Genomic DNA, 72089 nt, shown 5'->3' with positions numbered 1-72089 from the left:
TCTACACTGACTTTAGAAAAGCTTGAAGTGTCTAGCTGTACAGTACTTGGCTTTGATTGTTGACCTGCAGATGATGTTCCTCCATAACATGCACGTTGTGTTTGAGCAGGAGGAGGAGGAGGAGGTGGTTGTATTGGATTTCCATACATGTCTGTGGTAGGAGGTGGCTTAACAGGAACTTGCACCGGATTTCCATACATATCTGTACTTGTGACAAAAGCCGTTTGCAGAGGAGCATGTGGACCTGTTCTTGTAGACGAAGTATTGGAAGTTCCACAATACATTTCTGGATTTTGTGGCAATGGAACTCTCTTCGCCTTTAATGTTTCCTCCTGATCCTTGTTTTCCAAAAGCTGCACGAAATCGTTGATATTTGTAGTTTTCAACACTCCGTTATACTTCAGGATTTCCAAGAAACTACTCCATTGGGGAGGCAAAGCATCAGCAAACTTTTTCACCACTTCTGCTTGAGTTGTCGTCACACCAAAATTATTCAGCTCAGTAAGCAAATGATAAAACCGACTTGTCATGTCTCCCAAAGACTCCTTATCTAAGCATGTGAAACAGTCGAATTCTTTCTTGAGCAGATCATGACGCAATTGACGTGTTGCTTCATTCCCTACTCCCCTGGTTTTCAAACCGTCCCACAACTTCTTTGTAGTCTTGAAGCTGACAAACTGATGATAGATGTCTTTGCTTAACGCCTGAGTGAGAATGGCGTAGGCTTTCTTCTCCAGATCATATATTTTCTTTTGATCGTCTGGAAGATCGGCAAAACTAGCAGTTGTTGAAGCGGCGACTTCGATAGCTTGATCAAAGTCTGTGGTGAAGCGTATCCACAGCTGTGTATTTTGACCAAGAACATATGTACGGAAACGATCAGCCCAACCCGGATACTCGTTTAAATGCATCAGCTTTGGAGGTCGATTCAAACTTCCTGTTTCGCTTTCGCTCAGTAAGATACTTTGGATACTTGGAGTTTGATTCGATACCAATGCCCATTGATTTCCCTGAGAAGATGTCGATACCGGAGACTCGGCCCATGAAGGCGATAGACTTGTAGACGTGTATTTTCCACTGTCTGGCGCCGGTGTACCCCACCATGAGGGAGTGACACCAGAACTTGTATATTTACCGCTGTCGGGGGCCGGATTCCACCAATTCGGATTCATGATTAATGAGCAAAATAAATGCTAAGTGAATAATCCGAAAGATCACACAGCCGAAGGATCTTGGTCGAAAGATCTGAAATCACAGAAACTTGTTAACAATAAACTGACCACAATCGAAAGATCAACTCTTGTTCGAAGGATCAACAGTACTCGAAAGACTACTGTTGAATCTCGAACAATGATCTCGAACAATGATTTCGAAAGATTCAAGAACTCGAAGGATTCTCCTTTGAAAGATCCTTATCTTTCGAGTTAAATCCTTATCTTTCGGACACCTGTCTTTCGAATAGATTCCTTAATCGAAAGATATGTTTCAGACTTCGAAGGATGGGTCGAAGGATGATAATCTTTCGAGCCTTCCTTGATCGAAAGATGGTCTTTCGATGTCGAAAGATATCTTTCGAGAGATTCTGACACAACTGACGCTGATTTGATAGGTTGGTGAAAAGGTGATGGGTAGGTAAGTCAACTTTCGGCAGAAAGGGATGTGCAGGTTGTACCTTTCCCACCAACTTTGAAAAATTGCCCAAAATGGATAACCTTATCCCCAAACCAGTCACCGGAATCCTTAATCGGAATTTGACCGGAAAACACAAAGTCACTTAAAACCAAGTTTTCAAGTTACCCAACCCAACCTTGAACACTCCCTAAGGTTTAGAATCCGTTTTTTAGTTTAAATATGCAAGAAAAACCACCAAAACGGGTGCTAAACCAAGTGTCCAAACACACCAAACACTTGAACAAACCCGGTTTTAAACAAGGTAAAGAGCCAAGCTCTGATACCACTTGTAGGTCCCTTTGTCGTGGAGGATGACGAACCTAAACCTTGTTATACTAACTCACTAGCGAGTGCGGAATCCAAGCTAGCAAGCAAACCGGGATGAAGCAAGTATAAACACAACACACAAGGTTCACCGATTAACACCAATGTATTAATACGTATTAAGGTTTCGGTTACAAGCACAATGTTTACAAATCTAACTTGTAAACTCTCAAAGTGTGTGTGTGAGTTTCGGACAGAATGCTCTCAGCCTATCTCTCGGATGTGTGAATCTGTCTAAGTGTCTCTCTGTCTACTAAAACTCAACACACTGCATGGGTATTTATACCCAGCCCATGATGTCTGGTCCGAAGGATCCGATAGATGGTCCGAAGGATCATCTATCGATGACAAAGCATTCGAAGGATCAGCAGGGACCTCGAAAGATCACCTTTCGAGGTCTATCATTCGAAGCCTATCTTTCGATGCCATCGAAAGATCTACAATATCCTTCGATGAGCTATCCTTCGACACAGGACATCCTTCAACATTTACAAACTGTTGTCCAAGTCAAACCGGAGGATGGTTGACCTGGTCAACTTACAAGACCGACAAGGACATCGTTTACATCGTGACCGAATACAGACAAAGTACAGACACAAGTGCACCAACATAACGAATATAAGTTTTATATGATTTACTTAATAATCTGCATTCATTAACTTTTTGATGAAAAATAGAGTTGCCTTCGAAATAAAATATTTTTTATATTGTAACCTAGCTATATATATGAGTTTCAATACCATACCAGTATCATGAAGGGTGGAAATGATACCGACCTAATGCTCGTTGTAGTGCATGCAGAATCCCACTAGTTTTGTAAAAATATATGTATACATATGTGTATGAAAGATTATGTCCCAAACACATATGTAATAGTAGATATTGCTTCTTCGTCATATTTAACCGAAATAATGATGTCTAAATTAAATACATTTATCTTTCTAAATATGTTAAATTTCTTTTAATTAAATAACAAGTTTTGTAGCTAATTTGAGAGTATATATTACAATCATAATATTTCAGCGATAGTCATATAGGTTACGATATTTAGGTAGAACATATTTAAGTCGTTGCCAAATATGTAACGACAGTGTTAACTCATTCATGTAACCCTTGGTATCACTTCTTTCGAGCAATGATAACCTTTTAGGGAGTATTAATATTGTAAATATTCTCTCATTTACATCAGTTTTTCTTAACATTTTTTACTTGCAAGTATCATTGATTTACGTCCTTCTGTAATATGATCTCCGTTTACCACCGAAGTCATATCCCAACCGCTTACGCGCACAACTCTTATGCGAACACACACACCTAGCTAGATATATAAAAGGGAAAATAAGACCAAAATCACTATCAAAACTCTTCCGCGTCCTTTGAGCGATGCATCATGCACAGGATGCGCCTTGGAATTGGAATTTGGACACGTGTCTCTGCACTTAGACTATGGGGAGTGGAGGGGCTTGGGTTAGGGGAGTTGCTCGACACGTGGCGAATGTGGGATCTCAAAACAAGGGGTGTGGTGTGGCGTGGCTTCGGCTTCGGCTGGCGTGGCCTAGGAATATGTAAAAAAATTATGTCCCAAACACATATTGCTTCTTCGTCATATTTAACCAAAATAATGATGTCATATTTAACCGAAATAATGATGTCTAAATTAAATACATTTATCTTTCTAAATATGTTAAATTTCTTTTAATTAAATAACAAGTTTTGTAGCTAATTTGAGAGTATATATTACAATCATAATATTTCAGCGATAGTCATATAGCTTACGATATTTAGGTAGAACATATTTAAGTCATTGCCAAATATGTAACGACAGTGTTAACTCATTCATGTAACCCTTGGTATCACTGCTTTCGAGCAATGATAACCTTTTAGGGAGTATTAATATTGTAAATATTCTCTCATTTACATCAGCTTTTCTTAACATTTTTTACTTGCAAGTATCCACTACAAGAACAGGGCACCTTTAGTGGCGACAGGTGTCGCCGGTATTGACCACTTTTGTCGCCGCTATTGACTGTTAGCGGCGACATGTCGCCGGTAAAGCGTCGCCGGTATTGCTGGGACGCTATTGACCGGTTGTCGCCGGTATTAATTATTGTCGCCGGTATTAATCCTACACCTTTAGCGGCGACAGTTGTCGTCGCTAAACGTGTCGCCGGTATTAACCTTCGTCGGTAAAGGTGGAAAGGAAATAGCGGCGACACGTGTCGCCGCTAAAAGTCTATTTTTTTTTAATACAGCAGCTGTATATACAGCTGCCCAGCCAGTTTTACGGCCGAAAAAACAAAACCTGCCTATTTTCAAACAACGCAAGCATACGCCATGAACATAATCAACATATACTAAAGGTAATATAATTAAAAACTACGTTTAAGTCGTACATTATATCCTACAACGTTTAATTAAATCCAAATCATACATTAAAAACAAGTCACTCATCGTTATCGTTGGGTTCATCGTCGGATTCATTATCGAATAAGTTGTCAGAATCGTAGTCTTCTGACTTTCCTTTTCCTTTTCCTTGTGAAGCAAGATAGTTGTTAAGTTGGTTCAAAAATGACGGGGTTTGGAACAAGCTGTTAACAAAATCCTACAATAATAGATAGCAAAAGGTATATTAGCATATTAATTAACGCTACCAACATATATTTAACAAGGAAACATGCGTTCGTTTGTCATTTTATAAATTGCGTAGTTTACCTCGGAAAAGGGTTCTTGCGTCCGAGATTGCGAAGACGACATGTTAGATGACGAGTGCGAGGACGTGTTGGAAGAAGTTTTAGGCCCCATCCCGCGGTACCATCCTCGCCGCTCACCCAACGCTTCCTGATACGGGGCAATTGGCGGACCCTCACCGCTCCATTCACTTATGGCGTGTTGTATGTTCCGCTGTATTTTACGAAGATGATTAAATATATGTGTGTGTGTATATATATATATATATATATATATATATATATATATTTCTTATAGAAAATAATACTTAAAAGAAATACTTACGTAATTTTGTTCAGCAACCGGATCAACCCAATTCCCTTGATTGTCCGTGTGGGTTTTAGCATACGTAGGTACCCAATCCATATTCTGTTTAACATTAAACTTAGATTAGACATTAAATAAACAAAAGCTTACACACACGCACACATACATAAAACATTACATTTTTATAGGCGGTGCTACCGTACGAAGATGTCCCCCCACGGTATGGGAATTGTTGTTTCTCGCGTACTAGTGTGTTGGCCTTGCTTCTTTTAATATATTTTTCTTCCCGGAAACCTTCGATGGTTCTCAACCAGTTATCATAGGGCATATCCGGGGGATGGAATGCCCTTGCACTCTCAAGATCATTGTAACCTCCCTTGCTCTTAAATAATTTTTTAGCCTCGTACTTGCGGTCAGAGTACCGCTTCATAAGCACAGCCCTAATGCCACCCGTCAAGTTTTTGGCCTCTATATCACGTTCCACTTCATCAAAATTGAAAATTTCCTATAAATTAAATAAAAAAGTTAAAATATCATATATAAATTAGATTTGCATGTGCTTAAATATTTGATAAAATTTTATGCATATAAGTTATTTACCCGTAAGTGGTTCAGGAGGGCATCCTTGTAATGTTGTTCAACGTTATCCCATCCAATTTTATCGAACGGGATGGACCGCCACATATACAGGCCGGCCTCCCGTGAAAACATATCTCTTGTTTTACCAACAGGGGTATACGTCACCTGCCTGTCAAACATAAGCGATACAGCCCCCCCCCCCCCCCCCCGCTTTTACCAGACGCCTTAGTTTCTCGTTTTTTGCTTTCCCCCTAACCCTCTTCGGGGGAACCGCTGCAATTAAAACAAAAATAATTAGTAACAACATTTATAATATAAAAAATATAAGGACTACAAAATAATTTAGTAAAAGACTTACCGTCTGTCTCGTGTGTGTCACGAAATCCACCAGGAGGAAGCGGTGGATCACCAGCGCCGTCACCCCCATGTCCCCAGGGGGCCACATCAGCCATCAGATAAGCGAATATCAACAATACAGAAAACATAATCCCTATAAAGTTACAAATGTTACAGCATGTGTATCTAATAGAAATTAAGGGAAAGTTCAACAAGTGTAACTCAAATTCAAATAAATATTTCAAACAAGTGTTTATCAATTACAAATCAATATAAATTACAATAACTTTTCTTTTAGTCAGACTCCACATAATCGGGATCATCCTCATCATAATCAGCCTCGACCTCATCACAATCAGTCTAGACTTCAAACACTTCATCGACGGTGGCCGTTGGGGGATCAACTTCAATTGAAGGCTCACGCGCAGTAACATGAGAAGATCCAATTTGAAAGTATTGGGTCAAGTTAATGACAAGTGGACAGTCAGATGAAGAGTTGTTGTCGACAATGTCCCTATCTTCTAAATGTTTGTCAACATTTTGAACCTTATTGACGCGGTCATCACTTAATGGCCGATCCCAAATTCTTCGATGATTAACATTTTCGACTACCCACCTATGTTTATTTTTTTGGTTTCGAGACGTTTCTTGGATGAAGAACACTTGTTTGGCTTGCGAAGCAAATATGAGTTGATCGTCTTTGTCCCATTCATGTTCAGTGCTTATACTGGTGATATTATTGTCATGGTTTACACCCCTTTGAGTATCAAACCGCTTGCACCGAAATAGGACAGTGGAATAATCATTTGTATAACGCAACTCAATAATTTCTTCTAACTGGCCATAAAATTTCACACCGTTCTCTCCAACCACTTCCACCCCAGAGTTTTGCGTTGCGCATTTTGCATCACGTTCAAGTGTCTTAAACCTAACATCGTTGACTATGCAAGCAGTGTAAGTGTAAGCAGTCATTTTCGCACAAATTGAAAGAGCATACAACTCCGGGTGGAATTCTGACCGGGTTATCCTCCCACCTCCAAAATCTGGATGCTTTCCTGGTAGACGATTAATTAAACGACCTAGTTGAGCTTCTATGTCAGCTGGGCTAAACTGTCTCAGAGGGTCTCGTGTCTCGGGTCTCCCGTTAAAGTCGAGACTTGTTCTCCAAGGATGGTTGGCATCTAAGAACCGGCGATGACCAACGTAAGCACATTTACCAGTTACACGTATTGAAGGAGTGTCTTGGTTACAAGTTGGGCATGCCATGTAGCCTTGTCCGCTCCAACCTGATAGGCTACTACGGGCTGGAAAGTCATTTATGGTCCATAACAACGCCGCCTTCATTGTGAAGTATGTGTTTGTTGCTGCGTCTTTAGTAGGTACACCTGTCTGCCACAATTGCTTAAGCTCATCCACTAACGGTCTAAGGAAAACATCCATGTCTTTCCCCGGTGATTTAGGGCCAGGAATCAACAAGGTCAACATGAATGTGGACTCTCGCATGCATAGCCAGGGAGGCAGATTATATGTGGTGAGTATAACCGGCCACGTGCTATGAGTCGAGGATCCACTACCGTTGTTAAAGGGATTAAAACCGTCAGCTGCAAGCCCTAAGCGAACATTTCGTGGCTCCTTCGCGAAGTTTGGGTACTTTTTATCAAAGTCTTGCCATGCAGATCCATCAACTGGATGACGCATAGTCCCATATTCCGATCGTCCGGTACTATGCCATATCATATCTTTCGCTGTGTGCCTTGAACAATACAAACGTCGTAGTCTAGGCGTCAAAGGAAAGTATCGTAACACCTTACGAGCCACCTTCGTGCCTTTTGTGTCTTTATCGACCCATCGACTCTCATTACAAACGGGACAATTTTGCAAGGACTCGTTTTCTTTCCAAAAGAGAGCACAATCATTTGTGCACACATCTATCATCTCATATGCCAAACCAATCTTCTTAAATGTCTTCTTAGCTACATAATACGAAGGGGGAATCTTGTTGCGTTCTGGCATTGACTCTCGCAACAACGAGAGGAGTCGATCTACTCCTTCATTTTGAAAATGGTACGTATCCTTTATATTCATAAGCTTTGCTAAAAAGTCGACAGAAGAAAACTTGGTACAACCAGGATATAATTCTATTTCAACTTCCTTCACCAGGTCTTCAAAATCATCAACAACACCGCTACCATCTCCATTCGAGTTCTCTTGGTTAAGGTATGTATCTTCTTCCATACGCTCCCCCTTAATGTCTTCAATAACGTTTACCATACCGTCTTGTGGCGCAACATCGTTTACTTCTGCAATTGGAGTCGTGTCCCTGTGATAGGTCCACTTCGTGTATTCCTTCCAAAAACTGTTAATACGCAAATGGTATTTCATTTCTGCCATAGTTTTTAAGCCGGAATTTTTACATTTGGTACACGGACATCTAACTTCATCGTGGTTTTTTATCACTCTTTCACACATCTCGATAAATGACTCGAGTCCTTGCTTGTAGTGAGGGAAATGACGTGGGGAATCAATCCAACTTTTATCGATAGGAATTATGCAACTGAAAGAAAATCTAATTTAGGATTAACAAGACAAGGGTAGGCTGCTAAACCCACTTTTTGAACACTTTATCTCATATGTGAATGTGTATTACATGATTGTCTGTTTAAGAAAAATTCGGCAGCATTTCCTCTTAGCTCCCAAGTATATATGTAATGATATATATACCCGAGGAGCAAAGAGAAAATGATAACCGAATCCTTCTTAAACAAACAATCATGTAATACACATTCACATCCTAAATGAGATAAAGTATTCAAAAAGCAGTCCCAAGATAAACGGGGACAACCCGAAATTAATTTCTAAATCAATTTCGGGCGGGTATTTCTAAGCTCGCTATGTTTAAAATGATTAATTCAAACACAGGCACAATTTTTTAAGCTTGTTATGTTCTTAATGATTGTTTTAAATTTTGGGCGGAACTTATGTTTTAAATCATGATTTCAATTTCGATTGGGTGTTTTCTTAGCTCGTTATGTTTGAAATGATGAATTCAATTTTGGTGGGTATTTTCTATGTTCGTTATGTTTTAAATGATGATTTTAATATAAAGAGGGCATTTCCTAACTAATATATATTTGTCAAATTTAAATATAAATGTTTTAAAACCTACATACATACATTCATTCATACACTTACATACCCACATACATGCTTACATACACCTACACACACAAATACATAGACTTTCATATACTCATTTTCTCCAAATACACCTACATTATACATTTGACATACAAACATTCATCCTTACATACACATTTGCATACCTTATACAAACATACATACTAACATACACATTTTTCACCAACATACTAACATACACCTATATAAATACATTCATTCATACACTTACATACCCACATACATGCTTACATACACCTACATACACAAATAAATAGAGTTTCATATACTCATTTTCTCCAAATACACCTACATTATACATTTGACATACAAACATTCATCCTTACATACACATTTGCATACTTTATACAAACATACATACTAACATACACCTACATACATACATTCATTCATTCACTTATTTACATCCTAAACTAAAAATTATACAATTTCTAAACTAAAAATAATACAATTTACATCCTAAACTAAAAATTATACAATTTCTAAACTAAAAATAATACAATTTACATCCTAAACTAAAAATTATACAATTTCTAAACATATTTACATCCTAAACTAAAAATTATACATACTAACATACACATTTTAGAATTATACATACTAACATAAGTCGTCAAAATTATACATACTAACATACACATTTTCACCAACATATTTACATCCTAAACCAAAAATTATAGAATTTCTAAACTTTAAAAAAATACATATAAAACTAACCGTTTTTTTCAGGTTTCAAGTAGACTAAGACCGCTGAGACGAGGTGGTGCCGAAGAAGTTTCGGTGGTGACCGGAGAAGAGATGGTGGTGACCCGAATATTCTTCCATAAACACAAATATACACAAAAACGAGCAAAGATTAAAGCCTATACCATGTAAATAACAAAATAGAGAAGAGATTTAAGAAAAACAAAGTTAAACTCACCGATTTGGGCAAAAAACGCGGTTCTACGGCGGTGGTTCGCAGAGATTTGGGGGAAAAATGAAGGAGGAGGGAAGAAAATGGCGCTGTGTCTGCTTTTACGGAAAGATCAATACCGGCGACAACCTGTCGCCGCTATTGACTTATATGTCGCCGCTACTATGCTAACTAGGGTTAAAGAGGATAAGATTTCTGTGGCTAGGGATTAAAGTGGGACACAAACGTTTAGCGGAGACACTGTGTCGCCGCTATTAATTATTCCCTGTCGCCGGTATTGCTTCTTGAATCCCCAACCGTTAGATCAGAATACTGATCAACGGCTGGGAAATGGGTTTGACGCGGATCGACCAATAGCGGCAACAGCTGGCCTGTCGCCGCTAAAGGTGTCGCCGCTAAATATGGGACGTTCTTGTAGTGATCATTGATTTACGTCCTTCTGTAATATGATCTCCGTTTACCACCGAAGTCATATCCCAACCGCTTACGCGCACAACTCTTATGCGAACACACACACCTAGCTAGATATATAAAAGGGAAAATAAGACCAAAATCACTATCAAAACTCTTCCGCGTCCTTTGAGCGATGCATCATGCACAGGATGCGCCTTGGAATTGGAATTTGGACACGTGTCTCTGCACTTAGACTATGGGGAGTGAAGGGGCTTGGGTTAGGGGAGTTGCTCGACACGTGGCGAATGTGGGATCCACAAGGTAATATTCAAAACATAGGGTGTGGTGTGGCGTGGCTTCGGCTGGCGTGGCCTAGGAATATGTAAAAAAATTATTAAAGTAGCCGTTTGGCAACAGCTAGCCCCAACGGCTATATTGAACCAGCCAGCCATGTCACCTCCCCCCTCCTCCCCGCCCCACGCCAGGCCCAATCCCCACACCAACAGGGCAACACCATGGCTAATTAACGCTAGCCTGATGTGGTCTAGCAATTAAGCGTTGCTTGGCAAACGCCACCCCAACCCACGCCCCACACCCCACGGTCTTAAGGCCCATACGTCTGGGAAATTGGCCATCTCCATTAAAGAGAGAGAGAGAGAGAGAGAGAGAGAGAGAGAGAGAGAGAGTTAATTGAGGTTTTGGAGAACCATCATTAGTGCTCTAGTGGTGGCTACTGGTATTTAAGTTCCTCCTATGGTGGGCCCGGGTGAGTTTTTCCTTCCAGATCTCAAGTTCGAGTCTGGGTGATATGGGTTTCAAATTGAGGGTTTTAAATTGGGGATCTATTGTGTGAGGGGGCTCTCTAGCGCTGACCCGGTTAAAAGAACGTATGCTAGATTTCTCGACATTCACAAATAACTCACACCTTTCAAAAAAAACTTGAGGTTTGGGGGAGGATGAAGAGGTGGTTTGTGAACAGAAAAGTGGGAGAAGAAGTGATTGTGAGCGTTGATGGTGGTGATGATAAAAGTCCATTGAATGGAGTACAGATGTATGAGATATTTGTTCAAACTTAGAATAGCTTTGAACAGTGAAAGAAGAGACAGGAAGTGAGTGAGATATATAGCAGGAGGCTGTGTTGTGATTTGGAATATATGCGTTTGGGAAATTGGTCGCGTTTGAGTGAGATAGATAGCTCGCGCGAACAACCCAAGAAGGGCGAGATATCTGAAATCTCGCCGGAGACGTCTGAAATTTCGTCGGACGCTTCAGCTTTTGAAATTTCTCCAAAGACGCATCCCGTGCATGATGTATCGCTCCAATGACGCAAAAGGAGACTAGTTTTGAAAGTGGTTTTGGTAAATGGGTGGTTTTGTAATTTACCCAATTTGAAAACAAGAATAGTTATTAAATCAAAGGAAAATAATGTTATCAAATACACAAATACATACCAAAAACCAAAGGAAACATAAAACACAAAGTTATACGTGAAGCACACATATTTGAGATGTAAACCGAATCAAAACTCTTAGTATAATATCTAAATCAATCGTTTATTAAAAAAAAAATCAAAAAATCGTTGTCGGAAATTGTCCAGATTTTTTTGTAATGAGAAGAGTGTAGATAAGAGAATTGTAATTATTAGGCGGTTAGCAATTACATTAGTCATCATCATGTTCTATTTAGTTGTTAGTTTGTTTAAAGTCATGTTCATGGGTAGCAATTACATTAGTCATTAGGTCCACGTTTCCATTTTTTTAGTGCATGATCCACGTATTTCTTCTTATTTTGTTGCTTGTTTGTATGCATATTTAAAGGTTTTGCATTTTAGTAATGAAGAGCATAAAAATTGGTATAAAATTTCTTGTTCTATACTTTGTTTTTTGGAAGTGTTCACCTACTAGGAAAGGCTTCTATCTTGGAGATTGGTTCATCTTGAATCGAATAGTAACACTAGCGACAGTGGTTTGTGTGCGTAGAGTAGGCAACAAGGTGATGGTGATCTAGGGGAAACGAACAGGATAAGGATAATTCTGATAATCAGGGTGGTAATGATCAAGAGTTTTAAGCTTTTGGTTATCATTTATTTTCAGTAATTGGATAACTTAAGACTTAGGTTTTCTGGTTGATTCCAAACTTTTGTTTCTTTGATTTTATCTTTTATTGGAACTTGTTTGATTTTTGAAATCTGTAATAGTGACATACCAGCCTTTTATTAGAACTTGTAGCCAAGAAACAACACCACAAAGCCTGAACAACAGTAGTCATAAAATATATAAGGAATACTCGCCATATATGTTTATTTATAAAGTTTTGATATGACGATCATGCTTTATTAGCTAGCCTTTAGCTCAGTCAAGTAATGATAGGCGTTCGAGTCACCACTCCCTTATCATTCACCCACACCCACACACGGTCGCACCTGAAGTCCCTAGGGGTCGGGGTTCCCTCCAATATCACGATAGCATTGACCAGTGGATTCTCTTTCTCAATTGTAGCCGCTGCCGCTTCTCCTTTTGCCCCAACAAGCTCGGGCCATGAATCCTTTCCTGTATTAATCATCCAAGCACAAACTTTATTCATGAAATCATATAAAATAACTTAAAGAAGTTAGAAGAGAGCAATTAGATTACCTTTACAGCCTGATGATTGAAATCCTTAACCTCTACACATCCTTAAGTACAAGGGTTATTGTGTATATAGTTAATAGTTATTTAGATGGCGGTTGCAAAGTACAAGGTCTGGAGTTGTCAAAAGGAAACATTGTAACCACCACCCTTACCGAAAGGGTGTGTCCCTCTCTCACACCTATTCCGATCGGTACAAGGCAAAAGAAAGGAAGGAGGCACCGGTTGGAATGTATGGACAAGAAACTACATGTCTCTTCACGATTAATCATAGCCACACATTCAAGGGACGCATCTATTCGCAAAGAGACACAACTCTTCACTCGTACCCATTGGAAAACTATAAATAGGGGTCATTTGATTTCATTTGTAATATACACACTCTCATTCGAAATCAGTTGTACATATACACACATTCAGATTGTATTTCGATTATTATTCAAGTTATACAAGTTTGTTTATCACGTTCTAGAGATCAAGATCCATTTTGGGGCCAACAATTGGTATCAGAGCATCAGGCGGCGTGGGAATCACAAGGCATCGCAAGGAATTCGCGATCAGGTTTCAATTTCGTTTTAAATTCGCAAGTTTCAAATTCAGAATTTTGTCTAAGAGTTCGGTTCTAGGGTGATACGGTTGAACCGGGTTATTGGTTAGGAATCTAGGATTGTTGATTCCGGGGTTTAGTGCGAATTAGATTGTTGATTGTTTGATTGTTAATCGTGGGTTTGAGATTTATTGAAACCAAGAAAGTAAAAGTTTAGTAAAACTGAAGATTGTTCGGCAAGAAGTCATGTCAGGAACATCCGGACAAAATCCAATAATAATACAGAAGGAAGGAAACTCTCTTTCCCAGTTTCGGTGTCCAATTCTGAAACCAACAAACTATACGGTTTGGGCTATTCGTATCAAAACGATTCTCGAAGCGAATGGTTTATGGGAAACAATTGAACCGGCAGAAAATGCAACGGTAGACACTAAGAAAGATAAGTCTGCAATTGCATATTTGTTTCAAGCAATACCAGAAGATGTTGTATTGCAAGTTGCAAGTTGTAAGACCGCAAAAGAAATCTGGGATAATCTAAAGGTTAGACACGTTGGTGTTGATCGGGTACAAAAGGCACGTATGCACACTCTATTATCAGAATTTGAATTATTGCAAATGAAGGATGACGACACTATTGATTCGTTTACCGCAAAGATTAATAGTATCGTTACCCGAGCAACTGAAGTAGGAACGACATTGAGTCAACCGACTCTAGTACGCAAACTCCTAAATGGTGTACCGGATAAGTTTACTCAAATCGTTGCCTCCATGGAACAATACTCCGATCTAGAAACTATGACGCTAGAAGAAGCAGTCGGAAGATTAAAAACGTATGAAGAAAGGTTAAAGTTGAAGAAAAAAGAAAGCCCCGTGAACAATCTAGAAGAACTCAAGTATGCGGGTCATGGACAACATGTTGGAAATCATGGACGAGGGAGATTCCGTCCGTCACGAGGCCGAGGGAGAGGAAATTATCAACATAGGGGTGAAAGGCACACCTCTTACGAGTCGGAAGGAACCGACAAACCACAAAGTGATGATAGCAAGCAAGAGACACCGACTATGAGAGATAAGTCGAAAATCACTTGCTACAGATGTGAGAAACTTGGGCACTATGCCTATGAATGCCCAACCAAGAAAACCAAAGAAAGTGAGACACTATTGGTCGAAATAGAAGAAGATGATGATGAACCGGCACTTCTGATGTGCCTAGACGCTGAAGAGAAATAGAAACGTGAAACTTGGTCGTGTGATACGATCAAGGGGAAGAACCGTGTGATGCGGAGATAACCTGTGAAAGGTATGATAAAACAGTCCAGTGAGTGGATCGGATCAAAGCGAAGAATCCTTGAGGGAAGCAATCAATAATGAAGAACTCGTTGTGAGAGACAACCGTGAAGAAGATAAATCAAGGAGAAGACGCGCGTATCCTGTGACTGGGTCAGAAGAAGGATTATTGTGTGATACAACCGCAAGAAAAATCTAAGTGAGTTAGATTATCCAAAATCTATGCGAGATGGATGCAAGTCATGTGATATGAGAGTAGGCAAGTTAATCAAGACCGGGTGAAGTTCGTGTTGAGACAACTACACAAGAAAAGAGGTTCATGTGATACAAATCAAGTGTGGTCAAGGCAAGTGTGAAGCAAAGTATTCGTGTGAAGCAAGGTTCGTGAAGAACATGGTTAGTGAGAAGCAAGTTTGTGAGAAGCAAAGTTCGAGAATAAAAGATCCATGTGAAATGTTAGATACCGAGGAGACTCGAGATGATAAAGCTACTCGGAGTTCAAGATCTACAACTTAAGGATGTTCAAGATTAGGGGGGTGAATGAAATCCTTAATCTCTACACATCCTTAAGTACAAGGGTTATTGTGTATATAGTTAATAGTTATTTAGATGGCGGTTACAAAGTACAAGGTCTGAAGTTGTCAAAAGGAAACATTGTAACCACCACCCTTACCGAAAGGGTGTGTCCCTCTCTCACACCTATTCCGATCGGTACAAGGCAAAAGAAAGGAAGGAGGCACCGGTTGGAATGTATGGACAAGAAACAACATGTCTCTTCACGATTAATCACAGCCACACATTCAAGGGACGCATTTATTCGCAAAGAGACACAACTCTTCACTCGTACCCATTGGAAAACTATAAATAGGGGTCATTTGATTTCATTTGTAATATACACACTCTCATTCGAAATCAGTTGTACATATACACACATTCAGATTGTATTTCGATTATTATTCAAGTTATACAAGTTTGTTTATCACGTTCTAGAGATCAAGATCCATTTTGGGGCCAACAATGATGACATTCTTGATTGTGCATTAATAACATGGAGCATATGGGGTTATATAGAGTATAGGTTGTACATTGAGTAACGTATTGTGCTTTCAGCGTTGTGTTTTTTCAAATTTTCCACTTGGGTTGGCAAAAGGATAACCGTCATTAGTTGAAAAGGTCAAATATGCTTTATAGTGTGGTGTATTTGTTGACTTTCTATATGTAGATTTTTTAAGATAGACATGTTTTGACCAAAAAATTTTCATAATAGACATGGAAATTTAGTCGTATCTAAAACATGTGGGTTAAATTCAGCCTAGCGAGCACCCAAAAGCGGGTGCTAAGCCTCCAAAGGCGTTGTCTTAGCTGGCACTTTCACCAAAAGTGCACGCTTCGCCATTTCTGCCACTTCGCAAAAAAGTGTAGGCATTTAGACACCTGAACTGATTCACAGAAAGCGTAGCCTAAATATCTAGCCATCTTAACCATCTTGCCAAAAGTGGATACAAGACGTCTCAACCAACAAATTGTTGATGCAACAACTTTTGATATTTGAGAGTGACTACTTTGATGAAGGCTAAATTACATGTCTATATATCGAGAAAAAATCATGTCAATATGATTATTAGAGTAAGTTTTCCTAAAACGTGGGACAAATTGGCTAACATTTAATAGAAAAATGATCAGGGTAAAAACATACAACATACTCGAAATTTCACAGAGGAAGACCTTAGATTTTCCATAAGAACTTTCGTTTATGCTTCATATACTGCTGTATTTTGACAAAAGCCCGACACTATGATAGGGAGAACACACGATAAAAGCAAAATCATATGCTATCTTTTAACGAATAAACAAGTTATAACAACAATTTTTGTAGTATAACCAGTTGCAATAGTGTAGGTCCTGTTTTTCCGGTGGATCGATAACGTGAACCTATCCTTGTTTATCACAAACACAGTAACGGGTGCGGAATCCCCGTGACGGTGCAAACCAAACAAAGTGTAAAATAAGAGCACGAGTAACCAAAAGATTCAATATCTATTGATTAGGGATGAGTACAAACACAAACATATACAAAAAATGTTTTAAAGGACTCTCACTAAGTCTCTCTGTGCTCATCTCTTTCACACAGAAATAAATGAGGGGTATTTATACTAGACACAGACACATACAATGACGAAACATAAATAACTCCGCGAAACAACTTTTGGGCCAGAGATTGGGCCTGAAGAAGCCCAACAGGCGACGAAACAGGGACAGCCCACGGCGAAACACCCTAGCCGACGAAATACATTATGTTTCGTCGACCATGTACAACAGATTGTGAATTTGCATGCTTTTTCAACATAATGACATCATCATGACATCACAGTGATGATGTCATGGTGATGTGTCACCTGGGACTTGTCCGCGGCTCTCCATGCTTCGCGTGTCGAACTCTGGGGCGCACGACGAAGGAATGTCATGACGTCGGGCTTGAGCCGGACCTAACCGTGTCGAAACCAAGTCGACCGAGCCGAGTCGAACCGAGCCGAGTCGCGTCCACACAAAGTGTATCAACAAACTCCCCCTTGGACGCTACTCGTGATGGTTCGTCTTCTATGCTGGTTCGTCTTCTATGTCTTTCATGTCGGAGGATCTTCAAAGTCTTCATGCGTCGTAAGAAGAAAGTATATCAACAAACTCCCTTTTCATTTAGGAAGTGTGTTAACAAACTCCCCCTTAGAGTGAACTCTCCTTTGAGTCATGCTCATGAATCATTTGATCATTAATTCTTCAGATCCTTGTGGTGTTGATGAAGGGTCAGCGGCAACTCTATCATCATTGTCTTTTGAGTGCCTTCATGTCGTGTCTTCATTCCGAAGCTTGTTATCGAACATGTTCTCCTCGCCTTTAGCATCTGCACATGCAAGAAATCTAAACGCATAATGAGAACAACCGCTTGGAATATAGTTTCCATAAACAAACGACACATGTGTGACCATATTTCAATCAACCACCGACCGACAACAGTTTGAAAGTTTAGAACATGATCAATTTTAATCCTTTAACTTTCAAAACTTGTTAACTTCGAACATTTATGAAGATGCAATTGTTTTCCGGCTTTTCGATCAGGATTTTAGGTAGGATAGACTCGAGTTCCAACATCGGTCAATCAAAAATAAACTAGAAGCAAAATATTTTTGGATTTTATAAAGTTTATATTAAAACAAACCTAAAATCTTTTTGGTATTTTTCATCATTCATTCAAATTTTGTGTGTACACATGGAAGGACTTATTCCTTTAATATCTACAAGCTTCCAAGCGATCGCGTTTTTGTGTTTTTTTCAAAAGTGTAATTAATTTTTCTTTTTTCTAAACTAGTTAATTTTGACGAAATAATTACAGGTGATTTATCATCTTTGTCTAGAAAAGCATATTCCAAACCTTTTGTAAGTTCCTTGAGCTCAAGAGATGGGTCTTTAGGAGACTCCTTATTTGGTTGCTCATTTTGATCAAGAACCACAAAGGTTTGTTCTATGGCGACCTCTTCTTCAACAAAGTAGTCAATTTCTTCTCTTGTATCGGATGGTTCATCTTCATCTTCAATTAGGGGGTCATCATTGCCGAATGGATATTTCATTGAACGCTCGAGATCGACACTCTTTTTAAATACCCCTAATTGAATAGATAGATTGTTGTACTTCCAATTTTTCAAAGCTTCGTGGGTTTTTACAAAAGGTCGTCCCAACATTAGAGGAGCGTCATCAAGGATGACAAAGTCAGTTGGGATTACCATTTGATTGGTTTGGACCAAGACATCCTGAACTACCCTTATTGATTTTATTACTTTCCGATTAGATACAAAAATGGGTATTTGAAGCGGAGAAAAATCATCAATACTTAATTTTTCGAAAATGTAGTTTGGCATTATATTAACACAAATATCTTTATCAATTGTGATATTGCTGATAAAGGAATTTTGAAAAAAAAATATTGTCTATGATGTGTATATTACATATATAATTGTAATTATACTTTCTACATGCAAAAAAACTCTAAATCTTTCTATAAACCTAATCTCAAGATAAAGAAGAAAACTGAATGCAACTCTCAATAAATGTTGAATGATAACTCAAAAAAAGTTGTACTCTTTTTTAACCATGATCGTTCATCCATACCTATATCTGAAATGTTATAATTAAAAAGCAAACTTTTATGATATAATGATTAAAGACATGCTCTAATTCATAATGTCACGAAATGAATTGGTCAATTTGTCTTAATTTTTAAATGTAGAAAGTCAACAACAGAAATAGCAAGTTTGATTTTTTCATCAAAGACTATTCTACTTTTGCAAACCAAAATGGGAACATTTGAAAAAGATAACAGTTGAAAGAAGATTCCGTAACGTAAATGTGCACTCTTAACTCTATATATACCCTTTCTCTCCATGTTCTTCAATAAACAAGCAAGAATGTCAACAGATTGTCAAGGTAAATCCAGCTTCTTTTTTAACTTCTTAGGTTATTTTACTTCACATCATTGGAACAAACATTTTGTCAATCCCTGTTGGACGAACCAATAAACAAGTTTCTATCTTGATAACTAATACAGGAAAGAGTTCGTGGCCCGAGCTTGTTGGGGCAAGGGGAGAAGCAGCGGCAACTAGGATTGAGGAAGAGAATCCTCGGGTTGATGCTATTGTGGTAGTGGAGGGAAGGGATTCAGTCATAACAGATTTTCGATGTGACCGTGTGTGGGTGTGGGTGAACTCTAATGGGGTGGTCGTTCGACGTCCTTTCATTGGCTAAGCTCAGTGTCGATTGAGCTAGGGACTAGGAGGTGCAGTCACCATATATATTGTAATTGGATAAATATATACATGATGTACCAATGCATTAATAAATAAGATGTGTAACATATAGTGAAGCTGTTTGTGTTAAGATGTTCGGTGTTAATTACCATATTTTACATGATATTTGGGTGTTTATAAGTGCAGTTCCTGCCGGGTAACTGTCGCTTATCAGTTCTGCGTCAACCAAAGCAGAAGTCCAAGTTAAAGTCAACGATAATGAAGAATTCTAGACTACATGAAGACCATGCACTGATAAGGGGGGGTTTGTTAATGCACTTTGGGTGAAAAGTGCATGCCTTCCAATTGTTAGGGTCTTTATTGTACATATCTTGGAACTTAGTCCAAGGTTTATCCTTGGTCAATTTGTCCAAGTTTTGGTCTAGAACTTTGGTCAGGGGTTTGGTCTTAGTGTAGATTGGTTTGTCCGAGCTTTAGTCCCTAGTCTATATATATGTGTTGTATAGGATTAGGGAAGACACGGAAAAACAACAACCTTGAGTGCTTGGTGCACCTCTCACAAGAGATCCCATCTATTTTCATCACTGTGTGTGTATTCTAGATAGAGAGGGAGACTATGTGTTAGTGACAGAAAGCTAGGTTTAGATCTTTGTGATCTAAACCAGCTTGTAGATGATGTATACTCCTTTGGTTTGTGTAATCTGTGATGACTGATTCATAATAAAGGGTTCATCTTCTACTTCTTTCTATCTTGTTCATCATATTTTGTTCTTCATGTCTTGAATCAAGTGCAATGTTTGATGTTCGTCATCGATCCGGTGCTTTCACAGTGGTATCAGAGCATGGTTACCGATTCAGAATGGTCTAACCGCCTTCTGAATCACCATTGCTCTTGATTTGATGTTTGTTTCCGCCAAACATCTTGAAGACGTGAAGATTTTGGTCCAGATATGAAGACATTCGAGCTGTGTTGGAGAGAACTGTTGGGTTTTTGGAGATCTAGGGTTTTGATCCAAAAAAGGATTCTCTGAGTTTAAAACTCTGTGTTTGTATTTCTGGGGTTTTTGGTGAACCAGTGTGAAGTCACACTCGGGAGATAGTCCGGAGACTAGTTACTGGAGCTTGTCCGAGTTTTCTAAGGATTTAGGTAATCCGAGTTTTTCAAGTAAGTCCGAGTTTCTTTGTTCCGAGTTTTAACACTTTCAAAGTCCGAGTTTTTATCAATGTCCGGTTAACACGTTTGGCCTTTTCAATGTCAGAGTTTCAATGTCCGAGTTTTAGATCATTTTGTCCGAGTTTTAGATCATTTTCTTTACATCTGTCAGAGTTTCAATGTCAGAGTTTTATGTCCGAGTTTAGTGTTAACAAGTCTGATGTTGAGTTTTGGCTTTAATGTTCAACAGTCCGAGTTTTTACTCCGAGTTTTAGCTAAAGGGTCCGAGTTTTGTGCAAAGTTCTTCATGGTTCCGAGGTTTGTGTGAATCTCTTTTTGGTCCGAGCTTCTTGCAATTGAGTCCGAGTTTTGATCACTATATGTGAGTCTGAGTTTTAACTACCATATTTAGTCCGAGCTTTTTCCTTGTCTTCATTTGATCCGAGTTTAAGTCTCTTTTTTTGGTCCGAGTTTAAGTTTTTATATAAAGTTCATCCGAGTTTTCTTGATTCCGAGTTTTTTTTTGGCAGGTCCGGATTTTAGTAATCAGTTTAGCAGGTCCGGGTTTTGCTTGGATTTGTTCCGAGTTTTTAATGATAGTGGATATATTCCGAGTTTGTAATCTTCGATTTTACACATGTTCTGAGTTTTTCTCTGCATGCAAACAGGTCCGAGTCTTGAATGTTATGAATTTTAATCAGTTCCGAGTTTCTGTTCAATTCCTAGTTTCTTTAACCGTATTCGAGTTTTGGTCAAGTTCAGTTCCGAGTTCTGTAAATTCATTCAGGTCTGAGTTTTGGTTCAAATTCAGGTCCGGGTTTTAGTAACTATTCAGGTCCAAGTTTTTGGTCAAATTCAGATCCGAGTTTTGGTAAAATTCGGTTCCGAGTTATTCAAAATCAAATTTCAAAACTGAATCTATGAGTTATATTCGGAATTTCTTTGCTTTTTTCGAATTTGTTTGTATTCTATACTGTTCAGATAATCTGATCTGCGGTTTCAAAAGCTTTCGGGTTTTACGAGTTCCGAACTTTCTAGAATTCCGGGTTACCTGGGGTACCGGATATTTAGTTAAGTTTAGAAGTTTGTGTAGTTCGGAGGTTTCGATTTGTGCATGTTCCTTGTTTTTTTTTTCTAGTTATGCTGGGTTACCGGGGGTACCAGATAATTAATAAGAGTAAGAATTTTGTGTAATTCGGAAATTTGAAGTCAGTTTCGGATTACTGAATAGTTAAAGGGTACTTATGTTGTCCGGATCAAGTAAGGAGGTGAAGAGAATAAGACTTGGTTGGATTTTTGTATTGTTTACAAAGAAAAAAGGGGAGTAAAAATTTTGAAATTTCTGTTTTCTTTGTAAACCAAAAGCTCGTGGTGCTACATCGAAACAAGTTCATGTTTACTATCTTTGAGATTAACTCAGTGTTAATCTTACCGATGGCGAAGTGTTTATAACATGAAGCAAGTTAGAGCTAGTGTATGATTGAATTTTGTCACGTGTGTTTATGTTATTAATCAAGTGTTGACGTGATGAAGCTGAATTCTCGGTTGACGACTAGTTGAAGATTGAGCCTTATTAAGTTGCTTGTTAGAGTAGAGAAGATTAGTTCTGGTCTCGAAATAAGTTGAGGCTTCTTGATTTGAGGGGAAGGTCGGAGATGAAAGCCATCGGGGATTTAGCGGATTTGTGAAGATAGGAGATTGATCATGAGGATACATGGCGAGATGACATCATACATGAAGGGTTGAAGACTTTTGATCAAGATGGTGGATGTACTTTTACAAAGTTCAGTTTGTTATTAACTTATCGAACTGAGCTTCATGTCTTTGCGAAATTGGAAGTGTTCAAGGCTAGGCATTGGAAATCCAATGTTTCTTTCTGCTGTTGGCTAGGTTTGAAGATTAATGTATCGAGCGATATTCTTACATGTGGTTGTAGGTCGGTTCGCGTTAACTTGATTCAGGAGTAGATTGAGGGGGAGGATCAACAATGTTTGATGTTGGATTCTTCAGGTTTCTCAAAGCGGCCTTAAGTGATCGTCAGCAAGTCTTTAATTAGGAGGGTTGAAGATCGTTGTGCTCCACTGAAAAGATCAAGTCTCCGCCAAAGTTAAAAGCAGGCATGATATCATCAGTTAAGGGGGAGTCTGTAAGAGCATTATCCGATGATTGAAGATTATCGATGCCACACAGAACTGATGCAACAGTTAAGGGGGAGACTATAAGTGCAGTTCCTGCCGGGTAACTGTCGCTTATCAGTTCTGCGTCAACCAAAGCAGAAGTCCAAGTTAAAGTCAATGATAATGAAGAATTCTAGACTACATGAAGACCATGCACTGATAAGGGGGAGTTTGTTAATGCACTTTGGGTGAAAGTGCATGCCTTCCAATTGTTAGGGTCTTTATTGTACATATCTTGGAACTTAGTTCAAGGTTTATCCTTGGACAATTTGTCCAAGTTTAGGTCTAGAACTTTGGTCAGGGGTTTGGTTTTTGTGTAAATTGTTTTGTCTGAGTTTTGTCCCTAGTCGATATATATGTGTTGTATAGGATTAGGGCAACGAGGCAAACGAGAAGAACTCTTAAGTGCTTGGTGCAACTCTCACAAGAGATCTCATCTATTTTCATCACTGTGTGTGTATTCTAGAGAGAGAGGGAGACTATGTGTTAGTGAGAGAAAGCTTGGTTTAGATCTTTGTGATCTAAACCAGCTTGTAGATGATGTATACTCCTTTGGTTTGTGTAATCTGTGATGACTGATTCATAATAAAGGGTTCATCTTCTACTTCTTTCTATCTTGTTCATCATATTTTGTTCTTCATGTCTTGAATCAAGTGCAATGTTTGATGTTCGTCATCGATCCGGTGCTTTCACAGTGGTATCAGAGCAATGGTTACCGATTCAGAATGGTCTAACCGCCTTTTGAATCACCATTGCTCTTGATTTGATGTTTGTTTCCGCCAAACATCTTGAAGACGTGAAGATTTTGGTTCAGATATGAAGATATTCGAGCTGTGTTGGAGAGAACTGCTGGGTTTTTGGAGATCTAGGGTTTTGATCCAAAAAAAGATTGTCTGAGTTTAAAACTCTGTGTTTGTATTTCTGGGGTTTTTTGTGAACCAGTGTGAAGTCACACTCGGGAGATAGTCCGGAGACTAGTTACTGGAGCTTGTCCGAGTTTTCTAAGGATTTAGGTAATCTGAGTTTTTCAAGTAATTCCGAGTTTCTTTGTTCCGAGTTTTAACACTTTCAAAGTCCGAGTTTTTATCAATGTCCGGTTAACACGTTTGGCCTTTTCAATGTCAGAGTTTCAATGTCCGAGTTTTAGATCATTTTGTCCGAGTTTTAGATCATTTTCTTTACATCTGTCAGAGTTTCAATGTCAGAGTTTTATGTCCGAGTTTAGTGTTAACAAGTCTGATGTTGAGTTTTGGCTTTAATGTTCAACAGTCCGAGTTTTTACTCCGAGTTTTAGCTAAAGGGTCCGAGTTTTGTGCAAAGTCCTTCATGGTTCCGAGGTTTGTGTGAATCTCTTTTTGGTCCGAGCTTCTTGCAATTGAGTCCGAGTTTTGATCACTATATGTGAGTCTGAGTTTTAACTACCATATTTAGTCCGAGCTTTTTCCTTGTCTTCATTTGATCCGAGTTTAAGTCTCTTTTCTTGGTCCGAGTTTAAGTTTTATATAAAGTTCATCCGAGTTTTCTTGAGTCCGAGTTTCTTTTTTTGGCAGGTCCGGATTTTAGTAATCAGTTTAGCAGGTCCGGGTTTTGCTTGGATTTGTTCCGAGTTTTTAATGATAGTGGATATATTCCGAGTTTGTAATCTTCGATTTTACACCTGTTCTGAGTTTTTCTCTGCATGCAAACAGGTCCGAGTCTTGAATGTTATGAATTTTAATCAGTTCCGAGTTTCGGTTCAATTCCGAGTTTCTTTAACCGTATCCGAGTTTTGGTCAAGTTCAGTTCCGAGTTCTGTAAATTCATTCAGGTCTGAGTTTTGGTTCAAATTCAGGTCCGGGTTTTAGTAACTATTCAGGTCCAAGTTTTTGGTCAAATTCAGATCCGAGTTTTGGTAAAATTCGATTCCGAGTTATTCAAAATCAACTTTCAAAACCGAATCTATGAGTTATATTCGGAATTTCTTTGCTTTTTCCGAATTTGTTTGTATTCTATACTGTTCAGATAATCTGATCTGCGGTTTCAAAAGCTTTCGGGTTTTACGAGTTCCGATGTTTATAGAATTCCGGGTTACCTGGGGTACCGGATACTTAGTTAAGTTTAGAAGTTTGTGTAGTTCGGAGGTTTCGATTTGTGCATGTTCCTAGTTTTTTTTTTTCTAGTTATGCTGGGTTACCGGGGGTACCAGATAATTAATAAGAGTAAGAATTTTGTGTAATTCCGAAATTTGAAGTCAGTTTCGGATTACTAAATAGTTAAAGGGTACTTATGTTGTCCGGATCAAGTGAGGAGGTGAAGACAATAAGACTTGCTTGGATTTTTGTATTGTTTACAAAGAAAAAGGGGGAGTAAAAATTTTGAAATTTATGTTTTCTTTGTAAACCAAAAGCTCGTGGTGCTACATCGAAACAAGTTCATGTTTACTATCTTTGAGATTAACTCAGTGTTAATCTTACCGATGGCGAAGTGTTTATAACATAAAGCAAGTTAGAGCTAGTGTATGATTGAATTTTGTCACGTGTGTTTATGTTATTAATCAATTGTTGACGTGATGAAGCTGAATTCTCGGTTGACGACTAGTTGAAGATTGAGCCTTATTAAGTTGCTTGTTGGAGTAGAGAAGATTAGTTCTGGTCTCGAAATAAGTTGGGGCTTCTTGATTTGAGGGGAAGGTCGGAGATGAAAGCCATCGGGGATTTAGCGGATTTGTGAAGATAGGAGATTGATCATGAGGATACATGGCGAGATGACATCATACATGAAGGGTTGAAGACTTTTGATCAAGATGGTGGATGTACTTTTACAAAGTTCAGTTTGTTATTAACTTATCAAACTGAGCTTCATGTCTTTGCGAAATTGGAAGTGTTCAAGGCTAGGCATTGGAAATCCAATGTTTCTTTCTGCTGTTGGCTAGGTTTGAAGATTAATGTATCGAGCGATATTCTTACATGTGGTTGTAGGTCGGTTCGCGTTAACTTGATTCAGGAGTAGATTGAGGGGGAGGACCAACAATGTTTGATGTTTGATTCTTCAGGTTTCTCAAAGCGGCCTTAAGTGATCGTCAGCAAGTCTTTAATTAGGAGGGTTGAAGATCGTTGTGCTCCACTGAAAAGATCAAATCTCAGCCAAAGTTAAAAGCAGGCATGATATCATCAGTTTAGGGGGAGTCTGTAAGAGCAGTATCCGATGATTGAAGATTATCGATGCCACACAGAACTGATGCAACAGTTAAGGGGGAGACTATAAGTGCAGTTCCTGCCGGGTAACTGTCGCTTATCAGTTCTGCGTCAACCAAAGCAGAAGTCCAAGTTAAAGTCAACAATAATGAAGAATTCTAGACTACATGAAGACCATGCACTGATCAAGGGGGAGTTTGTTAATGCAGTTTGGGTGAAAAGTGCATGCCTTCCAATTGTTAGGGTCTTTATTGTACATATCTTGGAACTTAGTCCAAGGTTTATCCTTGGACAATTTGTCCAAGTTTTGGTCTAGAACTTTGGTCAGGGGTTTGGTTTTTGTGTAAATTGTTTTGTCTGAGTTTTGTCCCTAGTCGATATATATGTGTTGTATAGGATTAGGGCAACGAGGCGAACGAGAAGAACTCTTGAGTGCTTGGTGCAACTCTCACAAGAGATCTCATCTATTTTCATCACTGTGTGTGTATTCTAGAGAGAGAGAGGGAGACTATGTGTTAGTGAGAGAAAGCTAGGTTTAGATCTTTGTGATCTAAACCAGCTTGTAGATGATGTATACTCCTTTGGTTTGTGTAATGTGATGACTGATTCATAATAAAGGGTTCATCTTCTACTTCTTTCTATCTTGTTCATCATATTTTGTTCTTCATGTCTTGAATCAAGTGCAATGTTTGATGTTCGTCATCGATCCGGTGCTTTCACAGTGTTCATTGAGTTGGAAGGGTTCAAATTAGATTTGGTCACAAAATCTTGTGGAGATTGATTTGCTACTGAAATTGGACCAGCTGATATCTATAAGATTATATCCGCCAATCATAATCTAATACGATAACAAAAAACAAAACCATAAAACAAAAAGCTAAACTTTAAAAGTACGTAACCTGTAACTTAGGAAACTTAAACACTTGCATAATCTTTAATTCGACTTGAACCTAATTTGAGTTATTCTTTTATTCGATATTATCTTCTTTTTTCCTTCAACCATAATTGTTCCAACAATCACCGGTTCACCACTCTAATTGTGAATCCAACTCACCAAATGTTTGACGCCCAACAATTCTCGCATCTCGAAAAACTTCAACCTTTCAATAGTTGGGGGGGAGGTGGGATATCCCACGGTCCTCCCAACCGCCGAGGTGATCCCACCTCGCAGACCTTCACCCAGCAAGCCTGAGTCTGGGGTAAATCCGCTACCGTAGGGGCATTGAGAACCAGCAAGACTCGAACCCGCCACCTCCAAGTTAGAATGCGGGCTGGTGGCCATTGGGCTGACACCCAACGGGTAACCTTTCAATAGTTGATAGAAGAATCCATATATAACTATCCTACACTCTATTTATACCATTTCTCTCTATGTTCTTCAATGCACAATCAAGAATGTCAATTGACTGTCAAGGTAAGTCAAGCTTCCTTTTTAATTTCTTTTAAGATATTTACATTATTGGAACAAACTTTTAAATACTCTCTTGTTGTAAGAACAAATAAGTAGATTTCTATTTGGATAATTAATACATGAAAGAGTTCATGGCTGAATCTTGTATCATTGCATGTGCACTAAGCATATCATATCAAAATTGGATAACCAACTCATATGAATGCATTGGTAAATAAAATTTGTAATATATGAGCTTCATAGCTATAGTTATGTAGTGAAGCCGTTTGTGTTAAGTGTTGAGATGTTCCATGTTAATTACGGTATTTTACTTGAAATTTGGGTGTTCGTTAAGCGGGAGGGGTTAAATTAGATTTGGCCATAAAAATCTGGTGAAGATTGATTTGCTCGTGAATCGGACCAGCTAATATCTTTGACATTAGATCCAAATATACAGATCATGACTAACTAATGCCTTATCTGATTCGGGTTTTGCTGATCTTATCATCTTCAGTTTGGATCAGAAGACTTGTTTAACATCGATTGATGATGAAAGCAGATTTTAACGGCTCGCCTATATAGGCTATAAGGGGTTGTATGTAGCAAAGCTTACTTAGTACATTTGGGATGGATAGGTGGTTCATCAACAAAATTAAAGTCATATTTTTGTACCTAGAATTATTCAGTTGTTCAACTATTTCGAGGGCCACAAGCGATGTAAAACCACAATGACCGCCTCATTTATTGATTGTTAAATTGGGGGCTCTTTCTTAATTTGTCTTTTGATGATCACAGAACCTAAAGTTAGCAATTATAAATTACATAACCTAAACAACTCTAACCCAAGTTAGCATTGTTGCTACCCAAATCTGCATCGGTGTGGGTGGGGGACTAGAGAAACACCAAGATCCGGTTTAGGTCCTTCATCCTGTTGTTATGATGTCGACTCCTCTTGTTAAGATGAAATACAAACAATTACCATAAAGTTTTGAATAGCACAATGATAATTACTTTAGTTCAAGCATAGTTACTTTAGTTATTGGTAACATGCGCACGTTAAATTGTTTCTCACCCGAAATTTTAATTTTTTACTTTCCTTTAACAATTAACTTCTAAAGGTGAAATAAATTTTCTTTTGAAGTGTTTCGGCAACTCTTCACTTTCAAAAATTTCATTTATTAGTTCAAACCACCCAATTATAAACTCAAGGTTGTTAGCTCGGAATGAGAGATAAATAAACGAAAGCAATTAAAAGGACACAAATGTATTCTGTAAACTCTCAAAGTTCTCTCGTGTGTGTGTGTTTGTGCTCTCTGAGTTCTCTAGTGTTCTCTCTCTTGTGTCTATCTAGTTCTGAGTTGAGACTGTCTATTTATAGCACCAGACACCACGAAACGGAACTGAACTCGGCGAATCAAACCAACATCGAAGAAATGGAAACAAGTGAGGACGAAAGGGAAACAATATCGACGAAACATTCTGTTTCGTCGACTTCTCACTTGTTTCGTCGTGTATGGGCTTGGGCCCAATTGTGTTTCGCCGAGATGCTTCAGCCCAAAGCCTTGATTGGTCGATTTGTTTAGCCCAAGGACTAGTTCACAGTCCTTTGTTCTCTTGGCCCGCTTGAAGTCTTCTTGCACACGACGGAGGAATATCGTTGCAAAGCCGAGTCGCGTTATGTCGAGTCGCGTCCACAAATCGTGTATCAACAGATTTAGGTCCCTCATCCTGTTGTTATGATGTTGGCTCCTCTTGTTAAGATGAAATACAAACAATTAAGATAAAGTTTTGAAGTAGCACAATGATAATTACTTTAGTTCAAGCATAGTTACTTTAGTTAATGGTAACATACTCACGTTAAATTGTTTCACACCCGAAATTTTAATTTTTTACTTTCCTTTAACAGTTAACTTCTAAAGGTGAAATAAATGTTCTTTTGAAGTGTTTCGGCAACTCTTCACTTTCAAAAATTTCATTTATTAGTTCAAACCACCCAATTATAAACTCAAGGTTGTTAGCTCGGAATGAGAGATAAATAAACGAAAGTAATTAAAAGGACACCAACGAACATAAAAGGAGTAATTAATTTAAATTTTTACTAAAGTCACGTGCCATTACTTATATTAACCAACGAACATAAGGCTACATGGTATGGTGCCCGTCCTTCCTTGCAGGATGATCCGCCACCTAGGCGTCACATCATAGTCCTCTCAAGGATGATCCATTCTCCAAATTTAGTGGAAATGGGAGGATGATTCTAGATGATCCTACCCAATCACTTTTTTATTTTTTATTTTTTTAATCTTCCACTTTTTTAACATTTAACAAATAAATTAAGAAATTATTTTCATTAATATTAAAAACATTACATAAACTTAAAAAAATCCTAATAAATTAAAAAAATAAACTTAAAAAAAATCAACCACTTTGATGCTTCTTCATGATGTCGTTTTGTAGTTTTATCAAAGTCGAACGTTTCGGCTCGGGATAATTATCAACATCCATCGTTACTATTTCCCATTCCTTGAGCCGAATCTTTTCATCGGACAATCAAATTTTTTCTCCCGCCACACGTAACTTTTCTCCCGCTAGGCGGGACTTTTCTTCGATGGCCCGCTCCTTCGCCTTCGCCTTTTGGGCCGTGACCTCGGTGCACGTTTTAAATTGTGTCATAAACTCGTCCATCTTCTTTGATCGTTCGGGTTGCGTCGGGTTCGGTTCGGGTTGAAAGAGTTGCGTCGGGTTGAGAGGGTTGGATATTAAAAGCACCCCGCATCATCAATTGTTGTAGGGCTTGACTTTGATGCGGTTGAGCAAAAATGTTCGGTGCATTTTGGAACGCAGCAAAGGCGTTTGAGGAATATTGAGAGAATTGGTTCGGTTCTATCATCGGATAGTATCCCGGAACCGAGAAAACATTCGGGATGTTCGGTTGGGTCGGGTTGTTCGGGTTTTTGGGGTTGTCCGGGTTGTTGAAGGGATGGTAGAATATAATTTTATAAAAGTGGAAGATGTTTATAAAAATGAGAGAGAGATGAGTTGTGGTAGATGAAAAGTGAGAAAATTGGTCTAAAAATGAGGGTTTTATATAGTTTTTGGGGATATTTTTGTAAAAATTAAAAATATTACTGTCAGTTTTGAAATTGAAGAGTAAACTTCCGTTTTGCTCCTTGTGATTTGGTCACTTTAACGGTTTTGCCCCAAACCTTTAAAAATAGTCATTTTGCTCCCTGATCTATTTAACCTATATCTATTTTGCTCCCCGCCTCTAACGACATCCATTTGCAACGATAAAAACAGTCACATGCCCCTCACATGAGGGACATTTTAGTCCTTTCCCATATTTTTGATATTTTATTATTATATATAATAATACATATATAAAAACAGACATACAATTTATCTCTCTATATTTTCTCTCTCTACATGCCCCCTCCTCCATCAATCAGCCTCCCCACCAATAACCACCATCCTGCACCATCACCTACCGGCCACCGCTAACCACCACCTGCCGACACCACCCACCACCCTACTAACCATCTGCTCCTCCTCATTCGGCTACTCAACAACTCAAACCCAATAACTTCCAACACAGACAAATCAAAACCTACCTTATAATTCACCAAACATAACTCCTTTAAATTAGGAAAACAAGAAAACAAAACAGGGACATGGCTTGTTTGCACAAATTAACAAGTCCCTTCAATTGTTCTTCTTCCTGCAAACCCCCATTAAACAAGAAGCAAGAACTGAATCAAAATGTGGCATTACCGCCGTCCATTTCAATTTCAAAAAGGTCATCAGCAGCAACAACAACAATTCTGATATTAGTGACCCTAATTTCAAACCCTCAATAGTCAGTGACCAGAGAAAGATGCAACAGAAAGGCCACCCCCTTGAAGACGAAACGACAGGGAGCAAAACGGAACCCTAGCCGCCGCCACTTACCCCTTTTCAGTTATGAACCAATTTATGTTCTAGTTTGAAGATTGAAGATGAAACGAGAGAGATAAGAGGTTTGAGACAGAGGGCAAGAAAGCATACTCAGATTACGAATTGAAAAACGGTGGAAAAGTTATGGATATTATTCACACCTCTTTGTTGCTGCCTTTAATCACGCTCAATCCTGTGTTGAAAACCCCTAATTTTGGTCGAAGGAGGTGGCTGTGTTGGCGGTCATAGGAGGTTATTGTGATGGCGGTTGTAGGAGGTGGGGTGGTGATCAGTGGTCGGTGTTGGTGGTTGCTGATGGGGAAGAAAGAGATAGATTATCTACAGAGAGAAAAGAGAGTGTCTGTATTATATGTATGTGAATTTTGAAATTTTGAAATACTAATAAGTTATTAAATCTTTATATATAAAATTACTAAAATACCCTTACATTTATACTTGAAGTTACCAAAATACCCTTTCAGATAACAGACAATTTGGATGGAGTTAGAGGCAGGGAGCAAAATAGATATAGGTTAAGGGGCTGTTTGGCAACATCTGAACCAATAAGTGCTGAATGAATAAGAGGTCTGAATGGGTAAGAGGCTCTAAACCAGTAAGTGCTGAACCAGTAAAGTGTTGTTTGGTTGCACCTCTTAATGACTGTGTAAAATGACAATTTTACACTTTAGGCTGAATAAAATACAAACCTGTTCATACCATCATACCATGAATCTTTTCATACAATCACTTTTCAAATAATAGCATTATTATACTTTCACAACAAAACAAAATTGAACTTAATTCCATACAAACAAATACAATCTATTAATAATAGATACAAACAAATACAATCTTTTTATAATAGAGCTGTTCACATATGGAAGTCCTGGAAGCTTCTTGAACATCTTGGCTAACATATTCAATGCCTGAATAGGTTGATGAATCTGTAAATTTATTCTTTTTTGGATCTCAACCACTCCGGCCTCAACCTCATCGGAACTCTCTCCTCCGACATCCACCACCTTCAGAGCCTCGTCAACCTCTCCCTCGCCTCCAACAACTTCGGCGGCCCTATTCCGCCGGTCACAACCCACATCCACCACCATCATCCATCATCCATCATAGAGTGTTTGTCCGCGCTTCTACTAAACATTACTAAACAAACTGATTTGTTCCTCCAAAACTGATAAATCAAGTAACTGTACATAAACTGTAAACAGTTACATCAGACTGATCTTCTGCAGACAAATCCAACCCAAAACGCTGAAATATCACAACCCCGGTTCCTGAAAAAAATCGGTTGATAATAAACGTCAAAACCCGAACTCAGAAAACAATTCCTACTTAGCCTGTAACCCAAACTCGATCAACGACCGAATAAACCTCATTAGCGGAGCGGCTCCAATCGATTTAAAATATAAACTAGCGGCTTAAGGATTTTAATCAATGGTACTAACCTTGATCAAACAAATAAAAACATACCTTTTCTTTTTTCCGTTATACATCAGAAAACAAAGCCCCCAAAATTAAAAAAAAAAAACTTTTGTTAATTTTCCCTTGGCTTCCTTCATGTCGACGACGTAAACTCCAAAAAAATGAATATTATCCTATCTTTATTTCTTTCTTTCTTGATAATAGCATACAGAAGATAATACTTTCTTCTTTGAAAAAACCACCATGATAACACAACCCTCTAGCACGTCAGCAATCAACAAATAACCCCGAGCGACTCAAGATTTCTCATCGGCTATGTTTTTGCTAACTAAACCTAATCGCAATTCCTTGTTAACCAAGCGATACCGGTTATCGGCTCGGCCACAGCAAATTGAGGCTCCAAGGGATTCTTAGTCAGCTATTGCTACCGATTATCACCCAAATCCCTACCCGATCTCGACTTCAAGCTTCCGAACGATAATACCAACATTTCTGTCGCGTCATTTCTGTCACACCCTGATTTCCCGGTAAGTCCGGACTTGGGGTATGTGCGTGACGGACACCAGTGATCACAATGCACAGCGGAAGATAGGAATTTAAAATAAATTATACAAAGTACAAACTTGAAAGTCAAAAGTTCAAAATAATATACAGACGGTTCGTACTAAAAAGATCCACAGGCGAACCGAATGAAATAAAATATGACTTGAGACTAATAGGGTCTTTTTTTCGTGGAGTCGCAAATTCCAATATATAAAGACCGGGCAGCTCTAGCATATTATCGTACTTGCTATATATAGCATGCACTTAGTATTTTGAAAATACGTATTAACCGACTCTTTTGAAATTATTTTCAAAAGTTTGTTTGATACCATTTGGTATATGATTTTAAATAACTTGGGATAAAGTAATATTTCTTATTACCAGTTTTATATGTTTGTCAATACATATGGGGACTGGAGCTAAAAGTCGGTACATGATTAATGGACACACCACATTTTCAATATCATATAAATATAGCATTAGCGTCTGTCATGTGTTTCCTACACCCCGTGCTTAGGTCGTGGACCTTTGCAATTAAATGAGTCGGGATATCCAGGACATGGTCGTATTAACCCCTAATGTTTAAGTTATCAAGCAAAACAGATTAAAATGGGTTATTTAATTTTGGACATCATTAATCATTGATTCAATACCTGACCAAGCGGCTAGAGCCATATCCCAAGCCCTTATAAAGGAAAATAGGCTACGAGTATTTACATGTGCTAGTTTTACAAATCAAAGGTGTTAAGCAGAGCCGTTAATAAAAACAACTAAAACAGGGGTAATTCACTGGAGGCTCCTAGTCCGGAATAAATGAAACTATGATCCATTAGAATGTTAACGAGTCTTAAATAAGTCATTTGACTTTAACCGGTTAACTTAAATTATACGTATGGTTCGCTAGATTAAGCGTTGACCGGATAGAATGTGGTTTATACCCTTCTGAGTACGAGGCCTCGTATAATATGGGTTAAATAACCATACATTCTGATTAGAACTGAATCGGGAAGGTTTTGACCCGATTCAGCTAGTTTATATATTTTATTTCATTTAAACTAACTGTATGCGCACATGCGGTCAGTGCCGTCTTCAAAATCACAAAAATATTTTGGCCCTGTGCAAGATAAAAAATTGGGCCCTATACACAAATCTTTATACCTTCAAATAATCAAAGTGTAAACATTAATTGGGCCACAAAGAAAAAGAAAAAGGAAGCTACTAGGAAATAGAATAACTGAATTAAAACCTAAAAAATTGGGCTGATCAAAGCCCAACCACAAGTAGAGAAGGACTTAAAGCAGAGAAATGGAAAAAGTAAGCGTATAACATGTCTCGAACTTGGGGCTGTTCTATGGAATAAATGTGATAAGCCAACAGAGCACTACTCCTTTTATGTTTAATTTGTTGCTCAAAAACTATATATAAACAAAATATATACACAAAAATAAATGTATGGGCCCGTTGGGTGTTTGGGCCCTGTGCACTGGCCCACTCTGCACCTGGCCCAAGCCGGCCCTGCATGCGGTATCGGGTGGTCGAATAGGTCTATAACAAGTCCAAAATGCCAAAACATGTTTCATATGATTGTAATATCAATTTCAAACTCAGATTACATGTTTGATTGGTTTCAAAACCTATTTTATGCCATAACGGCGTTTTTCGTATTTTTAAGGCATATTATGCGTATTTATCAAATAACCTATCAAATGATATGATCAAATGGTATAACTTCATAGGGTTATTCTATACAATATTATGATCGTATAACAATCTTAATTCACACATTAAACTTGACCAAACGGGTCAGAATCGAAAGTCAAAGCGTTGGGATTGAACCCTGCCAAAGGAACAGATAATGAAAGCCAAAACTGGATCAGAGCAGTGGATCCAAAATAAGCAGATGTTTAGTTGCAAGTCTCTCCCCTTGAAAGTGGTTTCAACATCTGCTGACCTCCTATCTGCTAATCATGCAAACTGCTGACCTACAACTACTGATCAAGTCAAAGTCTGTTGAAGAACTAAAGCACTGCTGCTCAATCTACTGCCTTGTTTCAAGCACTACTGATCATGACATGTACTGCTGGGTTCACAGCAGTGGAAGGATGCAGCAGTAGTTTATGTTTACTTTATGTATTGAATTGTAACATCAGTAGTTAGCATAGCAGTGTTTGTATAGGTCAGTTGTTAAGAGTTGGGGGGGGGGATATTCCACGGTCCTCCCAACCGCCGAGGTGATCCCACCTCGCAGACCGCCACCCAGCAAGCCTGAGTCTGGGGGTAAATCCGCTACCGTAGGGGCATTGGGAACGAGCAAGACTCGAACCCGCCACCTCCGGGTTAGAATGCGGGCTGGTGGCCATTGGGCTGACACCCAATGGTTTTGTTAAGAGTTTGTTAGGAGGTTAGATGTCACTTTCATGGTGACGTCAGCTTAGATGCTCAGTTGTTTGCTAGTGCCTATAAATAGAACAGTACTCTGTGCTGTTTTGTTTAAGCTCATTCACCATCTTCTTCTTGCACGAACAAATACTAAGCTCGGGCTGAGCGGTAGGGGTGTCAGTCATGTCGGATTGATAGGTTTGGGTTTAGAGTTTAATTCTTTAACCCTAACCCGCCGAATCATGTACTTATTCATGTTGTTCCGTGCCATACCCACTTAAAACCGTGTCGTGCTTGTGTCGACTCTTTTAGGCTACTGGGTATGGGGACCATCCCCGAATAGTCCAGGAACGGCGCCGGCCCAATCACCATGCCGCCCGGACCATCTCCGTTTTGACCGTCCTCCCCTAGACGTTTAAGACGGGCCATGTGAAGACAAAAAAGCACGCCCCCCAAATACAAGTTACCGTTTAAAAAAAAATAAATAAATAAATTTCCAAATTCAATTTAGAGTAACTTCCGTTTTGCTCCCTGTGGTTTGGTCACTTTAACGGTTTTGCCCCAGACCTTTAAAAATAGTCATTTTTCTCCCTGGTCTATTTATATCTATTTTGCTCCCCGCCTCTAACTCCATCCAAATTGTCTGTTATCTGAAAGGGTATTTTGGTAACTTCAAGTATAAAAGTAAGGGTATTTTAGTAATTTTATATATAAAGATTTAATAACTTATTAGTATTTCAAAATTTCAAAATTCACATACATATAATACAGACACTCTCTTTTCTCTCTCTACATAATCTATCTCATTCTTCCCCATCACCAACCACCAACACCCACTACTGATCACCACCCCACCTCCTACAACCGCCATCACAGTCACCTCCTATGACCACCATCACAGCCACCTCCTTCGACCAAAATTAGGGGTTTTTAACTCAGGATTGAGCGTGATTAAAGGCGGCAACAGAGAGGTGTGAATAATATCCATAACTTTTCCACCATTTTTCAATTCGCAATCTGAGTATGCTTTCTTGTCCTCTGTCTCAAACCTCTTATCTCTCTCGTTTCATCTTCAATCTTCAAACTAGAACATAAATCGGTTCAGATCTGAAAAGGGGTAAGTGGCGGCGGCTAGGGTTCCGTTTTGCTCCCTGTCGTTTCGTCTTCAAGGGGGTGGCCTTTTTGTTCGTCTTTCTCTGGTCACTGACTGTTGAGGGTTTGAAATTAGGGTCACTAATATCGGAATTGTTGTTGTTGCTGCTGATGATCTTTTTGAAATTGAAATGGACGGCGGTAATGCCACATTTTGATTCAGTTCTTGCTTCTTGTTTAATGGGGGTATGCAGGAAGAAGAACAATTGAAGGGACTTGTTATTTTGTGCAAACAAGCCATGGCCCAGTCCCTGTTTTGTTTTCTTGTTTTCCTAATTTAAAGGAGTTATGTTTGGTGAATTGTAAGGTAGGTTTTGATTTGCCTGTGTTGGAAGTTATTGGGTTTCAGTTGTTGAGTAGCCGAATGAGGAGGAGCAGAAGGTTAGTAGGGTGGTGGGTGGTGTCGGCAGGTGGTGGTTAGCGGTGGCCGGTAGGTGATGGTGCAGGATGGTGGTTGGTGGTGGGGAGGCTGATTGATGGAGGAGAGGGCATGTAGAGAGAGAAAATATAGAGAGATAAATTGTATGTCTGTTTTTATATATGTATAATATATAATAATAAAATATCAAAAATATGGGAAAAGACTAAAATGTCCCTCATGTGAGGGGCATGTGACTGTTTTTAACGTTGCAAATGGATGTCGTTAGAGGCCGGGAGCGAAATAGATATAGGTTAAATAGATCAGGGAGCAAAATGACTATTTTTAAAGGTTTGGGGCAAAACCGTTAAAGCGACCAAACCACAACGAGCAAAACGGAAGTTTACTCATCAATTTAAAAACTGACAGTAATATTTTTAATTTTTACCAAAATATCCCCTAAAACTATATAAAACCCTCATTTTTTAGACCAATTTTCTCACTTTTCATCTACCACAACTCATCTCTCTCTCATTTTTATAAACATCTTCCACTTTAATAAAATTATATTCTACCATCCCTTCAACAACCCGAACAACCCCAAAAACCCGAACAACCCGAACAACCCGACCCAACCGAACATCCCGAATGTTTTCTCGGTTCCGGGATACTATCCGATGATAGAACCGAACCAATTCTCTCAATATTCCTCAAACGCCTTTGCCGCGTTCCAAAATGCACCGAACATTTTTGCTCAACCGCAACAAAGTCAAGCCCTACAACAATTGATGATGCGGGGTGCTTTTAATATCCAACCCTCTCAACCCGACGCAACCCTTTCAACCCGAACCGAACCCGATGCAACCCGAACGATCACCCGACGCAACCCGAACGATCAAAGAAGATGGACGAGATTATGACACAATTTAAAACGTGCACGGAGGTCACGGCCCAAAAGAAAAGGAGTGGCCTAAAAGAAAAGGAGCGGGCCATCGAAGAAAAGTCCCGCCTAGCGAGAGAAAAGTTACGCGTGGCGGGAGAAAAAATTCGATTGCCCGATGAAAAGATTCGGCTCAAGGAATGGGAAATATTAACGATGGATGTTGATAATTATCCCGAGCCGAACCGTTCGACTTTGATAAAACTACAAAACGACATCATGAAGAAGCATCAAAGTGGTTGATTTTTTTTTAAGTTTATTTTTTTTAATTTATTAGGATTTTTTTTTAAGTTTATGTAATGTTTTTTAATATTAATGAAAATATTTTCTTAATTTATTTGTCAAATGTTAAAAAAAGTGGAAGATTAAAAAAATAAAAAATAAAAAAGTGATTGGGTAGGATCATCTAAAAAATAAAAAAGTGATTGGGTGGTTTGAACTAATAAATGAAATTTTTTGAAAGTGAAGAGCTGCCGAAACACTTCAAAAGAAAATTTATTTCACCTTTAGAAGTTAATTGTTAAAGAAAGTAAAAAATTAAAATTTCGGGTGAGAAACAATTTAACGTGCTTATGTTACCAATAACTAAAGTTACTATGCTTGAACTAAAGTAATTATCATTGTGCTACTTCAAAACTTTATTGTAATTGTTTGTATTCATCTTAACAAGAGGAGCCGACATCATAACAACAGGATGAGGGACCTAAATCGGATCTTGGTGTTTCTCTAGTCCCCCACCCACACCGATGCAGATTTGGGTAGCAACAATGCTAACTTGGGTGAGAGTAGTTTAGGTTATGTAATTTATAATTGCTAACTTTAGGTTCTGTGATCATCAAAAGACAAATTAAGAAAGAGCCCCCAATTTAACAATTAATAAATGAGGCGGTCATTGTGGTTTTACGTCACTTGTGTGGCCCTCGAAATAGTTGAACAACTGAATTATACTAGGTACAAAAATGAGACTTTAATTTTGTTGAGGCACCACCTATCCATCCCAAAACTAAGTAGGCATTGCTACATACAACCCCTTATAGCCTACATAGGCGAGCCATCAAAACCTGATTTCATCATCAATCGCGTTAAACCAGTCTTCTGATTCAGGATCCAAACTGAAGATGATCAGATCAACACAACCCGAATCAGATAAGGCATTAGTTAGTCATGATCTGTACATTTGGATCTAATGTCAAAGATATTATTAGCTGGTCCGATTTCACGAGCAAATCAATCTTCACCAGATTTTACGGCCAAATCTAATTTAACTCCTCCAGCTTAATGAACACTCAAATTTCAAGTAAAATACGGTAATTAACATGGAACATCTCAACAGTTAACACAAACGGCTTCACTACATAACTATAGATATGAAGCTCAAATATTACATATTTTATTTACCAATGCATACGTACATAATACATGAGTTAGTTATCCAATTTTGATATGATATGCTTACTGCACATACAATTTCGATATGATATCCAATTTTGAGAGCCACATACCTAAAAATATCATATAAATTAACGTTGTAGAATATTTAATCGCATTTAACTAACCAAGCTAAATTACACTCTCATTTGAGTTATTTGTTTTACACCGGCCAGTTAACATCTAAAAACGCAAAATCATAAAAGAAGCGAATTATTAAATAAGTGATAGATATACTCATATACATGCTACAGTTGCATTTTATTTACTAAAACAATATTCTAACAACATACAGTTCTTACCTGACAATATTATTTAAAACAACAACAATCCTAAGATACAACAAGTACACATCGTTTATTTATAAAATTTTGATACTACAAAAGCACACCTAATAAACTAGCCAATGATGGGTGTTTTAGTCACCAATCCCTCAGCATTCACCACAACCCTCACACGGTTGGACACAAACATCATATCCGTGGTGGGAGAATTTCCAGATATTATGATAGCATTGACTAGTGGATTTTCTTTCTCAATTATCGCTTTTGCCACTTCCCCAATTTCCCCTACAAGCTCTGGCCATGAATTCTTTCCTGGTACAATGAAATTGGGTACACTGTCGTTGGATATGACATCGGGCTTACGTTCCACGGAACATCTCACTTTACCCATCTTGCTCATCGATGGCAATCCTGATCATGATTAACAACTTTCGTTAATATATGTGTAACTAGATGTATATATATTTGACTCATTATATGTATGATTTGTTTATTTGAAACATACGAAGAACTGGAGAACTGCGGGCAGTGATCGTTGGCTTTTGGAGCAGAGACAAGGAGGGTGACGAGATTGGAAGGGAGGTGGAGATGGATGCCATCTTCTTCTTCACTAGAGTTGCAAAAACTTGAAGCTTTAAAAATGGAGATTGTTGTTGAATGTAAAGGGGTTTGGTTTGCACTATATATAGACTTGAATGGTTTATTAAAATTATTATATTTTATTTATTCAACCACATAAATTGAAATCTTTACATGACCAATGGTTTCACTCCACGTCGCATGACATAGCTACATCGTAATGAGATATTTGGTTTCTATATTTATACGCCTAGTATAGCCCTGTACAGGCCTATAAGCGGCATATAGAAGCCTCGACAGGCATGTACATGTCGTATGTATATGTGACTGATTTGACACTGTACTAGGTTTCACCCCTGGTTGAAGACATAAACCCTATACGTTGCATACAGGTTTGTAAGTGACGTATATAGAGGTCTCATTTTTGGTACCTGGTCAGAAAAATAAACCCTACACGTTACATACAGGCCTGTACATGGTGTATATAAAAGTCCCACTTGGGTATGCAGATAGGCAACAAGGTATGTGAATATACACACCCTTCTTTATATCGTTAATAATGCAGAAACACATAGCTTTTACGTTCTAGGGAATGTAACCTCGTATGATAGGTTAATAAGCATATAAAGGTAATTGCACGTTACCCATAACGCGGAAGGGATCTTCCTTCCCAAGCTAGCGACCCGGCAACACTGCCTGGCGGTGAATACCCAGCCGAGTTCAAGGGGAGCGAAAAGCCTGCAAGCAGGATTCAAACCCGCGCCACTTTGGACTCCCGAACTGGTTTTAGATGAGTGTCGGTAGCCACTAGCACACCCCGTGGTTAGTTAATAAGCATATATACCATGAAAAATGTGTCCTTAATAGTGAATTTCCATATTTCAACGGTTTTATCCAGGATCTTAGTTTGTATAAAATATAGTGGTATACAAAAAAAAATAGAGCAATTTAAATAATATCCAGGATCCTCATTGGTTTTTAGACACCACATGTTTAATGTGTTTTTAAAAAACTTCACTTCCATAACATTTAAATCCATTGTCAGATTGTTTGTGAGGACCATCACCGGGGCCTATGTTATCCAGGATCCTCATTGATTTTTAGCCACATGTTTCATCAGGCATGTAAAACTTTTCTATGAAAACTTTCGAAATCCCTTTTATATCATTTTAAATCTATTGTTTGAACGTTTGTGAGGGACATCATTAGCAGCAGGGGTGTCAGTCATGTCGGATTGATAGGTTTGGGTTTAGAGTTTAATTCTTCAACCCTAACCCGCCGAATCATATACTTATTCATGTTGTTCCGTGCCATACCCACTTAAAACCATGTCGTGCTTGGGTCGACCCTTTTATGTTCGTTTGTTAATATAAGTATTGGCACGTGACTTTAGTAAAAATTTAAACAACTAAGGACTTCCTTTTATGTTCATTGGTGTCCTTTTAATTGCTTTTGTTTATTTATCTCTCATTCCGAGCTAACAACCTTGAGTTTATAAATGGGTGGTTTGAACTAATAAATGAAAGTTTTGAAAGTGAAGAGTTGACGAAACTCTTCAAAAGAGAATTTATTTCACCTTTAGAAGTTAGTTGTTAAAGGAAAGTTAAAAATTAAAATTTCGGGTGAGAAATAGTTTAACGTACGAATGTTACAAATAACTAAAGTAACTATGCTTGAACTAAAGTAATTTTCATTGTGCTACTTCAAAACTTTATCGTAATTATTTGTATTTCATCTTAACAAGTGTAGGTCCCTTTTTGTCGGAGGATGACGAACCTCAAACCTTGTTATACTAACCCACTAGCGAGTGCGGAATCCAAGCTAGCGAGCAAACCGGGATTAAGCAAGTATAAACACAAACACACACGGGTTCACCGATTAACACAACTTGTATTAATGCAAATGAAGGTTTCGGTTACAAGCACAATGTTTACAAATCTAACATGTAAACTCTCAAAGTGTGTGTGTGAGTTCCGGACAGAAAGCTCTCAAGAAGTCTCTCTCTCTTTCGGTGTGTGCACCTATGTGAACTCTCAGAACTGTCTAACACAACACACTGCATGGGTATTTATACCCAGCTCATGATGTGCAGTCCGAAGGATCCGATAGATGGTCCGAAGGATCATCTATCGAAGACAAGTCACTCGAAAGATCAGCAGGGACCTCGAAAGATCACCTTTCGAGGTCTAACCATTCGAAGCATATCTTTCGATGAGATCGAAGGATCCATATCATCCTTCGATCTCTTATCCTTCGAGACAGAACATCTTTCAACTTTTACCAACTGTTGTCCAAGTCAAACCGGAGGATGGTTGACTTGGTCAACTTACAACACAAGAACAGGACATCGTTTACATCGTGACCGAATACAGACAAAGTACAGACACAAGTGCACCAACAAACTCCCCCTTGGCTGTAGCTTTGTCTTTATCTTCTATAGTTGTAGACTCGTCTCGAACTTCGACGGTCTTGGGTCTTCGAGTTCTCAAAACTCTGATGTCCTTTCAAGTCTTCAATGTCGGAGGATCTTCAAAGTCTTCACGTCTTGAAAGCAGAGAGTGTATCAACAAACTACCCGTATCATGTAGGAAGTGTGTTGACAAACTCCCCCTTAACATAAGCTCCCCCTTGAGTTATGCTCGTGAAATACTTTAACTTTATGAAGTGAGATCCTTGTGGTGTTGATGATGGCCAGCAGCAACTCGATCATCTTCATCTTTTGAGCGCCTTCTCGTCGTGTCTTCATTCCAAGGCTTGTCATCGACCATGTTCTCCTAGCCTTTAGAATCTGCACATGCAAGAAATCTAAACGCGTAATGAGAACAACTGCTTGGAATAGTATAAACAAATGACACACGAATGACCATGTCAAAATCAAACACCGTCCGACAGTTTGAAAGTTTAATAAATTTATCAATTTTCAATTCTAACTTTCAAAATCTGCAAATTTTGACCGTTTATGAAGATTTAGTCAGTTCGGTTTTCAGTCAGGTTTCAGGTAACGAAGACTTGAGCTCCAACATCGTACGATCGAAAATAAAGCAGAAATAAAATCTTTTTGGCTTTTATAAAGTTTATATTAAAACACGCCTAAAATCTTTTTGGTATTTTTGAAATTAAAAGACAACAATTTAAAATCCTTTGAGTGTTATCAAACGACATCACCGCTAATGTCGTGCTGATATGCACCAAACGACGAAACTGTTTAAAAGAAAAACAATAAAAGTTAAGCAGTAAATAAATATATACAAACATTCTTTTTTGTGAGTTTCGAGGGTAAGAGAATCATATCAGTGTACGGTCATGCCAAAACACTCTTGTTGTTCAGTTAGTTAACATTAAGATAAGCATTCTATAACAATTATCGGTATTGTTGTCCACTTAAGCTCAACTTATCAGATGTAATCATGTTTAGAGGATACGTTAATGTATGATTTATACTTACCGACCGGTGTTCATCCACATCACGACACATTCCCGTATCAAGGTATGCACGAGGGTTCATCTTACCGGTGAATATACCGATTATCATCTGTTTGACCGTATAAGCTGTGAGATACTCACTTATTTTGATTTGAAAACAAGCCCTATGTGATATAATCACTTATTGATGAGGAACTTGATTTTCGTATGCATGAGGGCACAGGTGCAAGTCCGTGAACAGGTCAGTACTTCCGTACAGCAGAGAGACGAACTTGACACCCGGATAAATGTGATATTTTTATCACTTATTTGTTTGGACATGTGATTGTTTATCACTTATTGAGGTCGAATGCAGTATGCAATATGTACACGTATGTATAGTATCATGGAAGATCTAGACTTGCGTCCCCGTTATTTTTCGGTAAAAGATACAACCATGATACCCAGATGATAAGCAGCATAAAGACCGAATATCTCAGAACCTCGGCAATCTATCAAACGAAATTTCGGTACTAAGACCATATGCCAATGAATGGTTCCCACGCGGTTTTCAGTCTGTTTAAGATTTATATCACCCTGCACACTTTAAAATGATTGTGAGCCTACCGATACATCTTATATAGAGCTGCTTATCGTTTTTCATTTAAGGTTTAAAGAGGTTTGAGTAGACCACTGATGTACTATCATTTTCTCTTTTGCTCGCCAGGAAACTCATTTTTGTTTTTCTATTGTTTTTGTGTTTTTGAAATTTTTCGATGTTTTTGGATTTTCAGATTTTTGGATTTACTCCCCCTAAAATCAATAAACTAAGACAAATATAAAAACACACAAAGATATTTACAAAAATGATTTTCCGATGTTGGTTTTACTCTTGCTTGACCTTAATGCCGTTAACCAAAATTAAGTTTTATCAGAAAAGATTTAACAAATTTTGGAAAGGTGAGTTGGCATGTCGGTAAGCAGTGCGGACCATGACAACATTGATGAGTTTCATATTGAAACAATCACGTGTGAGGTGATATCTGAGATCAACGTGTCAGGTCAAAGAGTGCTGTTCGAGATAATAATAATTCACAAAGTAGCTTAAATATCGACAAGTATAGGAGAGACTAAGAATATAAAGGCGTATCCTGCAACTGTTCCGTGCATTGCAAGGAATCTAAGCACTCTCCCAACTGGATATCCACCCGGTGTGGACTTCAAAGTCGAATTTGCAACTACTGAAAAGTCTCTTGACAACAATAAAATCATAAACCTCCGGGTCCGGCTGGTCTTCCACATTGTACCAGCGAAGGTCTTTGACTTTCTCTTTCAGAAATGGTGTGCGGATGTTCAATCCATCCAGAGGCATCGGCACACATTTCACTTCATTCGTTCCTGAGGACCCGATCAAAACCAGAATGACCAAGTTTTCGGCACGTTCTTCATTTGGTCGAATTTTGCAACTTCATTCAGCCACATTTTCTTTTTCTTTCCTCTCTCTCCATCAAAGGCAACAATTTCTTCTGTCGCCTGACTTGTGCAAGGACATTCCACTATCAACAATCCTAAGACTATCAATAGTTCCTCCTGGAACTTCCTGCACACTCACTCAGAGATTAGTTGGAGAGGGGGACCCAAGCCTTCACAGACTTGGGTCGTCCGTCATCGTCGAGAATTGTAACATCCATTTCCCGATGATTCGGAATTGATGTAGCTCCCCCTGAAACAGTTACCGGTTTTGGTATCCAAATCTCTTTCTGTTTTTCATGTTTAACATCCGATTTAACAGATCTTGTTTGGATAATCTCCGGTTTTAAAATCTTTTCAACTTCTTTTCGTTGTTTCTTTTTCTGTTTCTTTGCTCGTTGTTTAACAAGACGAGGGTCCTGTTTTGGTGAAACAGATCTTTTATGGTAATTGTTACCATGGGGGGCATCAATTTTTGTCTTTCTCTTGGTGAGATATGGACAATTCTTAATGATGTGTCCATACTCACAGCATTCAAAGCATGATCTCCGCTCAACAAACCTCGGAGTATCATAACTGCAATAGCCGGATGACGAACTTCGTGATCTTGAGGTACTTGGTCCTACATCACAACCGTTTGTGTGTTGTGTATAGTTGTTTTGACTGTTTCTTTTCAAAATTTTACTTTGTTTAACAAAATCCTTATTGGATTTGTTTTTGGAAGTATCAATTTTATCAGTCCCTCTTGATTTCACGAGGTTTATCTTCCGAACCTTTTTCTTGTTTTCGCCCTGTTTGCCTTTACTATTCTCTTGGGCGGCATGATTTTGTTCACGGAGATCATCAACCTTTGCTTTCAACTTATGAAGATATGGACAATTTCGAATGATATGTCCAATTGTTCCACACTCAAAACAATATCTTCGTTCAACAATCCCCGAAGCATCATGTGCTCGTCTTGACGATGATGATGAACTTTGTGATCCCGAGGTACTAGGTTTTGAACAGTTTGGATCGTTTCTTTTCAAAACTGTTGCTTGTTTAACAAAATCTAAGTTAGATTTGTTCTCATAAGTTTCGATTTTGTCCGTTCCCTTAGATTTCACAAAGTTCACATTCTTGTTTTTCTTTTGGGTCTGTTTCTTCTGACCCTGAGTCGGTGCCTTTCCTTTAGGTTTGGCATGATTTTGCTGTTTTTGTACTGTTGGTAATTTCTTATTCCCAAATTGTCTTCGAATTTCAGCCTTTGGAATAGGAGGACACTGTGTAACTGTAACACGTGGTCCTGTCTTTCCCAAAAACTTACTTGTCGAATCTTCAAAGACTTTACTTATCAAAGATTGATTAACATTTTTAATAGGAAAATCTTTGTCAGAGTAGATTTTATCATCACCAACGAGAGTGTACAGCAAGTTCACACCCTCCGACTCTTTTGCAGACGAGGACTCGATTTCAACAGTCTTAGCGGGTTTTGCAGGAGGATCACATAGAATGTAATTCTCGAGAGGTATGTCCCCATCTTTGACCTCCGCATCAGACTTTGCTGGGATGGTATCATCAGATTCATCATCAGAAGAATCAGCATCCTCAATGATGACTGGAGGATCCTGATTCTGTTCAGCAGAAGACACACATGTATCTGCTGAAGTATCTGAATCTGGTGATACATCTTTCTTGTATCCGAGTCCTGCTGCAAACTCCTTTACATCAAGAGGAACAGATGGTTCAAAGAACACCCTATCCTCCTCGTCAGGCATCGCATCATAATTGTGTCTCACAGGTGGTGGACATTTCTTGTATCCTATGCATGTGACATCCCGTTTTTCTTTCTGAACGTCAATGATGTGATCCAACACATAGCTAGAACTCAAATAGCTATCTAGCTTGAGTTGGATTGCCTCACTTTCCGTTTTTACACAGACCATTTCTTTTTGCATTGTCTCAAGACGTGAGATATACAAATTAATGTCCGTTTGTTTTCTGGAAACCATTTTAGTTAATTCAGTTTTATCTTTCTTTAATGTCTCAATCATTGACTTAAATTCTTTTTCATGGTTTTCGTAAAACATGTTGGCTTCTGTGCATTTGGAAAGATCCACAGTCAATTTCTGATTATGGATGAATGTCACATCATATTTCTCTTGCAAAGCCTCATGCTTGCTTTGCAAGTCACACCACTCAGCACTCAAGGAACTATGTTTGTCTTGCAAGTCAAACAAACTAGCTTGTAAAGCATCATGTTTGGCTTGCAACTCAGACATGTTTCCTTCTAAGTCAGCACACCTAGCATGCAACCTAGCACATTCATCACAATTAACAGCAGTGGGTTCATCGACACGTACCTGACTGGAATTACTCTCAGGTGTTGGCCTTTCTGCATCAGAATCAATACCAGATCCATCCTCACTTGAACTTGAAGTTGTATCACCCTCAACTGAAGTTGAAACATCTTCATCTGAACTTCTAACATGTTCAGAACTGTCATCATTCCCCGAGGATCCACCATTGCTGACATCTTTGACAATTTCAGCATACAACGCCGTTTTTGTCTGACTACTGTTCTTGGGATTAAGAAATGACGATTCTACAGTAGAATAATGGTGTTGTACGGCAACTGGGGGTAATGGATTTCCATACATGTCTGTGGTGGGAGCTGGCTTTACAGGAACTAGTTTTGGATTGCCAAAACAATCTGTGATTGTGACGTACTCCGTTTTTAATGGAGCATGTGGAACGGGTCTTGCAAACGAAGTACTGGAAGTTCCAAAATACATATCAGAATTGCATGGCACACTGGATCTTGCAGAAAACGTGCTGCTCTCTGCAATTGACGGATTACCCCATGCTGGATTCATTTTTGATCAGAAAAATGAATACTATATCAATGTCTCGAAGGATAATATCCACCCGAAAGATCACAGAGCCGAAGAATCCTGGTCGAAAGATCTGAAATCACAGAAACTAGTTAACAATAAACTGACCACAATCGAAAGATCAACTATTGTTCGAAGGATCAACAGTACTCGAAAGATTACTGTTGAATCTCGAACAATAATTTCGAAAGATTCAAGAACTCGAAGGATTCCCTTTTGAAAGATCCTTATCTTTCGAGTTAAATCCCTATCTTTCGGACACTTATCTTTCGAATAGATTCCTTGGTCGAAAGATATGTTTCGGACTTCGAAGGATGTGTCGAAAGATGATGATCTATCGAGCCTTCCTTGATCGAAAGATGATCTTTCGATGTCGAAGGATATCTTTCGAAGTCGAAGGATATCTTTCGAATGTGCACTGACACACAGACACAGATGTGACGGGTTGGTGAAAAGGTGATGGGTTGGTAAGTCAACTTTCGGCAAAAGGGTATGGCAGGCTGACAACTTTCCCACCAACCAAGATTTTGAAAGATAATTTACCCAAAAAGGAAAACCCTATCTGCAAACCAGTCACCGGAAGTTTAACCGGAATTTTCGCCGGAAAAACACAAAGACACTTAAAAACAAGTTTTAAGTTACCCAACCCACTTATGAACACTCCCGGTAAGTTTAAAACACGTTTTCCAGTTTAAAAGTGTAGAAAAACCAACAAAAACGGGTGTTAAACCAAGTGTTCAAACACACACCAAGAACTTGAATAACCCGGTTTTAAACAAGGTAAAGAGCCAAGCTCTGATACCACTTGTAGGTCCCTTTTTGTCGGAGGATGACGAACCTTAAACCTTGTTATACTAACCCACTAGCGAGTGCGGAATCCAAGCTAGCGAGCAAACCGGGATTAAGCAAGTATAAACACAAACACACACGGGTTCACCGATTAACACAACTTGTATTAATGCAAATGAAGGTTTCGGTTACAAGCACAATGTTTACAAATCTAACATGTAAACTCTCAAAGTGTGTGTGTGAGTTCCGGACAGAAAGCTCTCAAGAAGTCTCTCTCTCTTTCGGTGTGTGCACCTATGTGAACTCTCAGAACTGTCTAACACAACACACTGCATGGGTATTTATACCCAGCTCATGATGTGCAGTCCGAAGGATCCGATAGATGGTCCGAAGGATCATCTATCGAAGACAAGTCACTCGAAAGATCAGCAGGGACCTCGAAAGATCACCTTTCGAGGTCTAACCATTCGAAGCATATCTTTCGATGAGATCGAAGGATCCATATCATCCTTCGATCTCTTATCCTTCGAGACAGAACATCTTTCAACTTTTACCAACTGTTGTCCAAGTCAAACCGGAGGATGGTTGACTTGGTCAACTTACAACACAAGAACAGGACATCGTTTACATCGTGACCGAATACAGACAAAGTACAGACACAAGTGCACCAACAACAAGAGGAGCCGACATCATAACAACAGGATGAGGGACCTAAATCGGATCTTGGTGTTTCTCTAGTCCCCCACCCACACCGATGCAGATTTGGGTAGCAACAATGCTAACTTGGGTGAGACTTGTTTAGGTTATGTAATTTATAATTGCTAACTTTAGGTTCTGTGATCATCAAAAGACAAATTAAAAAAGAGCTCCCAATTTAACAGTTAATAAATGAGGCGGCCATTGTGGTTTTACATCACTTGTGGCCCTCGAAATAGTTGAACAACTGAATTATTTTGGATCTAATGTCAAAGACACTAGCTGGTCCGATTTCACGAGCAAATCAATCTTCACCAGATTTTACGGCCAAATCTAATTTAACCCCTCCAGCTTAATGAACACCCAATTTTCAAGTAAAATACGGTAATTAACACTGAACATCTCAACAGTTAACACAAACGACTTCACTACATAACTTTAGCTATGAAGCTCATATATGAGTTAGTTATCCAATTTTGATATGATATGCTTACTGCACATACAATTTTGATATGATATCCAATTTTGAGAGCCACATACCTAAATATATCATATAAATTAACGTTGTAGCATATTTAATTGCCTTTAATTAGCCAACCTAAATTACACTCTCATTTGAGTTATTTGTTATTACACCAGTTAACATCTAAAACCGCAAATCATAAAAGAAGCAAATTATTAAATAAGTGATATATATACATTTACATGCTACTCTTGCATTTTATTTACTAAAACAATATTCTAACAGCATACAGTTCTTACCCGACAATATTATTTAAAACAACAACAATCCTAAGATCGTTGACTCATTATATGTATGATTTGTTTATTTGAAACGTACGAAGAACTAGAGAATCGCGGGTAATGATCGTTGGCTTTTGGAGGAGAGACAAGGAGGGTGATGAGATAGGAAGGGAGGTGGAGATGGATGCCATCTTCTTCTTTACTAGAGTTGCAAGAACTGGAAGCTTTAAAAATGGAGATTGTAGTTGAAAGTAAAGGGGTTCGGTTTGTGCTTATATATAGACTTGAATGGTTTATTAAAATAATTATATTTTATTTATTCAACCACATAAATGGGAAAATCGCCAAAATGTCCAAGTTTTGGTCAAACCTTCCAAAATAGCCTGGTCAACCGTCTCGTGGAGACGTCTGAACTTAGGTTAGACGTCTTGACGGCTGTCCAACCACATCGTGCCACGTGTCTGACAAACATGTCATGTTACCTGGACGGCTGAGACGTCTTGGCTAAGACGTTTGAGACGGCTTGAGACGTTTCATAGTGGCTAGCCGTTAAGCTTCTATTTTGCATGGCTTGAGACGTTTGAGAGTGGCTTCGAGACGTTTTGAATGGCTTGAGACGTTTGAGAGTGGCTAGCCGTTAAGCTTATATTTTTTTTTTTAATATTTGATTGTAATGTTTTTTTTTCTTTTTTTAATATTAGTTTCTAATTTTTTAAAACACTGAAAATATAAAAAAAAACCGGTCACATGGGGGGGGGGGGATCGAACTCGGGGTGTTTCATTCAAGAAACGACGTCGTGACCAGCCGGGCTAAACCCTCATCCGTTGATATGTTAGACATATATTAAATATATAATAATTTGTTTTTTAACCCGTTTATTTAGATTGTTTGTTAGACATATGTTGAAAGTTTTTTTTTTAGTTTAGATTGTTTGTTATTATAAATATATATTTATTTATTTATTTTTTAATGTTTTATTTAAATGTTAAGACGTTTCACGGTTTTCAACGTTTCAGACGTATGAGACGTCTCAGACGTATGAGACGTCTCAGACGTATGAGACGTTTGAGACGTTTCCCGAATTTCGAAGAAATTTTCAGGACGTTTTGAACCTCTTTTTAAGTCACAATTTTCCACCCTGTTATACACAATGTTTTCTTATTAACCATATTTTCTACAACATTGGTGTTTACAGCTTAAAAAAATGGGCAGACCCCCGGATTCAACAAATGGTTCTATGAAGTTATCTACAACTGGTTCTAAGAAGTCATCTACAACGGACATATGTTGTGTGGCCTGACCACGAAGCTCATATTGGTCGAAACTCCGGGGTTATCATATGTATGCTATTGGAAAATCTAGTTAACAACCGTTCATTAACATGGAACGAAGTAAACATGCAGGATGCTTGTGTCAGATATAGACGCTACATGGCTGATGAACTATACGCCGGGCGCTACAAACCAAGTAATTTTTGATGGCTTGACGTACGGATTGTAAAATTTAATTCTTATATTAATTAAAAGTAGAATTTGTTACATGATTTTCATAAAATAAAACATAAAAAAAATATATATATTATTAAAATTCTGCTAAATTATAAGATGGAAAAATGTCATCCGTTGAACTCTGCGTTTCTGTCTCTTTCTTTTTTCCTTTGCCTGATGATTTTTGTGAACGAATCTGTGATTTCATTGGATCTAAACAAACGTCACGAACATGTCTGTATGTTCGGCAACGCGAACAATATACCGGAACAGGTTCTTCCCCACGAGACAAGATTCGCTTGTTTTCTTTTGGACGACCTGATTGACGTTTTGTAATATTCGGCGGTAATACACTGCCAAGGCCTTCTGGTATTACCCATTCAGACCTATGAGGCAGAGGATTAATCGATTCTTCATACGTTTTTTTGTATACTTGGTTTGAGTAACACGAGAAAGCATAATGACTACAGTCAGGTTCACCCAAAAATCTTGAAACAGCAATCACATGCCCACAAGGTAAACCCGAAACTTGCCAGACACGACAGCTGCACGAACGATTCGAAAGATCAACTACACCCCTTTTCCCACCATCATCAACAACAAAGCTGTTTACCCGGATGCCTGCAACAGCCCAGGTTCTAGAGCCTTCAATTTTCTTTAAAATTTTCTTCTGTGCCCACTGAGTAAGTGAATGGCTCTCCTGCATGCCCTGCAATCGACGGTCATAAAACCATTTTTGTACAGACTCGCGGAAAAATTCGATAAGTTGCGTTATCGGCATCTTACGCGAGAATCTAGACAAAGAGTTAATAGACTCCGCACTATTAGATGTCATATAGTGGTATCGATTGCCGGGACAATGAGCTCTTGCCCATCTACCAAACCCAATATTTGTTAAAACCTGGCGTATTCGAGGAACAGCAAGACACAAAGCATTAAATGACTCGTTAAAGTCAGACATCCGATAAGATTTACACGTCTTCCACCATAGTGCCTCGTACTCTTTTTTTTTAGACGACGGCAAACGTAAATTCATCATTAAATGACGACAACACAGGCCGTGGTACACACGTGGAAACACATTCCTAACACCCACATGTATCGAATTCGCCCTATCCAAAATGATCGCCATATCTGCTATTTCACCAACACAATCTCTAAGCTTTGAGAGAAACCATGTCCAAGATTCACCATCCTCTGATTTTCCAATGCCATAAGCAAGGGGTAAAATCTGATTATTTCCATCCATGCCCACTGCTAAAAACAACGTCCCTTTAAATTCACCCTTTAGGTGTGCCGCGTCAATGATAACAACAGGTCTCAGATTAAACATAAAGCTACGAATCTGAAAATTAATGAAAATGAAATAAGACAAAAACCCATGTTACTTTAAAAAAAATAAGAGAAAGTAGAAAATATAATGTATAATTTACCGCCGCCCCTAAAGCAACAAAAACCATTTCAAAACGACTCTGCTCATCAACCAAGATGTGGGTAACGCTTCCAGGATTTGCAAGTTTCAAATTGTAACAATATATTGGTAGTTCCGCAAAAGAGTCTCGTGTAGTTCCTTGTAGTAGTTCAAGTGCATAGCTTTTACCACGCCAAGCTTGAAGGTTTGTTATCTCAACCTCGAACCTTTGTCTAAAATCTTTGACAATCTCTTTCGCTCGATATATCCTACCACTGTCTTTTAGTTGTTCCTTCAAAAAGTGACCCAAAACCTTTGGGTTAGCCTGACGAAAATGTGGGTGTGTTTGCGTCTTCGAACAGGTGTGACTATCGTTCATATGTTTAACAAACCATAAATTGCCACAAGGAATAGCATGAGCCTTAAATCGCCATTCACAACCATCACCCCTGCATGAAACTTCATACCGCGTCTTAGATGATCTATCAACTTTAAACTCGAAATGCTCTAACAAACATTTCTTTCCCAACTCAAGCTTCATCTCTTCTTTGTTATTGAATATATGACCGGCCTCGAACACTATAGATGAAGAACCTGATTGGTTGTGAGACGTTAAAGATTTTTCAGAATATTTTTCTAAATTTGGACACTCATCGTTTAAAAAATCAAAACTTTCTTTTACTGGAATATTTAGATCTGGAGCGTTTAAATTGTTTAAACAAGACAAACCAGATGAACCAACATCAGACTCTTGAATAACATATAATTTATATAATTCAAAAGGATTCTGCATCGCCAGATCAAAAAAAATCTAACATCTCGATTGTTAATAATATCGATCGGATCAGTAAACGTAGACATCCGGTATGACAACCGTGTAATGTTTGGAGTATCACACATCTTAGAAACATAGTTTAAAAAACTCTTATATGAATGATCTGTTTCAATTTCTAAACCACGTCTCCTTGAATCGACACCAGTAACATACTCAATGTTTCCGTTAATCAAATCCCACTTCCCCCCAGTATAAACAACAGACCTGACCCTCATGTTGTGAGATAATCACCAAAAAACAATTTTTCTGTTAAAGTTCGTGTTTAAAATTAACTGATCTATATAAATTCAAAAACAAACATCTTGAAATTCATCTAAAACGTCTTCAATTATTATTAAACGTCTTGAAATAGTACAACGCGTCTCAAAGAAATAAATGAAAAAAAAAATGGACAAAAAAAATGGACAAAAAATGGCTCAAGCCGGCTAAAGAGACAAAAATGGCTCAAGCCGACCAGACACAGCTCGAGCCGAGGGGAAACGTCTCAAGCCGTATTGATTAACGGCTAGCCACTATGAAACGTCTCAAGCCGTCTCAAACGTCTTAGCCAAGACGTCTCAGCCGTTCAGGTAACATGACATGTTTGTCGGACACGTGGCACGATGTGGTTGGACAGCCGTCAAGACGTCTCACCTAGGTTCAGACGTCTCCACGAGACGGTTGACCAGGCTATTTTGGAAGGTTTGACCAAAACTTGGACATTTTGGCGATTTTCCCTAAATTGAAATCTTTACATGACCAATGGTTTCAATGCACGTCGCATGGCATAGCTACATCGTAATGAGATATTTGGTTTGTATATGGATACGCCTAATATAGCCCTGTACAAGCCTGTAAGCGAAATATAGAAGCCACGTACAGGCCTGTATATGTCGTATATGTGACTGATTTGACATTGTACTAGGTTTCACCCGTGGTTAAAGACATAAACCCTATACGTTGCGTACAGGTTCTTACGTGACGTATATAGGGGTCCATTTTTGGTATCTGGTATGAGAAATATACCCTATACGACGCATACAGGCCTGTACGTGCTATAAAAGTCCCACTTGGGTATGTAGATAGGCAACAAGGTGTGTGAATATCCACACCCTATTTATATCGTTAAAAATGCAAAAACATGCATAGCTTTTACGTTCTAGGCAATGTAACCTCTGTAAGTTCGTGGTTCAGACCGAAACCTGTGATTAGTGTGTGATTATGTTCAAAGACGGAAGATTAGATAAGGATCACCGGAGCTTCAGTGCGTCGGGGAACTCGAAATCACGAAACCAACGCCTCCGGTAGGGTTTTTATGCGGCTCTATTCTGGTTACCGATAAGTAGTTCACCGCCTTTGGTTCTACAGTCGTTCCTCAGCTTCAACGGATGAAACTCCGAGATATCAAGTGATTTTCCTCCGGCGACTCCGAATACTCCTCACCGGAATCTTCAACCGGACTCTCTCCTTCTTCAATCGCTGCCGGAAACCACCATCTTCTTCGTTTGTCAGACGTCGTTCACCTCAGAAACCATTGTGCACCACCACTGTACAAAAAAACTGGTCCTGAATAGGAAGCCCACGAAACATTAAACACCATGAAAGATCAGTCTCATGAAGGAATAGACACACGAAGAACATAGGTTCCTCGTGAATGTCCAATGCTCGCGAAAGACTACAAGTGACAAAGCATGGGTTCTTCGGCTAGATGGTTCTTCGTGAGGATCTTCGGCTAAGGAGGTTTTTCGGCAGAGGGGGTTCTTTGGCAGTCCACTTTTGGGTCCAGATCTGAAGAAACCCTATCTTCTCTCAAAAGCCGCCACCCACCTCAAGAATCATGACGAACTGTTGATCTGCAGACCTGACCAAAAACACCCCAAAAGTGATAATGAATGATGAAAACTTGATATATTTGGTGTGAAACATAAAACTTAACCCTCTTGTATGGTCTGTTTCATCTCAGACCCGTACGTTTGGGTCCAGATCTGAGGTTTTTTTTTTTATGTTTACACCATTTTACTTCTTGAAAAAAAAAACCACAAAAATCACTAGTCAAGAGCTCATGTGACTTAGCAACTGGTTAGATTCACTAAGTCGGGTACCATCGCTCTGATACCACTTATAAGTTCGTGGTTCGGACTGAAACCCGTGATTAGTGTGTGATTATGTTTAAAGACGGAAGATTAGAGATGGATAAACAACTTTCTTGTATAATTTTTGTAGCATAACGTTACAAATTGGCCCGATTACAAGCTAGCCAAAATATACCAAAGGAGCATACATCCAGGAGAGACCAAGTGGAGATCTCTCCCACAAGTCTAAAACCTTAAAATGTTGCAAACGACCAAAGGGTGGTATTTAAATCCACACCACCTTCAGAAGAAAATCCACTTGTAGGTGGAAGGTCACTTGCAAACGCACACGGTCAAACGAATAACCCTTTCGTTTCACCACTTCAAACGAGCGGGTCTATATACGTTCGTTTGACCGTTTCACTAACTATTACAAAATCAGCATAAAATGTAATCTAATCTATTCGAACAGCATCGGACACAAAAATTGCACCAACAAATTGTAAGTTCGTGGTTCGGGCTGAAACGCGTGATTAGTGTGTGATTATGTTCAAAGATGGCAGATTAAAGACAGATAAACAACTTTCTGTATAAATTTGGTACCATAACGTTACAAATCGGCCCGATTACAAGCTAGCCAAAATATACCAAAGGAGCATACATCTAGGAGAGACCAAGTGGTGAACTCTCCCCCAAGTCTAAAACCTTAAAATGTTGCAAATGACCAAAGGGTGGCATTTATATCCACACCACCTTCACAAGAAAATCCACTTGTAGGTGGAAGGTCACTTGCAAACGCACACGGTCAAACGAATAAACCTTTCATTTGACCACTTCAAACGAGCGGGTCTATACACGTTCGTTTGACCGTTTCACTAACTATTACAAAATCAGCATAAAATGTAATCTAATCTATTCGAATGGCATCGGACACAAAAACTGCACCAACAAATTCCCCCTTGTCCGTTGTTGTCGAATGCTGAAAATGCAATTGCAATCAATCTTCAGTCAAGTATTCGTTGATGTTATCTTCTCTGTGTTAACAAATCTCTCTTTGACCGATGATCCAAGTAAGTAGTATCTTGACTTGAGTCTTCGTAGCAATACCAAACCCTTGAAGCTTCTCGTATGATATTTCCCCCTCAAAGTATGTGTATCCGTGTTGGGTGTTGTGCAATGTCCTCACAAGGCTAAATTGACCGATCTTTCGCTGATCTTCCAATACTCCAATCGGCATTTGATACGGGTTCCATTCCTTAAAAACTGCATCAAGTCTTGATCTTGTCATAAGAACTCTATTTCATTCAAGCATACTACATTGGTAGAGTTTTATAGTGAACTGTCTTCTGTAAACCATCTTTGTGGAATCCACCAAGTAATGCACTTTGATCACCAGCATCAACACTCAGGAAGTTAGCTAGACCGAGTATATCATTTGCAAGCTCAACCAACACGCTTAGTTGGGGGGGGTGTTGGAGCACGGACCTCCCGGCCGCTGGAGTGATCCCACTCCACAAGCTAGCTTAGCCCCATAGCTGCCTGGCGGTTAATACCCACCCGAGCCGAACCTTGGGGCGATTTACAGCTTGCCAAGATTCGAACCCGGGACCTCAGGGATGAGGGCGGGTGAGGCTGGCCAAGATTCGAACACGCTTAGTTGAACTACATCCAGATCTCATTGTCTCGCCTTTGTGAAGTTGACCACATAATGCACTACGGATCTTCAGCATCAGTACTCAGGATGTCAGCTTGACCAAGTACATCGCTTGCAAACTCAACGAATTGAGTTACACCCAGATCCCAGTAAAATCCCAAAGAAACATCAAAACCAAAACTGAAACCTGCAAATTCCCCCTTAACTATAACTTCATCCGTGTTAAGTTTCGGCAATCTCCCTTCGCAAGGTGTCATTGCTTTGACCCCTCTATCCAAAAACCTAACCAGCATAGCATCTGATAGAGTTGGAATCCACACTTGTCAGCCTTGAACTATCAGCTCTCATAAGGATTCCCCAGGTCTTCAGTGAACAGCGTTTTGAAACTACTGTTGACTTTAGATACATGTATGTTTTCGTGCAAAACCCTTCACGCTGGCTGGAGAATTAATTAAAATCCTCAAATATATGTTTGTGCAAAACATTCCACGCAGAACCTTTGATATCACCAGAAAATCACAAACTTTACGACCTGTGATTGCGTTTAGAATTTTACCGAAGAAATTCCAAAACATATGAAAATTTTTATCCCCCCATTCCTTTGGTGAAATCTCTAAACTTTAACAAATTCCCTCCTCTAAGCGGAACGGTCGTCAACTTCACTGAACAAATTCTCTCCACTGAGCAGAATCTTTTAAATGTTCTCGGTTTTTCAAAAAATCATGAAAGCGACTTTCTTCTTTGCATATCCTAGTTGATAAAGAAAGTCCCCTAGCCCCGTAGGATCCGACTTGTAATCTCCAAAGTTCTGCTAACACGTAATCCGAAAACATCCATTATAGGCATAACTCTTCAACTTTGTGAATTCGCTAGGACCGGTCTTCGCTCTCCAAGTTCCTTCAGTCGTTACCAAATGCGAGAATATGAAAATAAACAAAATGCTTTCGAGCATTTACGAACACCGATAACAAAACAAATTTTCACATGCGGAAATAAATATACCGTTTTTGGCTCATAATAGTCAAGTCACCAAATTTGACGTTTGCACCGGAAACTGTGACTATCCCCACATTCTTAAAAATCATTTGTTTTCATCATCCCAAACTGATCTGGCGCGCTCCGAACTCGTATGAATTTGACGTTAAAACTTGATTCAAATAAATTTCATGAACACCTGACCCCACTTTGCAACTCCTTAATAGAAACGGGTCCACGAAAAAAAATACGAGACCGCAAAATACTTATATCCCACGAAGAATTCTGGTTTTTCGTAAATGGACTGTATTTTGTGAAGGTATGCAAAGAATGATAAGCCCAAATGAATTCTACACACAAACTAGCCCAAAATTAACAAGCCCACGAAGAAAAGATGGAATACCTTGGACCAATGAAGCCCATCTAAAACAATTGAAGGTCCGCTACTTCATCTCTCTCTCTCTCTCTCTCTCTCTCTCTATCTATCTCTCTCTGTGATACACAACCTCCAAACCCAAAAAAAAAAAAAAACTTTTGTGCAACCGCCACCCATACATCAGCCGCATTCACTGAAGATTTTAGATTTTGCTCTCAATAATCCCGCCATTAATGCACAGTTAACCACAAACCTACACCAAATCATACCAGAAACTGGAGAAATCACCGTCATCTTCACTGATTCCCTCACGAGAAGGATCGCCAGAGCTTCAGTGCGTCGGCGAACTCGAAATCACGAAACCAAAGCCTCCGGTAGGGTTTTTATGCGGCTCTATTCCGGTTACCGATAAGCCGTTCAACGCCTTCGGTTCTACATTCGTTCCTTCAGCTTCAACAACGGAAGAAACTTCGAGATATCGAATGATTTTCCTCTGGCGACTCCGAATTCTCCTCACCAGAATCTTCAACCGGACTCTCTCCTTCTTCAATCGCTACCGGAAACTACCATCTTCTTCGTTTGTCAAACGTCTTTCACCTCAGAAACCATGGTGTACCACCACTGTACAACAAGCTGGTCTTGAACAGGAAGCCCACGAAACATTAAACACCACGAAAGATCAATCTCACTAAAGACTAGACACATGAAGAACATAGGTTCTTCGTCATTGTCCAATACTCACGAAAGACTACAAGTGACAAAGCATGGGTTCTTCTTCGTGAGATTCTTCGGCTAATGGGGTTCTTCGGCAGAGGGGGTTCTTTGGTAGTCCACTTCTGGGTCCAGATCTGAAGAAACCCTATCTTCTCTCAACAGCCGCTACCCACCTCAAGAATCATGACGAACTGTTCATCCGCAGATCTGACTAAAAACACCTCAAAGGTGATAATGAATGATGAAAACTTGATATATTTGGTGTGAATCATAAAACTTAACCCTCTTGTATGGTCCGTTTCATCTCAGACTCGTATGTTCAGGTCCAGAGGGTTTTTTTTTTTTTTTTGTTTACACCACTTTTACATCTTGAACAAAAACCACAAAAATCACTATTCAAGAGCTCATGTGACTTAGCAAATGGTTAGATTCACTAAGTCGGGTACCATGGCTCTCATACCAATTGTAAGTTCATGGTTCGGACCGAAATCCGTGATTAGTGTGTGATTATGTTCAAAGACGGAAGATTTGAAACGGATAAACAACTTTCTTGTATAAACTTGATAGCATAGCGTTACAAATCTGCCCGATTACAAGCTAGCCAAAATATACCAAAGGAGCATACATACATCCAGGAGAGACCAAGTGGTGATCTCTCCCCCAAGTCTAAAACCTTAAAATGAACAAAGGGTGGTATTTATATCCACACCACCTTCAGAAGAAAATCCACTTGTAGGTGGAAGGTCCTTGCAAACACACACGGTCAAACGAATAACCCTTTCGTTTGACCACTTCAAACGAGCAGGTCTACACACGATCGTTTGACCATTTCATTACCTATTACAAAATCAGCATAAAATGTAATCTAATCTATTAGAACAACATCGGACACAAAAACTGCACCAACAACCTCTATGTATGATAAGTTAATAAGCATATATACCATGTAACAACTAATTTCCATATTTCAACGGTTTTATGCCGGATCTTAGTTTGTATAAAATATAGGGGTATACAAAAAATTAGAGCAATTTAAATAATATCCAAGATTCTCGTTGGTTTTTAGACACCACAAGTTTAATGTGTTTTTAAAAAACTTCGCTCCGTACCATTTTAAATCCATTGTCAGATTTTGTTTGGGAGGACCATCACAGATGCCTATGTTATCCAGGGTCCTCATTGATTTTTAGCCACCACACACTACTACAAAATAGAGCTTTAGACGGGGTGATATGGGTTTTAAGGCGGTGTTTTCATCAGGCATGTAAAACGTTTCTATGACAACTTTAGAAATCCCTTTTATATCATTTTAAATCTATAGTTTGAATGTTTGTGAGGGACATCATTAGCAGCAGGGGTGTCAGTCATGTCGGATTGATAGGTTTGGGTTTAGAGTTTAATTCTTCAACCCTAACCCGCCGAATCATATACTTATTCATGTTGTTCCGTGCCATGCCCAGTTAAAACCGTGTTGTGCTTGGGTCGACCCTTTTATGTTCGTTTGTTAATATAAGTAATGGCACACAACTTTAGTAAAAATTTAAACAACTAATTACTTCCTTTTATGTTCATTGGTGTCCTTTTAATTGCTTTCCTTTATTTATCTCTCATTCCGAGCTAACAACCTTGAGTTTATAAATGTGTGGTTTGAACTAAGCTTATAGCTTTTTTAGCTTATTTTTACAAAATAAGCACTAATGGGTGTTTGGTTTACCTTTTTAAGTTTATGCTTATTAGCTTATATAAGCTAATTCCAAGAAACTTATAGGAAGATGGTTTTTCAGCTTATTTGAAGAAGATGGTTTTCTACTCATTTGCCCTCAAATGGTGGATAAACTCATTTGAATCTGATACACACAATGGTATTATACCCATTCCCATAATACAAAATAACTTAACAAATAACTAAAGATTAATTATTAATTATTTTGACTCACATGATCAGCATTGGTTTTGTATAACCCATCGATTAGTCAACTTTGAGTGATTTTTTTTTCAAATAAAAGGAATATGAGTGAATTTAATATTGGATTTAATATTGCACCACTATTTTGTATAATCCACCAATTAGTTTGTTACCACTGTTTGCATTTAATATTGCACCTACCTCATATGGATTTGTATTAAACATATAGTATAACTTCATTCCACTCAAAATTACAGCAAACTTCTCTCGTGAAAACTGTAGCCAACTACCTCACATTCATATTTGCATTTATACACTGTAATAAGCCACATTGAAGTTTTATTAAAAAAAGCCAGTTTCATTCTTGTGAAAACTGCAAAAAGTTAAGCAAATATGGAGAAAAGATCAACTCTTTTAATCCATCTACCATCTCTCAAATCATTAACTCTTGCCTTAAAAAATCCTATTTATCAAACACCCATCTACCATTTATCAAGCATTCAAAAAATTTGCTTAAAGTGGAGTAATACCAACCTGTTTTGTTTTCATATACTCTGAGGTAATTTGTTCTCTTCATTTTTTACTTATTGAATTGTTTTCTCTTTGTTTTAATTTCCAAGTCATGGACTTGAACCATGATAATGACGTTGTTGTCATGAAAACTAAGAAAAAGAAAATAAGATCATTATGGACGGATGATACTCATATGATATTTCTTAACTTATGCTTGAATGAGGTTAGAGTTGGGAACAAGCCAACTAGTTACTTTAATAAATTTGGGTATGAGAATTCGGAAAAGTACATGAAAGAGCGTACTGGAAAACTTTCGACCACAAGCAAATTAAAAATCATTGGGAAACTATGAAAAAAGAATGGAAGTTGTATGATCGTTTAATGAGACTTGAATCTGGAATTGGGTGGGATCCCGTGAGAAAGAGACGATTGATGCATCGGATGAATGGTGGGATGAAAAAATAAAGGTAATATTTTGTTTTTTAATTTTTTTTCTATAGTTCATTAAAATCAGTTTTGGTAAAATGTAGTATATAAAATATTTTTTAGCTTACAAATTATATATTTTTATTTGTACAGGGAGATAAAGACCTTTCCAAGCTAAGAGGGCAAAATTTAGAGATGTATAAGATGTATTACAGGCCTTTATTTCAAGATTGTGTTGCAGTTGGACATAACACTAAGACTCCATCTGATTTTGCGAACATGATCAATAAAGATGAAGAGTTCATTGAAGGGAAAGGTGATAGTGACGAGATAAATGTGTCTTGCGATGACCAAGAACCTATTTTCTCCGAAAATAGTTCAACCAAAAGGAAGAAGTCTAAGAATGTTTCCTCTTCTCGTTCAACAAAGAGAAAGACTTCAATAGCTTCTGCATTTGAGGACAAACTTGATAATGTTATGCAGACACTACCATCGAGAAGCTCACAATCGTTTCCACCGCAAACCTGTCACCTTCCACAAAAGAGCCCATGGATATTGTGTTAACCTTTCCTGGTTTTGAAGAAGGTTGAAGGAATTATTGTCACGCACTAGACATTTTCTTGAAAAACCAAGCTCGTGCAAATTTCATGGTTCCAACAAGTGATGTGACAAAGATGGAGTTTTTAAAATATCTAATGGAAAAATGATTATGTGTGTTTCCTTAGTGGTTAAAATTTCTATTGGAAAAATGACTTCTCATTTATGTGTGTTTTTAGGCTTATATAGTTTTTAAAACATCTAATGGATAAATGATTATGTTTTAATCTTAGTTTTGTTTATCTATATGTGTGTTTTTTAATAGGATGGATACGGATAGTGACGAAACCGATTGTGATAGAGATGAAGAAAACGAGGCGGGGAAAGAGAAAAATTGGCTGGTATTATGTGGTTTAGCCATTGAAGGGATAATAATCAGTCATAAATTGAATAATCCACGTATGCTTTGTCACACATATTCCCGTACAGGCAACGTCTTTATTCAAGAAATACTTAACGGTCATCCAAGACGTTGTTATGAAAATTTTAGGCTTCACGTACCGGTACTAAAAATGTTATGTTCGGATCTTTCAACACATTACGGGTTGAAATTAACACGCAATATTTCTGTTTACGAGTCAGTTGGGATTTTCTTGATGACTTTAGCACATGGACTTGGAAATAGATTGGTCCAAGAAAAATTTAATCATTCGGGAGAAACTATTCATAGGCATTTTCATCTTGTTTTAAACGCTGTACTTAAGTTAAGTAAAGACATTATAAAGCCTAGTGCAAATTACTAGGGTTGAGCAGTATACGGTTCAGAACCACCAGAACCGGGGAACCGAACCGCTAATGCAAATTACAATGAAGAAATACCATCAGAAATTATAAATTCTCGTTATTACCCGATGTTCAAGGTAGTCCATATCATATGTTACATATTTAAAGTATACCTTGAAATAATGAACCATCTATGTTTCTCTATGTAGGATTGCATTGGAGCTATTGATGGGACACATGTGAGGGCATTTGTTCGAGAACACGAGCAACCAAAATATATTGGTAGAAAAGGATACACGACGCAAAACATAATGGCAGCATGTGATTTTAACATGTGTTTTACGTTTGCATGGGCTGGATGGGAGGGGACAACACATGATACTAGAATTTTCAATGAAGCATTGCGTAGGCCCGAAGTTAATTTTCCATGTCCAATAGGTGATTAGTACCATTCCATGTTTGCTTAAACCTTATGTTTTGCTTAACTTTTTATATAAGTAATACTATTTATTTTATTCATTATAGATAAATATTACGTTGTTGATGCTGGATATCCAAATACTAGAGGTTATCTTGCTCCATATAAAGGAACCAACATTCGTTATCATCTACCTTATTTTCGTCGTGGAAAAACAGTTGCTAGTCGTGCTCCTAGAGGACCTAAAGAGATATTTAACTACCCTCATTCATCATTGAGAAATGTCATTGAACGAACTTTTGGAGTATGGAAGGCTAGATGGGAGATATTACAACATATGCATGTCAATTACACCTACGAGACACAAGTGAAGATCGTGCTAGAATCTATGGAAATTTATAATTATATTAGAAAAAAAGATACATGTGATGAAGGATTTATCAGGGCGCAACAAGAATCTTACACTCCAAATAGTGGTCGAGGACCTAATGACATTAATGAAGTAAATGAAGACACAAGTACACAACGTAGAATAGATGATTTATACATGAGTGCAGTTAGAGATATGACTGCATGAGATCTAACCAAACCAAGATGAATGTTTATTGAATATTAATGTATTTTTGTAGAAGTTTTACGTTATCCTCGAGATAAATTTATCCAAAAATGATGGTATAACTCATAAAAACAAAATAGATACATATAAAATATACGTTATGTGATAATATGTAACCATGCCCTTTTTGGTCATTTTACTAATATAAGCTAAATAAAATAAGCTAACACAAACACTTAAAAAGAGCTTATCAACTTGTAGAATATAAGCTAATCCAAACACTTAAACATAGCTTATTAAATGAAAGAAAATAAGCATAAGCTACTTTAAAATATAAGCATAAGCCAAAAAAATAAAAGCTAGGCCAAACACCCCCTAAATGAAATTTTTGAAAGTGAAGAGTTGACGAAACACTTCAAAGAGAATTTATTTCACATTTAGAAGTTAATTGTTAAAGGAAAGTTAAAAATTAAAATTTCGGGTGAGAAACAGTTTAACATGCGAATGTTTCAAATAACTAAAGTAACTATGCATGAACTAAAGTAATTATCATTGTGCTACTTCAAAACTATATTGTAATTATTTGTATTTCTTCTTAACAATCAAGAGCAGCCGACATCATAGCAACATGATGAGAGACCTAAATCGGATCTTGGTGTTTCTCTAGTCCCCCACCCACCCACACTGATGCAGATTTAGGTAGCAACAATGCTAACTTGGGTGAGACTTGTTTAGGTTATGTAATTTATAATTGCTAACTTTAGGTTCTGTGATCATCAATAGACAAATTAAGAAAGAGCCCCCAATTTAACAATTAATAAACGAGGCGGTCATTGTGGTTTTACATCGCTTGTGGCCCTCAAAATAGTTAAACAACTGAATTATTCTAGGTACAAAAATAAGACTTTAATTTTGTTGATGAACCACCTATCCATACCAAAACTAAGTAGGCTTTGCTACATACAACCCCTTATAGCCTATATAGGCAAGCCATCAAAACCTGCTTTCATCAGCAATCACGTTAAACCAGTCTTCTGATTCAGGATCCACCTGAAGATGATAAGATCAACACAACCCGAATCACTATTACATAACTATAGTTATGAAACTCATATGTTACACATCTTATTTGTTAATGCATTGGTACATCATGTATTTTCTTTATTCAATTACGATATAAATGGTGATTGCACCTCCTAGTCCCTAACTCAATCGACACTGAGCTTAGCCAATGAAAGGACGTCGAACGACCACCCCATTAGAGTTCACCCACACCCACACACGGTCACATCGAACATCTGTTGTGACTGAGTCCCATCCCTCCACTACCACAATGTTGGATAATCTTTATCGGTTACGGGTCGAGTACGGGTTAGAAAATGGGTCGAATAATTAAACAAGTCAGCTGGGTTTTATTTTAGTCACATGGTAGTGAATTAGTCTAAGGTTGACCGAGAACATGGGAAGTGGACGTTGAGGAAGTATACGTTGGAATATTGTTGCTGAAATGGAGGATTATGTTGGAATATTCTTTTGTGCATGTGCTTTGGGTTTGCTATAGTTAGAACTACCGTCACTGTTAGTTAGTATTCCGTTAATTTAACTTCTGTTAGTTAGGAAGTTAGGTTAGTTACAGAGTTTGTTTTTAGTTTAGTGAGATGTATATATATTGTAGCTGGTTATCACTTTCCCAATTAATGAAATCGTTCTTTCAATTCAGAATATGTCTCTCTCAAATTCACAAAATAACATGGTATGAGAGCTAAGCTCTGTTAAAATCAATTGAATCTCCGGCGGTTGTTACTTCTCCGACGACTTTTCCGGCCATTTTCTTTCAATCCAATCTTCTTTTTCTCTTTTTCTGCATTTCATACACTACTAAAAAACACGCCTATTTCCGACAAAGTTTTTTGTCGGAAATTGGTCGGAAAACGGCGTTACCGACCAATTTCCGACTAACTGGCTTTTCTCGGAAAAATCTAGTCGGTAAAGTTTTCCGACAACGTTCCGATGATTATTTCCTACATATTTCCGACAAAAAAAGATGTTAGAAGTTCCGACGAAATTCCGAGTAAATTCTGACTACATGTTTCCGACGACTATTTCCTACATGTTTCCGACAAAAAAAAGATGTTAGAAGTTCCGACGAAATTCCGAGTAAATTCTGACTACATTTTTCCGACAACATTCCGACGACTATTTCCTACATGTTTCCGACAAAAAACGATGTTCAGAGTTCCGACAAAATTCCAAGTAATTTTAATAATTAGTTTTTTATTTCTTTTCTACTTTTCCAACCATTTTCCGAGCTACATTTCCTACTATTTTCCGACCAAACAATTTTAATTATAAAAATAACAAAAAAATCTGCTAAAAATGCAGGAAAAAACTATAAAAATCATGTTTAAAACAAAAATCTACAAACTAAGATATGATTATCACGTCCCGTTCAAAAGTTTCAATACAAAATACAACACTGTTATCAAATTACGAGCTTACCCACAAAATATGATACCGTTGTCAAATTACAAGTTTCCCACAAAAATACGACACGGTTATAAAACTACAAGTTCAACCACAAAAGATGATAAACTTAAACTAGACTACAACGGATTGCCTGGATTACCAAATTTTTTTAGTAGCTCGGTTATTTGTCGTTGCACTTCTTCCTTCATTTCTTCTCTCACTTGTTGTTGAGCCTCTTCAACACGGTTTTGCAACATATCCACTTGAGCTTGCAAGTTTTTCACCTAAAAAATGTTTAGTATACATGATATTAGTAAACAAATTGAGATGTCAAAACAATCACAAGTAACTAATTTGGGTCTTGTTTTTTTAATCTGTATCGCATGATGGGTAGGGCCGTCCGTTTTCACCTGTACCCAATAACCAAACCCGACCCAAATGACCGAACCCATACCCAATATAACCCCCCAAAAATTCCTAAACAATCTATTTTGCAGCCCAATATAACCCTTTCTGACCTTAAACTAGTCTGACACAGACAGACAACCGAAAATAATCATCGTTTTAATATGGTCTGTTCCGAACCAAGTATTTTGCAGGGAATGAAGTTAAAACAATAAATTTTGCAGCCCAAAATAACCAGCACATACATTATTTCAATATATTTATACAATTTTCTATAATTTTTATTTGTTTTCTAAAGTCAGGGAATGAAGTTAAAAAGAGTGTATGCTTTTCTTATCTCTTCTTAAAAAGAGTGTATGCTTTTCTTATCTCTTATACTCATCTTTTAAATTTATTACCAGTGCATCTCATATAAGGTGTCATATAAATGAAATCCTAGTTCGAACCAAGTAACAAAAGACTGGTCAGTGGTTCGTGACTGAAAACTAAATGTTAAAACTTAAAACTAAATGTTAAAACTTAAAACCAGGGAACAAAGAATATTTAATAATACCTGCTCTTGTGAGCGCTGGTATTCCGCATACGACGCCGACCCCGACGATGAAGATGGTGTGCCGTTAACGATGAAATGAGGATCCGAAGATCCTATCCCAAATCCTCTCCTTCCCTGCGCACGTTCCCACAAGTCAGCATCACCGACCGGATGTAGCGTGACGTCTTCCCCATACTTCTCGAGCATGGATCTCTCATATGCTTCCTACAATATATAGAAACACGGTTGCTATTTTGCTAACAGTTGATACAATAAATACACAAAAATGATACAGGATCTTACATATGCTTTTCTAGATCGAGCAGTACAAAACTCCGCCCCGTCCAAGCTTTCATCATACAATCCGTCCCAAAAAATTTTCTTGGACTCTTTGGTAAGGTGGGTTGCAAGGAAGAGTTCCCTAAATGTGGGTGGCCGGCCCAATGCCCGTTCCTATAATAACAACATAATTTTAAGTAAAAACAATGACTAAAGTTTATAAGTATTTTTAAAACTATGTTCATAGTTAGTTCACTAGTTGCATGGATTCTGTTTGTTGTAGAAATTACCATTTTATTTCATAGTTAGTTCACTGGTTGCATGAACTTTTATTTACGCAATTGGAATGATATTAACTCTTATTTATTTAATCAGCCCATTAAAAAAACAGAAGCAACATTAAATATTTTTAGAAAACTCTCAGACCCTTTTCTGAATTTTCATAACCGAATGACTTATACAATTTAACTTACCAAGATGATGCGATGCTCATCATATCCCCTAGACCCCCCTGTATGTCGGGATATCACATCATCATTATCAACTTTCTTACGATTATTTCTCCCTTTCACATACTTCTTTTTCCGTGCCTCTGTGTTCCAGCCCTATACAAAAGTAGAAATACATCTATGATAATATAAAATGCAATAAAATATTACAAAAAAAATAATATATTAACTGGCTTACCATGCACAACTCTTCCCATATGTCACTATGCACGAAGCGGGGAGGAAACTTACTCATTGCTTCAAAATCAAGCCTATCATCTGGGAAATCAAACCCAGCCACCCTAGCTTTCTTTGCTGATTCAGTTCGATAATCTGACATTATATCTGCGAAACGGTCCTTTAACACGTTCTCAAATCCTTCTCTAATGGCTTCATCATTTGCTTGATCCCAGTTATAACGTGTCTAAAAAAGTGAAGTTATAAATGCACGCTCAAAACAAATTAGAATAATATATACAAATAACTAACTGATGTAGTACCCTAAATCGATCAAACATGCGGTCCAGTAGTTCCTTAGGGACATCTCTATACGTTGCCCAAGCTCCATCAAAACACTCGTTGAATAAAGTTCTAATTGCCCTATGAACTTTACCATTCGCAAACCTACAATTAGAAATAACCGAATAAGTATATGTATAACATAAATAAACTACATAAATTTAAATGTTCAAAAAAACATACTTCCTCCCGACCCGATAGATATAAGGCCTCTGAGTGTGATCATGAGTCGCGGTTGCATGAGGCGTATTTTCAGCATTAGAGGCTAGTTGAGTCGCATTTGTGTCATCATGATAATCAGCATCATCATCGGAGTCGGCATGATCTCTAAACGGGTTAAACCCCTGCTCATCCTCTTGCGAGATGTCCTCCTCATGTTGACATCGAAGCACCCTCTTTTGACGTCGTAATGCCCCCTGCATGTCAGCCATGGGATCAGCATCACCAGCACGACTGCTACTCCCAGCGTATCCATGACCTAACGTCCTACTAATACTTGGACTCAACTCTGAGATATGACCACGACTAGATACTAATGCCTTTCCACGCCCACCACCGGAGTCCTGCGCTCGCCCACGCCCACCACCGGAGTCCGGCGCCCGACCACGCCCACCACCATAGTCCGGCGCCCGACCACGCCCACCACCAAAGTCCGGCGCCCGACCACGCCCCCCACCGGAGTCCGGCCCACGACCACGCCCACCACCGGTGTCCGAACCCCGCCCACCACCGGTGTCCGAACCCCGCCCACGCCCACCACCGGTGTCCGAACCCCGCCCACGCCCACCACCGGTGTCTGACCCCCGCCCACGCCCACCACTAGAGTCCGATGCTTTACTATACATACACATATATAACTTAGTGTATTGTAAAAAAAATATCCGTTGAGATTTTTAAGTTCCTTTAAAACAATTCCACTTTTATATATAACTTAGTGTATTATATTAACATGTATTTAAAATAAAATAATTATATACTGTAATTACAATATCTCATGGTATATATAAATGTTTGGTCTGAAAATGGTCGGAAGTTTCCGACTAGTTTCCGACCATTTTCCGACCACTTATTTTTTGCTTTTATAGTTTTTTTTTTGTCGGAACTTCGTCAGAACTTTCCTACAAAATTCCGACCATTTTTTTATTGGTCGGTAAATTGTCGGAAAGCAGTCGCTAAAATTTGTTTATTCTTTTTGTATGTATTCTGTTGGAAAATGGTCGGAATTTTCCGACCAAATTTGTTTTGTCGGAAATTTTGGTCAGAAATTACCAGATTTCTAGTAGTGATACCTTCTCTATTGAATTCAAATTCTTCGTCAATACTCTGATTTCATTCTATTTCTTTCTCAGATCTGTGTTTTTTTCGAAATCAATTCATTTCATCTTTTCTTAAACCTATTCTCAGAATGCCAGAATCCGATCAATACTTCGATTGAGCCTTCAAATCCGTTGTATCTTCATCCTTCTGATCATCCTGGCATGTTGCTCGTCTCAAAATCCTTCGATGGATCTGGATTTGGAGCTTGGAAACGTTCGATGTCAATTGCTCTTTCTGCAAAGAATAAGATTAGTTTTGTTACTAGAACTTTGCTTCGTCCTACTTCTTCAGAACTCACCTTCTTACCACCAAAAGCAATGCATTTCTGGTTCTCCAAGGCTTTATTGAGATGGTTCATACTCAATTTCAAACTAATATCAAATGCATTAGGTCTGATAATGCTTTGGAACTTGGATCTGGACATAAACCAACTGAGTATTTCTTGACCAAAGGAATTCTACATCAAACCAGTTGTGTTGCAACCCCTCAACAAAATGGGGTTGTCGAATGAAAACACAAGCACTTGCTAGAAACCTCAAGAGCCATATTATTTCAGTCGAAACTGCCTTTAAAATTCTGGGGAGAATGTGTTTTAACAGCAACTCATCTTATTAACATGTTTCCTTCTAAACTTCTTGGTGGTAAAACTCCATTTGAAATGTTGTTTAACAAACCTCCCACTTATTCTCATCTTAAGAGTTTTGGATGTTTATGCTATGCTTATACTCTCAATAGAGGCAGAGATAAATTCTCCTCAAGAGCTTTTCCTTGTGTTTTCATAGGATATCTGATTGGTAAAAAGGCTTACAATGTTTATAATCTTTATACTAATTCTGTTTACATCTCTAGAGATGTTGTTTTCTTTGCACATCTCT

At 38.3% G+C, this 72089-nt stretch overlaps 5 protein-coding genes across 5 annotated transcripts; 2 read left to right on the top strand and 3 right to left on the bottom strand.

Annotated features, from left to right (window-relative positions):
* Positions 1–13831: 13831 nt before the first annotated feature.
* Positions 13832–14815, top strand: LOC110884641. Its single transcript, XM_022132392.1, has one exon. The coding sequence runs from the start codon at positions 13832–13834 to the stop codon at positions 14813–14815; it is 984 nt and encodes a 327-aa protein (XP_021988084.1).
* Positions 14816–19259: 4444 nt separating this feature from the next.
* Positions 19260–19798, top strand: LOC110936157 (glu S.griseus protease inhibitor). Its single transcript, XM_022178505.2, has 2 exons — positions 19260–19348; positions 19470–19798. Exons 1-2 carry the CDS (start codon positions 19306–19308, stop codon positions 19664–19666), a joined length of 240 nt encoding a protein of 79 aa, XP_022034197.1. The 5' UTR covers positions 19260–19305; the 3' UTR covers positions 19667–19798.
* A 20172-nt stretch (positions 19799–39970) lies between these two features.
* LOC110936166 (inhibitor of trypsin and hageman factor) lies at positions 39971–40675 on the bottom strand. The gene is made up of 2 exons (XM_022178512.2): positions 40518–40675; positions 39971–40423 (listed from the first exon to the last, which is right to left on the bottom strand). Exons 1-2 carry the CDS (start codon positions 40609–40611, stop codon positions 40128–40130), a joined length of 390 nt encoding a protein of 129 aa, XP_022034204.1. The 5' UTR covers positions 40612–40675; the 3' UTR covers positions 39971–40127.
* An 11472-nt stretch (positions 40676–52147) lies between these two features.
* Positions 52148–54257, bottom strand: LOC110884719. Its single transcript, XM_022132457.1, has 2 exons — positions 53487–54257; positions 52148–53398 (listed from the first exon to the last, which is right to left on the bottom strand). Exons 1-2 carry the CDS (start codon positions 54255–54257, stop codon positions 52148–52150), a joined length of 2022 nt encoding a protein of 673 aa, XP_021988149.1.
* Positions 54258–67611: 13354 nt separating this feature from the next.
* On the bottom strand, positions 67612–70763 carry LOC110884802. Its single transcript, XM_022132539.2, has 7 exons — positions 70081–70763; positions 69879–70002; positions 69578–69802; positions 69364–69495; positions 68915–69064; positions 68633–68836; positions 67612–67958 (listed from the first exon to the last, which is right to left on the bottom strand). Exons 1-7 carry the CDS (start codon positions 70746–70748, stop codon positions 67812–67814), a joined length of 1650 nt encoding a protein of 549 aa, XP_021988231.2. The 5' UTR covers positions 70749–70763; the 3' UTR covers positions 67612–67811.
* Positions 70764–72089: the final 1326 nt, after the last annotated feature.

This window comes from Helianthus annuus, chromosome 1, assembly GCF_002127325.2.
Source record: "Helianthus annuus cultivar XRQ/B chromosome 1, HanXRQr2.0-SUNRISE, whole genome shotgun sequence".
Classification (NCBI taxonomy): domain Eukaryota; kingdom Viridiplantae; phylum Streptophyta; class Magnoliopsida; order Asterales; family Asteraceae; genus Helianthus; species Helianthus annuus.
Note: the sequence above shows the minus strand (reverse complement) of the source record. Positions and strands in the feature narration are given on the sequence as shown.

Excerpts from the sequence above, each read along its gene's own strand:
- LOC110936157 (XM_022178505.2), top strand. The coding sequence starts at position 19,306 with ATGTTCTTCAATAAACAAGCAAGAATGTCAACAGATTGTCAAG. Across the intron at positions 19,349-19,469 it reads AATGTCAACAGATTGTCAAG|GAAAGAGTTCGTGGCCCGAG; the intron begins GTAAATCCAGCT and ends TAACTAATACAG.
- LOC110884641 (XM_022132392.1), top strand. The coding sequence starts at position 13,832 with ATGTCAGGAACATCCGGACAAAATCCAATAATAATACAGAAGGAAGGA.
- LOC110884802 (XM_022132539.2), bottom strand. The coding sequence starts at position 70,748 with ATGTGTATGTATAGTAAAGCATCGGACTCTAGTGGTGGGCGTGGGCGG. Across the intron at positions 69,496-69,577 it reads TATGGGAAGAGTTGTGCATG|GGCTGGAACACAGAGGCACG; the intron begins GTAAGCCAGTTA and ends ACTTTTGTATAG. Across the intron at positions 67,959-68,632 it reads ACCAGCGCTCACAAGAGCAG|GTGAAAAACTTGCAAGCTCA; the intron begins GTATTATTAAAT and ends AACATTTTTTAG.
- LOC110936166 (XM_022178512.2), bottom strand. The coding sequence starts at position 40,611 with ATGGCATCCATCTCCACCTCCCTTCCAATCTCGTCACCCTCCTTGTCT. Across the intron at positions 40,424-40,517 it reads CCGCAGTTCTCCAGTTCTTC|GATTGCCATCGATGAGCAAG; the intron begins GTATGTTTCAAA and ends AATCATGATCAG.
- LOC110884719 (XM_022132457.1), bottom strand. The coding sequence starts at position 54,257 with ATGCAGAATCCTTTTGAATTATATAAATTATATGTTATTCAAGAGTCT. Across the intron at positions 53,399-53,486 it reads TTGTTGCTTTAGGGGCGGCG|ATTCGTAGCTTTATGTTTAA; the intron begins GTAAATTATACA and ends ATTAATTTTCAG.